This window comes from Salmo salar, chromosome ssa01 (assembly GCF_905237065.1).
Source record: "Salmo salar chromosome ssa01, Ssal_v3.1, whole genome shotgun sequence".
NCBI classification, from domain to species: Eukaryota; Metazoa; Chordata; class Actinopteri; order Salmoniformes; family Salmonidae; genus Salmo; species Salmo salar.
In genome coordinates, this window is record NC_059442.1 from 16,916,473 (window position 1) to 16,987,420 (window position 70,948).

At 44.7% G+C, this 70,948-nt stretch overlaps 4 protein-coding genes and 1 long non-coding RNA gene across 8 annotated transcripts in view; 3 read left to right on the plus strand and 2 right to left on the minus strand.

Moving 5' to 3' along the window:
* Window positions 1–2,997: 2,997 nt before the first annotated feature.
* Window positions 2,998–20,739, minus strand: LOC106568712 (ADP-dependent glucokinase). The gene is made up of 6 exons (XM_014139329.2): window positions 20,361–20,739; window positions 18,286–18,445; window positions 14,088–14,278; window positions 13,891–13,987; window positions 6,409–6,545; window positions 2,998–5,615 (listed from the first exon to the last, which is right to left on the minus strand). The coding sequence occupies exons 1-6, from the start codon at window positions 20,551–20,553 to the stop codon at window positions 4,909–4,911; spliced, it is 1,485 nt and encodes a 494-aa protein (XP_013994804.1). The 5' UTR covers window positions 20,554–20,739; the 3' UTR covers window positions 2,998–4,908.
* Window positions 20,740–28,742: 8,003 nt separating this feature from the next.
* LOC106568847 (uncharacterized) lies at window positions 28,743–29,304 on the plus strand. The gene is made up of 3 exons (XR_006769104.1): window positions 28,743–28,819; window positions 28,865–28,954; window positions 29,133–29,304. It is a non-coding gene; the product is annotated as an uncharacterized lncRNA (long non-coding RNA).
* A 1,331-nt stretch (window positions 29,305–30,635) lies between these two features.
* hnrnpua (heterogeneous nuclear ribonucleoprotein Ua) lies at window positions 30,636–44,135 on the minus strand. The gene is made up of 14 exons (XM_014139454.2): window positions 43,404–44,135; window positions 42,383–42,497; window positions 36,716–36,789; window positions 36,220–36,359; window positions 35,893–35,992; window positions 35,646–35,758; window positions 35,232–35,495; window positions 34,979–35,098; window positions 32,804–32,932; window positions 32,369–32,537; window positions 31,923–32,195; window positions 31,556–31,815; window positions 31,247–31,345; window positions 30,636–31,127 (listed from the first exon to the last, which is right to left on the minus strand). The coding sequence occupies exons 1-14, from the start codon at window positions 43,867–43,869 to the stop codon at window positions 31,077–31,079; spliced, it is 2,373 nt and encodes a 790-aa protein (XP_013994929.1). The 5' UTR covers window positions 43,870–44,135; the 3' UTR covers window positions 30,636–31,076.
* Window positions 44,136–44,568: 433 nt separating this feature from the next.
* On the plus strand, window positions 44,569–58,832 carry drc8 (dynein regulatory complex subunit 8). 3 transcript variants are annotated; one of them, XM_014139699.2, is made up of 8 exons: window positions 44,569–44,653; window positions 44,800–44,884; window positions 45,014–45,086; window positions 45,415–45,494; window positions 55,517–55,618; window positions 57,589–57,631; window positions 57,819–57,885; window positions 58,525–58,832. In XM_014139699.2, exons 1-8 carry the CDS (start codon window positions 44,629–44,631, stop codon window positions 58,641–58,643), a joined length of 594 nt encoding a protein of 197 aa, XP_013995174.1. In that variant the 5' UTR covers window positions 44,569–44,628; the 3' UTR covers window positions 58,644–58,832. The 3 variants fall into 3 exon arrangements, with proteins under 3 accessions (XP_013995174.1, XP_013995264.1, XP_013995353.1); XM_014139789.2 differs by lacking the exon at window positions 55,517–55,618; XM_014139878.2 differs by lacking the exons at window positions 55,517–55,618; window positions 57,589–57,631; window positions 57,819–57,885; window positions 58,525–58,832 and adding an exon at window positions 46,257–46,404.
* Window positions 58,833–61,756: 2,924 nt separating this feature from the next.
* The window catches only part of LOC106569018 (kinesin-like protein KIF26B), a 204,937-nt gene continuing 195,745 nt past the window's right edge, over window positions 61,757–70,948 (plus strand). For both annotated transcript variants that reach the window (XM_045714734.1, XM_045714735.1), the window contains exons 1-2: window positions 61,757–62,626; window positions 63,077–63,463. In XM_045714734.1, the coding sequence (XP_045570690.1) occupies window positions 62,567–62,626; window positions 63,077–63,463 (447 nt within the window). In that variant the 5' untranslated portion in view covers window positions 61,757–62,566. The remainder of the gene's footprint in view (window positions 62,627–63,076; window positions 63,464–70,948) is intronic.

Consider the following 70,948-nt stretch of genomic DNA (forward strand, 5'->3'; position numbering starts at 1 on the left):
CTCTCCAAGACTCACTTGTAGTATATACCAAGTAACCCTGCCCTCCTCTCCAAGACTCACTTGTAGTATATACCAAGTAACCCTGCCCTCCTCTCCAAGACTCACTTGTAGTATATTCCAGGTAATCCTACCCTCCTCTCCAAGACTCACCTGTAGTATATTCCAGGTAATCCTACCCCCCTCTCCAAGACTCACCTGTAGTATATACCAGGTAATCCTACCCCACCTCTCCAAGACTCACCTGTAGTATACACCAGGTAACCCTGCCCTCCTCTCCAAGACTCACCTGTAGTATACACCAGGTAACCCTGCCCTCCTCTCCAAGACTGTTTGCCAAGTGTGTACAATGCAGTCAACATTCATTCAAGCATCAAGTGGCTAATTTGACATCTAAGATTAGTAGCCACAACAATCAGACGTTGTAATAATTTTTGTAAACAATAGAATACCTAGAATAGATACTTTTCCTTTAATTCGCAAGAGACTTAATGTATACATTAACCTGTATATAGCCTGGTTATTGATATTTTGTTGTGTTACTTTTGATTTAATTTTTTACTTTAGTTTATTTAGTAAATATTTTCTTAACTCTTTCTTGAACTGCATTGTTGGTTAAGGGCTTGTAAGTAAGCATTTCACTTTAAGGCCTACACCTGTTGTATTCGGCGCATGTGACAAATACAATTTGATTTGATGTATCTCATAGGATCTGAGCGAGTGAAACAGCGCCCCTCTGTCTCTACGTGTAGGCCATCTATCTGGTGCTGTCTGGTCCAAACCAGTATGACATTGTTGCCGGCTGTAGCGTTGAAGGCAAGGGAAGCCAGCGAGCATCTGGCCTCCCTTGATTAAAAAAAAGTATAAAAAATGTGCCAATCATTGTTGAGCTAAACTAAGCAAGCTCAAATGTGAATGGTCCTGGCACACCCCAAAAAATTGTCAAGGGAAGCCAGCTTGGATTTGGCGTCGTTCCGATCAAATCCCATTGAGCGCATACATCATTGACAGAAAAACTTAAATTGTTGCATCTTGTTGTGTTGTTGTCCTCCGATGGCTAGCTAGCCAGCTAACTAAAATTGGCCCTTTCCTAAATGAACGATGGATGGAGATAGGGATCCATACTGGCCAATGATTATAACGGCGATTCTGATCCAACAATTAATTCATACATTGTTGTGCCCCTGGCTCGAGAGGATGGAAATTAGATGTAGGAGGCTAATGTTAACTAGCTAACATTGCCCATGATTGGAAGTTAGGCTAGCCAGCAATAATTTTAACCAGGTAGCCTAGGACAACAAATAATAAAAGTGTGTACTGTATGACAGAGTGATAGACTGTTTCATGAGTCAACATGTTTTTCTACTTGCGCGAACGCACACACACACACACATAAATCAGAAACATGGACACCCACATCATATTTAGCTGATGTTGATTGGACTAAATTGTTTTTGGTATATTTTAGTTGTTACTGTATTAGACTAAGCCGAGGTGATTTTGATGAGGATGAAATGTTGAAGTTGAAATGGTGCTGGAATAGTGGAGGAAGCTCCTGTTTTCTTTGTGACTTGCGGTAACTCTCTATGGTTCTAAATCAATAGTTGTTTAGTAGTCCGAAAATGTCGTAAACATTAACTTGCTTGACCATGCTGTAGGTCATGTAATTTTCTGTTGCTGTACATGCAATATGCTTTGTGGACTTCACTGGACAGAGGTTGCTATCCAAGTGGCACAGCAGTCTAAGGCACTGCATCTCAGTGCTAGAGGCATCACTACAGACCCTGGTTCGATCCCGGGCTGTATCACAACTGGCCGTGATCTGGAGTCCCATACGGCGGCGCACAATTGGCCCAGCGTCATCTAGGTTACGGGAGGGTTTGGCCGGGGGGGTAAGCCGCCATTGTAAAATAAGATTTTGTTCTGAACTAACTTGCCTACTTAAATAAAATAAAACAAATGTATAGTTGAATTCATTCTGTCGCTGTGTCTTCTTATTGTCCTGGCCTTTAGGCCTATATCTCACGGTCGCACGGCATGAGGGGAGGGGGAGTTATGCCAGTGATTGTACCACGCACCGCTACGGTTCTAAGCTGGATTTTCCAGCAGGGCTATCCAGCAAATTCACACAGCCATTGAATTGTTTATTTATCTAGGCAAGTCAGCTAAGAACAAATTCTTATTTACAATGACGGCCTACGCCGGCCAACCCATAACCCGGACGACACTGGGCCAATTGTGGGCCGCCCTATGGGAGAGGAGTGGATCAACAGCCTGATCAACTCTCTGTGAAGATGTGGCGGGCTGCATGAGGCAAATGGTGCTCACACCAGATACGGACTGGTTTTCTGATCCACACCCCTACCTTTTTTAGAAGGCGTCTGTGTCCAACAGATGCATATCTGTAATCCCAGTCATGTGAAATCCATAGATTAGGGCCTAATTCATTTATTTCAATTGACTGATTTCCTTATATGAACTGTAGCTCAGTGAAATCTTTGAAATTGTTGCAAGTTGCGTTTATATTTTTTGTTCAGTGTAACATTACATTTGAACAACAAAGCAGCTTTCGGTATGTTTTGTTATTTCAGTATAACAAAAAAGTTGTCTCTTTTACAATGGGGGTCAATTGAAAATATTTTATCCCCAATTTGCAGGTGCGGTCGAGGGGGATTCCTTATTATTACGTGAACATCGACTCGGGAGTATTTGTGTAACCATGTAAACAACTAAACATTTGAAAAGTAGTGACCTATGTTAATTTTGATTGACGGCAGCTTGAATAAATTCCCAACAATCGGAACAGCAGATGTCGCCAAATAGCATAAATTTCACAAATCTACAAAATCTCATTCAATAACGACTCAGTATCTTTGAACACACCAATGAAAAGGGTCTACCCTTTGAGTGTGTCCTCATTGTGGGTTTGACAGATTCAGACATGGCTTGGATGAGCTGAAAATAACTGTGTAAATAACAGACAGGATAGACACCACAAGATGGAATGTACGTTTCTTTATTTCGCCCAAGTCACTCAGAACAAACCAATTCACCTGGCCATGAGCCATCCTTCCTTCCATGTACTGCGATCCACCTGGAAGTCTCTATCCCAGAGCCTCCAGAAAGAAGGACCCAGATATTCCACACCTCCTTAACAGCACAGGTCAGATAATCCCTGAGACAACAATTACGTCAGCTGGCCAGAGCAACACACACATTCATTCACTGGAGCAAATATATTCTGCAAGCATGCACACTCATGCAAATACATACGCACACACAACATGGGTGTGTACAAGCAGTTGCAGAGAAGCAGGAACACATGCAGAGGGGTGGACTCAGCTTGGAGTGGCATGGTGTTCTGTCTGGAAATAAATGCATCCGCCTTAAGAGGACAGTGGAGAAACCCTGCCAAGCCTACAGGCTTCATGCTGCATCTCAGTAGTACACAGCAGCTTCCTTCCTCCCTTCCCTCTGCAACTCATCTGATTGGGGATAGGTGTAGTTCTTTCTGATCAGTGCCAATTAAATAAAGGAAACAAGGAGAGAAAGCCACTTTAGACTGGTAGGATGCACCCAGTCCCCCTTTAGAACAGGGCCTGTATTCATAAGGAGTTTCATAGTAGAAGTGCTGATCTAGGATCAGGTTAACCCCGGTCCATGTAAACTTAATCAATTGCCTATGAGCTAAAAGATAACTGATCCTAGATTATTACTCCTTCTCCAAGAATCTTTATGAATATGGGCCCAGGTAAAGAGATCATATGAGCTGTTCTGCAGAGAAAACATCTAAATGACACAAACTTGTTTGTCTGATATAGCATACTTAATTTGCAGATGCTTTTATCCAAAGCGCCTTGTATGTGGCCCATGCAAGAATCATTCAAACACACAACTTAAGAGCCTAATGTGTGTATGACTCAATGATATGATAGGATGCAGGCAGTATACGGAGAGTGAGGAGGTTATGAGAAGAATACACGCTCATGTCAGGGGTAAAAACAAGTCTCTCTTTCACATTACAGACATAACAGAGAAACACTCCCCTGTGGTTGTCATCAATCATTACATAGGATTCAGACTGAAGATGACAACATCACAGTGCATTATGTGTACAGGCGCTAGACACATGAGATAAGGCCCGTATGCCACCAGCTCTAAATTAGGTTAACATGAAAACAGTCATATCAAAGGAAAGCTTTCCCCTGAGAAAAAAACTATAGAATGTTTTGGCTGAAATGGTGAAACTGTTGGAATGTTTGTTTTGTGCGTGGATATCCTGGGACAGAATGGAATAGCTATGGACACCAGATATGTATATATGTAATGCTCTACAGGGAGTGAATATGTGACGTGTATGTGAACAGTGTCTGGACCTTAACACACCTGACAAACACACACGTCAAAGGAAAACACACACACATGGGGGGCACGTTCAGTATGACGCAACGTTTTGGATATTCAGATAGCATATTTCTATGTAGAACAAATATGCCTCTGACATGTAGAGTAAGGAATCACGTCAGCTCTATTCGTGGTATTTCTATCTGCAATATTTGGCTACGGAACGTGGCCCTGGTTGAGGAAATAGGTCCCATATGATATGAGTGAGATTATGAGATGAGCTCCACCTGATGGAATGAGAGAGTGTATGAGTGTGTGTGGATGTGTCAGGTCATACTGCTCAGAGAGAACAGGAGAAAGAGGAGCACAGGAGGAAAGGGGGGGAGAGTAGGCAGAGGACAGCCAAAAGCACAGAAGAGGAGTAGGCTCAGCCCTGCCAGACACACTGCACACAGCATTTGCATTGCACCGGCAACACAAACAACACACCTAAAACCAGAATGATAAAAGACTTCACATGTTAGGGGATCTCTTTGCTAGAGTTAGCCGTTGGTCGCTAAAGTCGGCTCAGATCTGCAGCACCAGTCCTGCGGCAGAGATGTTGTCCCCTCCCCCTGCAGTCTGGTAAACATCTGTGCACACTAGGTTGGGCGCCACACAGATCTCATAGTCATCCTCATCCCAGCAGCTGACAGGCCTGGTCTCCTCTAGAGGGATCCGCTGGCTGCCCTCCTGCCGGCTCACAGAGAATGACTCGTCCATGATGAGCCGCGCCTTGCTGGGGTCGATGTCCGGCGAGCCGCACACGTGGCGGTTGGCTGTAAGCGAGGCCTTGGCCACGGCCGACATGGTGTTCTTCCACTGGGAGCCACGCGTCACGATCATGGCCTGGAACGCCAACGTGTGCACGTGGAGCCTGGACAGCGGCCGGCCTTTAGCGCTAGCTGCATTAGCGTCCACGCCGCTATCCTCATTAGCATCGCGGTAGCGCTGGTTGACCAGGCGGTAGAGCTCCCTCATCTGGTCGAGGACGGTAGCAACGCGGGGGTTAGGGTCAGAGAGTACGGTGACGTTAGAGCCCCTCAGAAGGCTGAGCAGGTTGGGCAGCTCCTGCTCGTTCATCCCCAGGGAGTCGGCGTGGGGTAGGACCAGATGCAGCAGGTCCCCCATTAGACCCTCATCCACGAAGCTGGCCATCTCAAAATGGACGCCTGTCCGAGGGGAGGAGGAGGAGAGGAGATTGCCAAGCCGAGAGAGCAGGTTTTCCCTCTCACCTGAAGAGAGAGCGAAAGATAAATTATCAAAAGTAGTTAAACCAGTCTGACATCACAAAGCCGTGTTGACACAACATTGGATACACCCCAACACACAAACACTCCCGGTATGTGCTTTCCCACGCCGACTGGGGGCCAGTGGCCTGTGTGTGAGGCTACAGAGCTTTCCCACGCCGACTGGGGGCCAGTGGCCTGTGTGTGAGGCTACAGAGCTTTCCCACGCCGACTGGGGGCCAGTGGCCTGTGTGTGAGGCTACAGAGCTTTCCCACGCCGACTGGGGGCCAGTGGCCTGTGTGTGAGGCTACAGAGCTTTCCCACGCCGACTGGGGGCCAGTGGCCTGTGTGTGAGGCTACAGAGCTTTCCCACGCCGACTGGGGGCCAGTGGCCTGTGTGTGAGGCTACAGAGCTACTGTATAGAGGCAGGCATGTTAATCCCCCTTTAATACCAACAGTCTGCACATCACTGGAAAACAACCCTCCCCTCAATCGCCTGCTCTCCCCTCAATCTGCCTCACAGAAACACAAACCACTAAAATACCAACAGTCTGTTACTCAATGGGAACCAGCACTGCTCTGAAAATACCTCCGAGCCAGTATCCACAAAGCGTCTCAGAGTAGTGCTGATTCAGGATCAGGTCCCCGCCTGTCCATGTAATCTTATTCATTTTGATCTAAAAGATAAAGCTGATTCTAGAACAACACTCCTACTCAAAGGCTTGTGGATACGGGCCCAGGCCTCCCTATTGGAGACCGAGCTCAGTAGCGGACAAGGTGGTGAAGTATCCCCTCACCTTGTCGGAAGGGGAAGCTGTCCATCATTTGGAGCCCGCCCATCACCAGCAGGTCAGGATGGAAGTCCTGCAGCTTATCCTCAAAGTCCTCCAGTGACGCTAGGTATGGGTTATGGTCATCACTGTGGACTATGTACCTGGACACACACACACGGCAATGGTCATAATGGACTATATTACAGGTACTTCAGGCCTCGGATTTCCCGTCATCGACACCCTTGTGTGGCCATAATTCCCCCTAAAAAAAATATGCCTTGCGGCCAAAGTGGCCATTGTGCCCTTGGGCTGAATATAATAATGAATTCCCTTCTCCCGCCTTCCAATCGCTAAGTTTCGAAGCACCTCTCACTCACATGGCGCTCTCAGATATCTAAATTCTTATTAGCCAATGTCCGTCATGTGATCGGGTCCTTCTCACATGCATTGCATGTGAGACGGTAGGCTACAAAGCAGGCTACAAATGAAGACAGACACAGCAACGGCACGCTTCCTTCTTATCAAATTCCAAGGCGCATATTGTAGATGTCAGAAGAACTGTCCACATTTACTTTTCGTCAGCCAACATGATGTGTAACAAACAGCAAAAGTCTATGTCAATCTACTATCCCCCATAGTACAAAAGTTGACGTATTCTATTGGTCATCTTGTCGTTCTGTGCAATAAATAAATATTTAAAACATTTATTAAACCACTGTACATCAAAAAAAGCTAATGAGGCTGATGCAACAGATCAGAACATTTAGCTTAATGTTGATAAGCTATTTCTTCACATTATAAACGCAGCAATGCGACACGGCAGTAAGCACAAATGTTCAAAAACGCATTTAGCCGGAAAATACCATTCTCAAAAGTGTACTGCCAATGCAAGTGGTTTCATATGACAGATTAAAATTTCCTTCAGAAATGTAGAAAGAGGGAAGATCTAAAGATGCAACAACAAGCATGGGTTGTTAATATGACTAGGACTGTGTCTTTGGCTGCTGGACAATGAAAGAATGTTGAGAATGAGAGAACGAGTTTATAAAACAATCCCCTCGACAATCCTATGGTTGGAACAAGGTAAGACATGCCTCATAAAATGACAAAAAGCGTCCATGTTTTAAGTTTATGGTTCAATAGTTTCAAAATGTTGACTGCCTCCGCTCAGATTGCAAGGTGGGTGACATTGCAGTGCGTAACAGCCCTTTCTCTCCTATCAGAACGAACACTGCCTCAAGTATAGACAGAATCAAGCCTTTAGATACACTATACAGAGCCTTTGGCAAGTATTCAGAACCCTTCACTTTTTCCACATTTTGTTACGTTACAGCCTTATTCTAAAATGGATTAAATAAATACAAATCCTCACTAATCTACACACAATATCTCATAAATGACAAAGTGAAAACTGGTTTAGAAAAATAATACATCGTTTTTTTAATAAAAAAATGAAACAAATACCTTATTTACATAAGTATTCAGACCCTTTGCTATGATACTCGAAATTGGGCTCAGGTGCATCCTGTTCCCATTGGTCATCCTTAAGGTGTTCCTCTAACTTGATTAGAGTTCACCTGTGGTAAATTCAATTGATTGGACATGATTTAGAAAGGCACAAACCTGTCTATATAAAAGGTCCCACATTTGACAGTGCATGTCAAAGCAAAAACCAAGCCATGAGGTCAAAGGAATTGTCTGTAGAGCTCCAAGACAAGATTATGTCGAGGCACAGATCTGGGGAAGGGTACCAAAAAATGTCTGCATCATTGAAGGTCCCCAAGAACATAGTGGCCTCTATCAGTCTTAAATGGAAAAAGTTTGGAACCACCAAGACTCTTCCTAGAGCTGGCCACCTGGCCAAACTGAGCAATCAGGGGAGAAGGGCCTTGGTCAGGGAGGTGACCAAGAACCCGATGTTCACTCCGACAGAGCTCCGGAGTTCCTCTGTTTTGATGGGAGAACCTTCCAGATGGACAACCATCTCTGCAGAACTCCACCAAATCAGGCCTTTATGGTAGAGTGGCCAGACGGAAGCCACTCCTCAGTAAAAGGCACATGACAGCCCGCTTGGAGTTTGCCAAAAGGCACCGAAAGGACTCTTAGACCATGAGAAACAAGATTCTCTGGTTTGATGAAACCAAGATTGAACTCTCTCGTGCCAAGCGTCACGTCTGGAGGAAACCTGGCACCATCCCAACTGTGAAACATGGTGGTTGCAGCATCATGCTGTGGGGATGTTTTTCAGTGGCAGGGACTGGGAGACTAGTCAGGATTGAGGCAAAGATGACCGGAGCAAAGTAGAGAGATCCTTGATGAAAACTTGCTCCAGAGCGCTCAGGACCTCAGAATGGGGTTGAGGTTCACCTTCCAACAGAACAACAACCCTAAGCACAGGAGTGGCTTCAGGACAAGTCTCTGAATGTCCTTGAGTGGCCCAGCCAGAGCCCTGATCGAACATCTCTGGAGAGACCTGAAAATAGCTGTGCAGCGACGCTCCCCATCCAACCTGACAGAGCTGGAGGAGATCTGCAGAAAATAAATGGGAGGAACTCCCCAAATACAGGTGTGCCAAGCTTATAGTGTCATACCCAAGAAGACTAGGCTATAATCGCTGCCAAAGATCCTTCAACAAAGTACTAAGTAAAGGGTCTGAATACTTGATGAGGGAAAAAAAAACAATTTCATCCATTTTAGAATAAGACTAAAGTAAAACAAAAATGTGGAAAAAGTCAAGGGGTCTGAATACCTTTCGAATGCACTGTACATACAAAAGTATGTGGATACCCCTTGAAATGAGTGGATTCGGCTATTCCAGCCACACCTACTACTGAGAGGTGTAAAAAAAATACTAACTCCATAGTCAAACATTGGCAGTAGAATAGCCTTACTGAAGAGCTCAGTGACTTTCAACGTGGCACAGTCATAGGATGCCACCTTTCCAAGAAGTCAGTTCGTCACATTTCTGCCATGCTAGAGCTGCTCCGGTCAACTGTAAGTGTGTTATTGTGAAGTGGAAACGTCTAAGAGCAACAACAGATCAGCCGCGAAGTGGTAGGCCTCACAAGCTCACAGAATGGGACCGCAGAGTGCTGAAGCACGTAAAAATCGTCTGTCCTCGGGTTGCAACACTCACTACCGAGTTCCAAACTGCCCCTGGAAGCAACTTCAGCACAAGGACTGTTCTGTCAGGAGCTTCATGAAATGGGTTTCCATGGCCGAGCAGCCGCACACAAGCCTAAGATCACCATGCGCAATGACAAGTGTTGGCTGGAGTGGTGTAAAGCTCGCCACCACTGGACTTTAGAGCAGTGGAAGCGCGTTCTCTGGAGTGATGAATCACGCTTCACCATCTGGCAGTCCGACGGACTAATCTGGGTTTGGCGGATGCCAGGAGAACACTACCTGCCCCAATGCATAGTGCCAACTGTAAAGTTTGGTGGAGGAGGAATAATGGTCTGGGGCTGTTTTTCATGGTTCGGGCTAGGCCCCTTAGTTCCAGTGAAGGGAAATCTTAACGCATACAATGACATTCTAGACGATTATGTGCTTCCAACTCTGTGGCAACAGTTTGGGGAAGGCACTTGCCTGTTTCAGCATGACAATGCCCCCGTGCACAAAGTGAGGTCCATACAGAAATGGTTTGTCGAGAACGGTGTGGAAGAACTTGACTGGCTTGCACAGAGCCCTGACCTCAACCCAATCGAACACCTTTGGGATTAATTGGAACGCCGACTGCAAGCCAGGCCTAATCACCCAACAGTGCCTGACTTCACTAATGCTCGAGGCTGAATGGAGGCAAGTGCCTACAGCAATGTTCCATCATCCTAGAAGAGTGGAGGTTTTTATTGCAGCAAAGGGGGAGGACGAACTCCATATTAATGCCCATGATTTCAGCATGAGATGTGCGACGAGCAGGTGTCACATACATTTGGTCATGTAGTGTACTAATAATGATCCTAAATTATATTTGTCAACATGACTGTCGTTTAGCCTATTCAAATTCGGCTACATTTTTAGGCGCCTCATGTCGGCATCGGTCTGAACATGACAGGCTGTAGCCAATACGCATAGGCTATCAACAAACACTTCAACCTGTGGGCGAGTAGTATCGCGATACCACGGGGAACAAAATTAAACATCCTGTTCACCGCGTCTCCCAAACGCTTGTTCTTGTTTTCTAAACATTCTCCAAAAACCTGTCATTGAAATTCACACTTCTACTCAATACAACACATTGAATTCAACTTCACACTGTTCAGTAGAATTCTGCATAGAATGGCTGATTTGCTCATATTTGCAAAGGCCTACCTGCAATTTGGCTGGAGGAAAATACATCAGTGGAGGCTGCTGAAGGAAGGACGGCTCATAGTAATAGCTGGAACAAGGAACAACGCGAATGGAACGGCATCAAACACATAGAAACCGTGCGTTTGATACCATTCCACTGATTCTGCAACAGCTATTACCACGAGCCCGTCCTCCCCTCCTGTGACATACATGCATGATGATCTGCATATCATTGTCAGTAAGGAGAAAACACTGCATGATGATCTGCATATCATTGTCAGTAAGGAGAAAACACTGCATGATGATCTGCATATCATTGTCAGTAAGGAGAAAACACTGCATGATGATCTGCATATCATTGTCAGTAAGTAGAAAACACTGCATGATGATCTGCATATCATTGTCAGTAAGTAGAAAACACTGCATGATGATCTGCATATCATTGTCAGTAAGTAGAAAACACTGCATGATGATCTGCATATCATTGTCAGTAAGTAGAAAACACTGCATGATGATCTGCATATCATTGTCAGTAAGTAGAAAACACTGCATGATGATCTGCATATCATTGTCAGTAAGGAGAAAACACTGCATGATGATCTGCATATCATTGTCAGTAAGTAGAAAACACTGCATGATGATCTGCATATCATTGTCAGTAAGTAGAAAACACTGCATGATGATCTGCATATCATTGTCAGTAAGTAGAAAACACTGCATGATGATCTGCATATCATTGTCAGTAAGTAGAAAACACTGCATGATGATCTGCATATCATTGTCGGTAAGGAGAAAACACTGCATGATGATCTGCATATCATTGTCAGTAAGGAGAAAACACTGCATGATGATCTGCATATCATTGTCAGTAAGTAGAAAACACTGCATGATGATCTGCATATCATTGTCAGTAAGGAGAAAACACTGCATGATGATCTGCATATCATTGTCAGTAAGTAGAAAACACTGCATGATGATCTGCATATCATTGTCAGTAAGTAGAAAACACTGCATGATGATCTGCATATCATTGTCAGTAAGGAGAAAACACTGCATGATGATCTGCATATCATTGTCAGTAAGGAGAAAACACTGCATGATGATCTGCATATCATTGTCAGTAAGTAGAAAACACTGCATGATGATCTGCATATCATTGTCAGTAAGTAGAAAACACTGCATGATGATCTGCATATCATTGTCAGTAAGGAGAAAACACTGCATGATGATCTGCATATCATTGTCAGTAAGTAGAAAACACTGCATGATGATCTGCATATCATTGTCAGTAAGTAGAAAACACTGCATGATGATCTGCATATCATTGTCAGTAAGTAGAAAACACTGCATGATGATCTGCATATCATTGTCAGTAAGTAGAAAACACTGCATGATGATCTGCATATCATTGTCAGTAAGTAGAAAACACTGCATGATGATCTGCATATCATTGTCAGTAAGGAGAAAACACTGCATGATGATCTGCATATCATTGTCAGTAAGTAGAAAACACTGCATGATGATCTGCATATCATTGTCAGTAAGGAGAAAACACTGCATGATGATCTGCATATCATTGTCAGTAAGTAGAAAACACTGCATGATGATCTGCATATCATTGTCAGTAAGTAGAAAACACTGCATGATGATCTGCATATCATTGTCAGTAAGGAGAAAACACTGCATGATGATCTGCATATCATTGTCAGTAAGGAGAAAACACTGCATGATGATCTGCATATCATTGTCAGTAAGTAGAAAACACTGCATGATGATCTGCATATCATTGTCAGTAAGTAGAAAACACTGCATGATGATCTGCATATCATTGTCAGTAAGGAGAAAACACTGCATGATGATCTGCATATCATTGTCAGTAAGGAGAAAACACTGCATGATGATCTGCATATCATTGTCAGTAAGTAGAAAACACTGCATGATGATCTGCATATCATTGTCAGTAAGGAGAAAACACTGCATGATGATCTGCATATCATTGTCAGTAAGTAGAAAACACTGCATGATGATCTGCATATCATTGTCAGTAAGTAGAAAACACTGCATGATGATCTGCATATCATTGTCAGTAAGGAGAAAACACTGCATGAAACCTTCTTTACTCTTCAGTTAACACAGACACCCACTGTCTCCCTCACTCTCATAAAAACACACCAATCTCTCTCTCCCACAAAGACAAACACACACACTGCTCCCTACTTTTAAAATGTTGGGCACCAAACAGAATTGAAGGAGCAGCAGAAAGAAATTGATTTTTGATATAGTTTAGATTTACATTATGCCTATATGAATCCTACCTTTTGAAGCACATCTTATGAGTAGCAGACCCTTTTCCTTTCTTCCTGTATAAATCAAATGTGCCTAAAACTACTGTCAAGTTACCAGGTTGTTAGCTAACTAGGTATCATGACTGAACAATGTTGTTTGTTATCAACCAATAATTAGCGACCCAGGATGAGTTTTAAACAGCCTGCGACATGGTTTGTGAAATTATATAAAATGCGTGCGAATCCTGATATAATGAAAAAAACATCCCCTCCGTTAATATGAGTCATTCTTTTAACCGTTTAGGCAAGAGACAAGTCATTTTCTTTGCTGTAAAGCATGCCTTTCCCTCTCTGACACTCAGAGGCTGCATGACAGTGAACTTGTAGTCTACTCAGACTGGTCTGTGCTCTCAGTTATAACAGGCCATGAAATGATACAATGTATCAACATTGCTCTCTGCTCCAATTTAACAAAATGTACAAATCTAACAACAGAAGACTCATCAGGGTCTCGGTCTGCATCCCCGCTCGCCATCATGGGTAAGTTATAGATTTTTTAAACTGACTGAGGAATAGACATGCATGAAGAGCAGACAGAGAGAGAAGCAGGTGAGTGAGGGCTGGTTGGGGATGCTGAGAGAAGCAGGTTTTTTAGTGCAGTAATTTTGCAGTGTAACAGCAGTTACAGTGCAGTATAACTGCAGTTGAACTGCATTACAGTACAGTTATTCTGCAATTACTATGTCCAAAATACCAGTCAACTGTAGTTACTGCGCTTTCAAAACTGCAATCTTTTTTTGTATGTATTCTAAAATGTTGGTATCATGACGTTTTGGTACCGCGATATTACAGTGGTACCAGTATAAGATGCATCACTAGTAGGTCCACACATAAATACGCACACACACACACCTGTTGGGCAGACACACACCTGTTGGCCCTGCGGGCGGTGTACTGGCCCCAGGTGGCTCCAGATGGGTACTCCAGGATCAGATGGATATCAGGCTCGTCCACCACATTACCTGCAACTGGACAAACAGAGAGAGGGGTGAGAGGTGGGGGATGGAATCAAGGAGGGACATGTTAGGTATGTAACTGTGATGACTGTGTGTGTACACACACACACACCTGTGATATGCTGGGACAGTACATCAGCGAAGTCAGGGCTAAAGCTCCCCCCTAGCAACACGTCGCAGCCCTCGGCTGCCATTCGACCAGCCATCACTGGGGCGTTGCCACCTATGGACCAGCGGTTGCCGGGCAACTCACGAGATGTCTCGACCAGCTGACTGAACAGGGTGTTGTTCATCACAAACCGCCTGAGAGGAGAAGAGGTGGGGGAGGGAGGTACCAGAAAAAGGGAAGGTTAGAAGGTAGAAACATCACTGCTTAAAAAGCATTACAAAACCATACCCAGAAACTTTCTAGAAGTGTGTGTGTTTGTGCGTGTGTGATGCATACTTGGCCTCAATGTAATCAGATTAACCTACAGGATGAGTCACAGCATCAGGTAGATTAGAGTTTGATTACGGTTATTAGAGCCCAGGCAGCACCTGTGTGTTGCATGAAACTGTGCCTTTCTCTTCTCTACATATTAGTATCAACCATGGTTGGGGTCATTTGAGTTGAAGTCACCCAATTCAGGAAAAGATTTGAAATGAAATTTAAAAAACGTTTTAAATAGCTTCTCATTTTCAGTTTATTGAGAATTGTTTAGTTTTTTTAATGATTGAATTGGATTTCAGTTTACTTCCTGAAATTGACTGACTAATTCAAAGTGACCCCCAACCCTGGTATCATCAAGCCACAGTGCATCAGTATACACATACAGACAGCTCCATGGTGAGAAAGGAACTCAGACTGTTTTCATTACAACTTAGTTCCACACACTGAGCACATAGCTACGCTACACTGCAACACAACTGAAAAGGGAGCTAGCATTGAGAGAAAACCAGAGCCATGTTTGGCAGCTAGCTACTTGTTGGGCCAATCCACAGTTGGAACAATAAAACTGGACACCCTGCCTCTGTTTTGGTAAAAATCTGAGGGATGGAGCTGGAGAAAGGTAGGTATAACCACTCATATTCTTAGACTGATCTACGGATGCAAGGACTGACCATCCATGATATCAAAATTATTGTTTTAACCATATTTTGAGGCTAAACAGTGTTGGTTTACATTTACAATGTTTACAAACACTGAAGTAAAACGGGATTATATTTTGGTTTCTGATGAGGTGTGACCGTTGAACCTAGCTCTGTCAAATTGGTTGTTGGCCAATGCTTGACAGCCATTTTCAAGCCTTGGCATACATTTTCAAGTAGATTTAAGTCAAAACTGTAACTCGGCCATATAGGAACATTCACCGTATTCTTGGTAAGTAACTCCAGTGTAAATTTGGCTTTTAGGTTATTGTCCTGCTGAAAGGTGAATTCATCTCCCAGTGTCTGGTGGAAAACAGACTGAACCAGGTTTTCCTCTAGGATCTTGCCTGTGCTTAGCTGCATTCTGTTGATTTTTTATCTTGAAAAGCTCCCCAGTCCTTAATGATTACCAGCATACCCATAACATGATGCAGCCACCACTATGGTTATAAATATGGAGAGGGGTACTCAGTAATGTGTTGTATTGGATTTACCCCCAAACACTTGTATTCATGACCAAAAAATGTATTGCGTTGCCACATTTTTTTCACTATTCATTTAGTGCCTTGTTGCAAACAGGATGCATGTTTCTCTATCCTGTACAGGCTTCCTTCTTTTCACTGTCAATTAGGTTAGTATTGTGGAGTAACTACACTGAACAACAAAAAACATGTAAAGTGTTGGTCCCATGTTTCATGAGCTGAAATAAAAGATCCCAGAAATGTTTCATATGCATAAATAGCATATTTCTCTCAAATTGTGTGTACAAATGTGCTTACATCCCGGTTAGTGAGCATTTCTTCTTTGCCAAGATAATCCATCCACCTGACAGATGTGGCATATCAAGAAGCTGATTAAACAGCATGATCATTACACAGGTGCACCTTGTGCTAAGGACAATAAAAGGCCACTCTAAAATGTGCAATTGTCACAACACAATGCCTCAAGTTGAGGGAGCATGCAATTGGCATGCTGGCTGCAGGAATATCCACCAAAGCTGTTGCCAGGGAATTTAATGTTAAGTTCTCTTCCATAAGCCACCTCCATGTCATTTTAGAGAATTTGGCAGTACGTGTAACCACGCCAGCCCAGGGCCTCAACATCACGGTTCTTCACCTGCGGGAACGTCTGAGACTAGCCACACGGACAGCTGATGAAACTGCGGGTTTGCACAATGGCCACTGGCTCACCTTCAATGGCCACTGGTACGCTGGAGAAATATGCTTTTCACGGATGAATCCCGGTTTCAACTATACCGGGCAGATGGCAGACAGCGTGTAAGCCGTTGTGTGTGCGAGCGGTTTGCTGATGGGGCTCTGTTCACAACGTTGACATGGTGGTGGTGGTATGCGCACGCATAAGCTACAGACAACCAACACAATTGCATTTTATTGATAGAATTTTGAATGCACAGAGATACCGTGATGAGATCCTGAGAGCCCATTGTCGTGCCATTCATCCGCCGCCATCACCTTCTGTTTCAGCATGGTAATGCACGACCCCATGTCACAAAGGCCTGTACACAATTCCTGGAAGCTGAAAATGTCCCAGTTCTTCCATAGCCTGCATACTCAGACATGTCACCCATTGAGCATGTTTGGGATGCTCTGGATCAACAGCGTGTTCCAGTTCCCTCCAATATCCAGCAACTTCACACAGCCATTGAAGAGGAGTGGGACAACATTCCACAGGCCACAATAAACAGCCTGATCACCTCTATGCAAAGGAGATGTGTTGTGCTACATGAGGCAAATGGTGGTCACACAAGATACTGACAGGTTTTCTGATCCACACCCCTATTTTATTTTTTTAAAGGTATCTTTGACCAACAGATGCATATCTGTATGTCCAGTCATGTGAAATCCATAGATTAGAACCTAATGAATGTATTTCAATTGACTGATTTCCTTTTATGAACTGTAACTCAGTGAAACCTTTGAAATTGTGGCATTTATATTTTTTAAACTGCTCATTGTTGTTAAACCTTAAACCATCCTCAGTTTTCTCCTATCACAGCCATTAAACTCTGTAACTGTTTTAAAGTCACCATTGGCCTCATGGTGAAATCCCTGAGTGGTTTCCTTCCTCTCCGGCTAGTGAGTTAGGAAGAACGCCTGTATCTTTCTAATGACTGTCTGTAATGATAAACCATCTAAAGTGTAATTAATAACTTCACCATGCTCAAATGGATACTCAATGTCTTCTTTTTTTATTTTTACCCAATAAGAATTTGTTCTGAACTGACTTGCCTAGTTAAATAAAGGTAAAATAAAATAAAAATAGGTGCCCTGGGCGGCAGGGTAGCCTAGTGGTTAGAGTGTTGGACTAGTAACCGAAAGGTTGCAAGTTTGAATCCCCAAACCGACAAGGTCAAAATCTGTCGTTCTGCCCCTGCACTGTTCCTAGGCCGTCATTGAAAATAATAATTTGTTCTTAACTGACTTGCCTAGTTAAATAAAGGTACAAATAAAATACAAATAGGTGCCCTTCTTTGCGAGGCATTGGAAAACCTCCCTGGTCTTTGTGGTTGAATCTGTTTGAAATTCACTGCTCAACTGAGGGACCTTACAGATAATTGTATGTGTGGGGCAGAGATGAGGTAGTCATTAAAAAATCATGTTAAACACTATTATTGCACACGGAGTGAGTCCATGCAACTTATTAAGCACATATTACTGCTGAATGTATTTAGGCCTGCCATAAAGAGGTTGAATACTCAGACTCAAGACATTTCAGCGTTTCACTTTTAATTCATTTGTAAAAATGTCTAAGTACATCACTCCACTTTGACATTATGGGGTATTGTGTGTAGGTCAGTGACACACTATCTAAATGTATAACTTTCTGAAGGCACTGTATATATCATTAATGTAGCAACTGCAGACTGCCCCTTTAAATAGAAATGGATGATAACTGGAGTTCAAGCCAAAGATTGTTGATATGAGAACGTGTGAGAGGAACGGAGTTAGACTAATAATTATGATTAATGCCTTAGTCTACAAGGTGTGGTAGCATATCAGGCCCTTGACTCTGAGTGTGTACCCTGCTAACACCATGTTGCTCCTCAACTAGAAATATCTCCCCTGGTCTCTTAGTTTCACACACGCGCGTGTTCCTAAGCGCCGTTGCCTTCTAACATGGTCCTTCAGTTATTTAACACCACACAGTGCTTGGCGACTCACTCTGCAGCGGCTCCCGGGACAAAGAAGTAAGCGAAGCTCTGTGCCAGCTGATCAGCGTTCTCTATGTAGTCATGATGGAGAGGCTGGTCTGTAGGTGGCAGGCCGATCTTATTCAGCAACCTCACCCCGTCCACGAGGATGTCTACACAACCCCCTAAACCTGGAGGGAGAGAAGCTAACAGTATTTAATACTGTAGACAATCACAACACAACCCCCAAACCTGGAGGGAGAGAAGCTAACAGAGAAGCTAACAGTATTTAACACTGTAGACAATCACAACCCCAGAGAGAGGAAGGAGACAGTATTTGGGAGGCAACATAATTCGTTGCCCCCTGCACAACAGTCCCCAATCCCTGCAGTAAGCTCACTATGTCAGCACCCCCCCCCACAGATATTGAATTATACAGTTGTGCAACAGCATTATATTCAAGGTTCAGAGAAATGGGGATGTGCAATACTGAGTATATGAGGTTATGTCTGGCCTATGCCATGATGTCTCCCATTCCTGTTGGGCTGTATCACCGCCTAGTACGGCAACTGCACCGTCCACAACAGCAGGGTTCTCCAGAGGGTAGTGAGGTCTGCCCAACGCATCACCGGGGTCAAACTACCTGCCCTCCAGGACACCTACTGCACCCGATGTCACAGGAAGGACAAAAAGATCATCAAGGGCATCAAACACCCGAGCCACGGCCTGTTCACCCCGCTATCATCCAGAAGGCGAGGTCAGTACAGGTGCATCAAAGCTGGGACCGAGACACTGAAAAACAGCGTCTATCTCAAAGGCTATCAGACTGTTAAATAGCCATCACTAGCCGGCCTCCACCCAGTCCCTGAACTTAGTCACTGTCACTAGCCGGCTACCACCCTGTTACTCAACTCTGCACCTTAAAGGCTGCTGCCCTATGTACATAGACATGGAACACTGATCACTTTAATAATGCATACATACTATTGTAGTAATTTCATATGTATAATAATGTATTCCTGTCAATGCCATCATATTTAACTATTGCAGTACATATAATACTCTATCCTACGTATTATGAAGATATACTACATATTCAATCCACATACTGTCCATAAATCCCATCACACACACAAACATTTATACTCCGGATTCCAACATTGCGCATCCTAATATTTCTATATTTCTTAATTCCATTATTTTACTTTTAGATGTGTGCATTGTTGTGATATAGATATTACTGCACTGCTGGAGCTAGGAACACAAGCACTTTGCTACACCTGCAATAACATCTGTTAAATATGTGTTTACGACCCATAAAATGTGATCTTGTCTCTAATCTCTACGTTACTCCTTGGACCCAGGGGCACATACCAGACTCTTGTCCAGATCTCCACAACCTTTAATCCGTCTGGCCATGTGTCTGCAGAGATAGCTGGGTGGGTCAGTATGTTGGTAGATACTGGGACAAGTCAACAGTGGCTTTAGGGGCCAGAATGCAGAAAAACTGGTAACACTCGTGACAGTTACAAAGCTGGATGCCTTTAGTAGTCTCCAAATACCTCAGGGTTCTCTCGTTTGTGTAAAGGAGTTTTTATACCTAAATGCTGAGAACACATGCTTGTTGCCCCAGAGTCCACAAAGAGGGTCTATACAGATAGCTGTTCATCACTGGTTAATGGAAAACTAGTTAGGCCTAAACCAACAACACCTAACTACATTTCCCCAATACATATACTGTACAGTACCTGATTGGCAACAAAGTGTGTAACAAAGAACAGTAAGAAACAAATGGGTCTGACTGACAATGTCAACGACAACAAAACATTCCAGCTAGGCTACTTCCCTAATTATTATGGCATTTGGCTCACTAGCTAGCTAAAGCTACATAAAACCACAATATTTGAAAATGGTTTCATAAAAAGCTGGTGGTGCTTGCTTTACCAGATAGTTTTCATACCAATCCAGAACCCCATCCAAAATGCACCACCTCTCCTGCGCATCAAAGCAAGGTTACCTAAACCAGAGATAATACTAATATATGTGGCTAAATTGAGCTAGCTAACTGATGTTAGGCTTAGCTAGCTGGTTATACAGGATGCTCACCTATCGCCACCCTGGGTCTGGCGTTGTTAATCCCCACTTTGCTTTCAGCCCGCAGCAGGGAGGACAGCACCGTGTCCAGCCGGTCATCCAGCCTTGACTCCCCGGGAGGTCGTAACCAGTACGCCAGCAGAACCATCGCAAGAGACGCTGCCGTCCCATACTTCATGAACGAAAACCCGCTTCCTCGCTCCATGGCCAGCAGTGGCTGCGGACTCGCCAGAACTCCTACAGCAGCAAGGACGAGAACAGCGCTAACTTGGCTTGCAAACAAACTGGATTTAAAAGACAAGTAGCCACGGGATGGCAGATGAGTTGGTGGTTTCAAGCGTGTATGCAGCTGGGTCAACAGTAGCTGTGGAGGGGGAGTGACAACAATGCGGAAGTAGCTAGCTCGGGGAGGGCACATATTCTTCCGTCGTCACTAGTTACCACAGCCCTAAACCACGCCTCTTTCTACAATTTCCCTTCTTATTAACATGTGATTTTAAACCTAACACTGACCTTTCATCACACTGCTAAATTTATGCCTAACCCTAACCTTACATTAAGACCAAAAATCACATTTTTGTTTTCATGAATTTCTATTATATAGCTATTTGTGGCTGTGTGGTAACTAGTGGAAACCAGATTCTTCGGCTTGCAGTTTGAGCTAGTCTCTACAGTGGGATACTTTTGAGCAAGTTTGACAGTATTTCCAGGGATGGGAATAAATTACAATGACAAAATACAACTGCAAAATATCCTAAAAACCAATGTATGAAAATAAAATATAAGATACTTTTGCAAATGTAAAAATAAATATTTTGTCATACCCGTGGTAGACGCTATGTTATAAACTAGGTGGTTCGATGGGTCGTGCGTAAGAACAGCCCTTGGCCGTAGTATATTGGCCAAATACCACACTCCCTCGTGCCTTACTCCTTAATTATAAACTGGGTGGTTCGAGCCCTGAATGCTGATTGGCTGACAGCCGGGCATATGAGACCGTATACCACGGGCATGTGACAAAACATGTATTTTTACTGCTCTAATTACATTGGTAACCAGTTTATAATAGTATTAAGGCACCCTGGAGGGTTTGTGGTATGTGGCCAATAAACCACGGCTAAGGGCTATATTTATTTTTATTTTATTTCACCTTTATTTAACCAGGTAAGCTAGTTGAGAACAAGTTCTCATTTACGACTGCGACCTGGCCAAGATAAAGCAAAGCAGTGTGACACAACAACAACAACACAGAGTTACACATAGAATAAACAAGCGTACAGTCAATAACACAATAGGGGAAAAAAGTCTATATACAGTGTGTGCTAATGGCGTGAGGAGGTAAGGCAATAAATAGGCCATAGTAGCGAGGTAATTACAATTTAGCAGATTAACACTGGAGTGATAAATAGCAGATGATGATGTGCAAGTAGAAATACTGGTGTGCAAAAGAGCAGAAAAGTAAATAAAAACAATATGGGGATGAGGTAGGTAGATTGGGTGGGCTATTTACAGATGGGCTATGTACAGCTGCAGCAATCGGTTAGCTGCTCAGATAGCTGATGTTTAAAGTTAGTGAGGGAAATATGTCTCCAGCTTCAGCGATTTTTGCAATTCGTTCCAGTCATTGGCAGCAGAGAACTGGAAGAAAAGGCAGCCAAAGGAGGTGTTGACTTTGGGGATGACCAGTGAGATATACTTGCTGGAGCGCGTACTACGGGTGGGTGTTGTTATCGTGACCAGTGAGCTGAGATAAGGCGGAGCTTTACCTAGCATAGACTTATAGATGACCTGGAGCCAGTGGGTCTGGCGACGAATATGTAGCGAGGGCCAGCCGACTAGAGCATACAGGCCGCAGTGGTGGGTGGTATAAGGGGCTTTGGTGACAAAACGGATGGCACTGTGATAGACTGCATCCAGTTTGCTGAGTAGAGTATTGGAAACTATTTTTAAAATTACATCGCCGAAGTCGAGGATCGGTAGGATAGTCAGTTTTACGGGGGGTATGTTTGGCGGCGTGAGTGAAGAATGCTTTGTTGTGAAATAGGAAGCCGATTCTAGATTTAATTTTGGATTGGAGATGTTTAATATGAGTCTGAAAGGAGAGATTACAGTCTAGCCAGACACCTAGGCATTTGTAGTTGTCCACATATTCTAAGTCAGAACCGTCCAGAGTAGTGATGCTAGTCGGGCGGGCGGGTGCGGGCAGCAAACGGTTGAAAAACATGCGTTTGGTCTAGAGGTCGACCGATTAATCGGAATGGCCGATTAATTTGGGCCGATTTCAAGTTTTCATAACAATCGGTAATCGGTATTTTTTTTTATTATTTATATATATATATATATATATATATATATATATATATATATATTTTTTTTTTTACACCTTTATTTACCTAGGCAAGTCAGATTAAGAACACATTCTTATTTTCAATGACGGCCTAGGAACGGGGGTTAAGTGCCTTGTTCAGGGGGGATTCGTTTTTGCAACCTTCCGGTTACTAGTCCAACACTCTAACCACCTGCCTTACATTGCACTCCACGAGGAGCCTGCATGGCAGGCTGACTACCTGTTACACGAGGGCAGCAAGAAGCCAAGGTAAGTTGCTAGCTAGCATTAAACTTATCTTTTAAAAAACTATCAATCTTAACATAATCACTAGTTAACTACACATGGTTGATGATATTACTAGTTTATCTAACATGTCCTGCATTGCATATAATCGATGCGGTGCCTGTTAATTTCTCATCGAATCACAGCCTACTTCGACAAACGGGTGATGATTTAACAAGCGCATTTGCGAAAAAAGCACTGTAGTTGCACCAATGTACCTAACCATAAACATCAATGCCTTTCTTTAAAATCAATACACAAGTATATATTTTTAAACCTGCATATTTAGTTAATATTGCCTGCTAACATGAATTTGTGGCACTTCTCTTGCGTTCCGTGCAAGCAGTCAGGGTATATACAGCAGTTTGTGCCGCCTGGCTCATTGCGAACTGTGTGAAATCCATTTATTCCTAACAAAGGCCGTAATTAATTTGCCAGAATTGTACATAATTATGACATAACATTGAAGGTTGTACAATGTATCAGGAATATTTAGACTTAGGGATGCCACCCATTAGTTAAAATACGGAACGGTTCCGTATTTCACTGAAATAATAAACGTTTTGTTTTCGAAATGATAGTTTCCAGATTCTACCATATTATTGACCAAAGGCTCGTATTTCTGTGTGTTATGTTATAATTAAGTCTATGATTTGATATTGGATAGAGCAGTCTGACTGAGCGATGGAAGGCAGTAGCAGGCTCGTAAGCATTCATTCAAACAGCACCTTCGTGCGTTTTGCCAGCAGCTCTTCGCAATTCTTCAAGCATTGCGTTGTTTATGACTTCAAGCCTATCAACCCCCGAGATTAGGCTGGTGTAACCCATGTGAAATGGCTAGCTAGTTAGCGGGTGCGCGCTAATAGCGTTTCAAACGTCACTCGCTCTGAGACTTGGGAGTGGTTGTTCCCCTTGCTCTACATGGGTAACGCTGCTTCGAGGGTGGCTGTTGTCGATGTGTTCCTGGTTCGAGCCCAGGTTGGAGCGAGGAGAGGGACGGAAGCTATACTGTTACACTGGCAATACTAAAGTGCCTATAAGAACATCCAATAGTCAAAGGTATATGAAATACAAATCGTATAGAGAGAAATAGTCCTATAATTCCTATAATAACTACAACCTAAAACTTCTTACTTGGGAATATTGAAGACTCATGTTAAAAGGAACCACCAGCTTACATAAGTTCTCATGTTCTGAGCAAGGAACTTAAACGTTAGCTTTTTTACATGGCACATATTGCACTTTTACTTTCTTCTCCAACACTTTGTTTTTGTATTATTTAAACCAAATTGAACATGTTTCAATATTTATTTGAGGCTAAATTGATAGTATTTATGTATTATATTAAGTTAAAATTAGTGTTCATTCAGTATTGTTGTAATTGTCATTATTACAAATAAATACAATTTTAAAAAACGGCCGATTAATCGGCAGAGGCTTTTTCGGCCCCCCAATAATCGGTATCGGCGTTGAAAAATCATAATCGGCCGACCTCTAGTTTGGTCAATCAGCATTCAGCCAATCAGCATTCAGGGCTCGAACCCCCAGTTTATAATTGTATTTATCTACATTAGTTGAATGCTCTGTCACTCTGGATAACAGCGTCTGCTAAATTACCAAAATGTTAATGTATATGTCAAAATTAACAACTGCAAAGCACACTGGGAATTGTCATTGGCCTTATTTTGGGGCGGAGCTCATTAGAGTAATACTCAGCATGCTTTGCAATTGTTCATTTTTACATATACATTTAGTTAATTTAGCAGACGCTCTTATTACATCATAGTGCTATCAGATTTTTGATACCAATGTAGGGTGAAAGAGGGCCACAAAATTGTGAACCACTATAAAGAAATAGTATAGAAAAGTATTTTATAGTTTGACAATACAAATTACAGCTTCTGTACTTCAGCCCAGTGTAATACGACACACAAAATACTCAGAAGTAATTAAAATATGTATTTCAAATACAAATAACAGAAATACTACCCATCTCTGAGTATTTGTAGTAGATTTTCAGCTACAAATTAAGCTAATAGCTAATTTTGGATTATATTTTTTTAAATTCTGAAAACAATGTTGGATCCATTGGTTGAATCAGTCGTACCTGAGGTCAGGTAAGTGCGCACAACATTGTATCGCCCTCTTGCGGTGACTCTACTAGACATAGTGTTCTACTCCAATGGTTCGCAAACTTTTTCGCTTACTGTACCACCAACTGAATTTGGCTCTGCCCGGAGTGCCCTCTCATGCGTGAAGTACCCCCTCATGCGTATTTTGACAGTAAGCCTATGGCCTCATGAGTCCTCTCAAGTACCCACCGTTGATAGGCCAAGTACCCCTGGTTGGGAACCTGTGGTGGAACACACATACACACGTTTTGAACCGTTTTATTCATACCTTTCAAAAGGGCATCGCTATCACTTTCCCTTCACAAAATGTGAGAAAAGGAATAAAGTAAGTAAAGTAAGTATTTGGTCAGCTTTTTTCCATCTTATTTTAATATTTTTGTCCTCATAACAAAATACAAAACATAGCAAGGAATAAAAAAGAAACAAACAAAAAACAGGTTGTAGTCTATGTTAAACAAAATGTTAAACATTGTCTCAGACAGTACAAGTCAGACCAAATACTTGAAATGTCTCCATCCACTAGCACTTAGACAAGCAAGCCTCACTCCAGTCACCTGCTGTTTTACAGAACATGCCGTCCTTAATCATTCTAATTGTATTCCTTTTATGTGCCAGACATATTCCTTAAACAAAGTCTACCTAGAACAACAATTTGACATGGGCAATAAAATTGTTTGTTGAAAAAAAAAAACATTTTACAACATAAAAGGGACATGTTGCCCTTGCATTAGACTTGATTGTGAAGGTGACCACAGTCCATTCTGTTGTCCATCTCATTTTAAAACGCACATTAAAGACATGACTCATAAATAAAATGTACCGGTACCTTCTACTCTAATATCATTCAAGGGGAACAAAATAGTGCCTTATGATTCCATGGAAGCAGAAATAGAAGATATTTACATGACAGTCAAGCTAGGTTGGGCTGGCCTGGTTCCATGGTCCTCTGCTCTCTATTACGCCACACTAACACAACATAGTTATGTCAGACCAGGGGGTGTATTCAGAAGTTGGAAACAGAAAACGGAAAACATTTACCCCGAACGGAAAACGTTTTGCAACGGAAACTGTAGTTTCTATTGGACAAATTCCGGTAAGTCCCTCACCATTTCGTTCTGTTTGCTTCTGTTTGGTTCCTAGCGAATACACCCCAGGTTCATAATACTACAGTACCCTAAGAAAGTATTCACAGGCCTACACACAATACCCCAAAATGTCAAAGTGGAATTGTGTTTTTCAAAATGTTTACAAATGACTTAAAAATGTAAAGTTGAAATGTCTTGAGTCAATAAGTATTCAATCCCTTGGTTATAGCAAGCCTAAGTAAGTTCAGGAGTACAAATTTGCTTAACAAGTCACTCTGGACTCACTCTGTGTGCAATAACAGTGTTTAACATAATTTTTTAATGACTACCTCATCTCTGTACACCACACATGCAATTATCTGTCCCTCAGTCGAGCAGTGAATTTCAAACCCAGATTCAACCACAAAGACCAGGGAGGTTTTCCAATGCTTCGCAAAGAAGGGCACCTATTGGTAGAAGGGTAAAAAAGAAAAAAAGCAGACATTGAATATCCCTTTGAGCATGGTGAAGTTATTAATTACACTTTAGATGGTTTATCATTACACCCAGTCATTAGAAAGATACAGGCGTTCTTCCTAACTCACTAGCCGGAGAGAAAGGTAACCGGTCAGGGATTTCACCATGAGGCCAATGGTGACTTTAAAACAGTTACAGAGTTTAATGGCTGTGATAGGAGAAAACTGAGGATGGATCAACAACATTGTGGTTACTCCACAATACTAACCTAAATGACAGCGTGAAAAGAAGGAAGCCTGTACAGATTTTTTTTTTTAAATGCATCCTGTTTGCAACAAAGCACTAAAGTAATACTGCAAAAAATGTGGCAAAGCAATTCACTTTATTTGTCCTGAATAAAAAGTATTATGTTTGTCCTGAATACAAAGTGTTTACCACTCTTCATATTTTCAAGCATAGTGGTGGCTGCATCATGTTACAGGTATGCTTGTAATCATTAAGGACTGACGAGTCTTTCAGGGTAAAAAAATAAACAGAATGGAGCTAAGCACAGGCAAAGAGGAAAACCTGCTTCAGTCTGCTTTCCACCAGACACTGGAAGATGAATTCACCTTTCAGCAGTACAATAACCTAAAATTCAAGGCCAAATCAACACTGAAGTTGCTTACCAAGAAGACAGTGAATGTTCCTGAGTGGCCAAGTTACAGTTTTGACTTAAATTGACTTGAAAATATATGGCCAGACCTGAAAATGGTTGTTTAGCAATGATCAACAACCAATTTGACAGCGCTTGAAGAATTTTGAAAAGAATAATGGGCAAATGGGGCTCCCAACTGGCGCTCCCAACTGGCGCAGCGGTCTAAGGCACTGCATCTCAGTGCTAGAGGCGTCACTACAGACCCTGGTTTGATTCCAGGCTGTATCACAACCGGCCGCGATTGGGAGGCTCATAGGGCGGCGCACAATTGGCCCAGTGTCGTCCGAGTTTGGCCGGGGGGATAAGCCGTCATTGTAAATAAGATTTTCTTCTTAACTGACTTGCCTAGTTAAATAAAGTTTACATAAAATAAATAAATAAAAATGTTGCTCAACCAAGTGTGGAAAGCCGTTAGAGACTTACCTAGAAAGACTCACAGCTGTAATTACTGCCAAAGGTTCTACAAAGTATTGACTCAGGGGTGTGAATACTTATCTAAATGCGATTTTTCTGTATTTAATTTTCAATAAATTTGCAAACATTTCTAAAAACATGGTTTTCACTTTGTCATTATGGGGTATTGTGTGTAGATGGGTGAGCTTCAAAAATGTATTTAATCCATTTTGAATTCAGGCGGTAACACAACAAAATGTGGAATAAGTCCAGGGGTAACAATTTCTTCTGAAGGCACCTTCAATAATGAGCCTTTGTCAGTCAGTTTATACAGCTTATACACAGAGTAAAAAGATGAGAGTTGACAATAATAACTCTTTCAACACACCAACCCACTCTAGGCTATGTACCACACGACTGCTGAAACAGTAGACAGTATTAACATTTACTTCAGCCTGATTTAAATGCTTCTCTGAGAAGTCAGGGTTATTCCACTGTGTTGGTCCCAAAATACATTTAGGCCTAATCTACAGTTCAATTCAATAAATACAACAGAAACAACAGTTGTATACCATTGTGGTTCTCTCCAATATGCAATTAGTAGACAAACAGTAAACACACACACAACATACACAGGGTGCTCCCCTATTGAAACATTTCACTCTTGGATTTACATGATCAATCTGGTCCTTAGCAGCGTTGTCTGAATGAGCCCAGCTTAAATATTCCAGTGGAACTCACAAAAAGCACTGATTCAAGACAATTTGATTTCCAAATGTCAATGAAAAGTACGCACCTTGACAGTTGAAAAAATAAAACCAACAAAAATGACCCCCATCCACAAAAAAAGGACTACCTTTTATAACAGTTCTACAATCAAATTAATTGCAAAAGTATTTACAATAAACAACTAAAGGCCTTAAATCGTTACTTAAATTACATTACTATGGAATCTTAAGCACTTTAAAGCATCATACTGTAGGATAAAAGCATGTCTATTTGTTGGACTGTGTCACTGTCAATATGGGGCCTTCTAGGCCTTACCAAAGGGATTTGAGCCTTTAGCGCCAACTTCCTAGTTCTATTGCTAACAGAAGGTTATCAGTGGTGGTGAGAACTCCTAGTTCTACTGCTAACAGAAGGTTATCAGTGGTGGTGAGAACTCCTAGTTCTACTGCTAACAGTAGGTTATCAGAGGTGGTGAGAACTCATAGTTCTTCTGCTAACAGTAGGTTATCAGAGGTGGTGAGGAACTTTGCTATATTATAATTAATACTGCTAACAGTAGGTTATCAGAGGTGGTGAGAGAACTCCTAGTTCTTCTGCTAACAGTAGGTTATCAGAGGTGGTAAGTAGAATATTTTCTAAGAGAGTGGTGAGGAGAACTCCTAGTTCTACTGCTAACAGTAGGTTATCAGAGGTGGTGAGGAGAACTCCTAGTTCTACTGCTAACAGTAGGTTATCAGAGGTGGTGAGGAGAACTCCTAGTTCTACTGCTAACAGTAGGTTATCAGAGGTGGTGAGGAGAACTCCTAGTTCTTCTGCTAACAGTAGGTTATCAGTGGTGTTGAAAACAGGGTCATGTTCAGGAGGATGCAATATACTGAACGTTGCAGATAGAACTCATGAATGGAGCGGACATTATTCCTTACACTAAGTGTCTGAAAGGTAGGTTTGTTCTACACAGTAATGTTTTTACATTGCTGTGTAGTATCTTTAAGTGCTTTAAGCTGGGTTCACTCAGACAAACCTGCTAAGGACCAGGTTGATCATGTAAGTCCAAGAGTGAAATGTTTAATGTTGGCACTTAAAACCCATTTTTCAAATAATTGTTTATTGGAGAGAACACATTGATGTAAAACTGTGGTTTTTGTTGTACTTCTTGAATGGAACTGTGGCCCCTCATGCTGAGTTCAGCTTTTTTGTGACCCCCACCCCCATCGGCTATAAAAAAAATGACTGCGTAGAACAAACCTGCCTCTCCGACACGTAGTGTAAGGAATCATGTCAGCTCTATTCAGGACAGTTCTATCCCAGAGTGATCCTAATTTCGTGCCATTCTACACATTTAGCCATGGGGTGTAGAGAACATTTTGCAATTTTATAACTGATTTCATGCCAATCTATTCATTTTGCCATGGGGCGGAGAGGAAAATTAGCTGTTTTTAATATGATATCTGAGTGAGACTGACTAACAAAATCCATGGGGGCCCTCCGGGAGGTAATTCAACCATGATTACTACAAGTTTAGATAGCTGGCCGCTAGACTCATTTTCCAATCTAAAACATTTTAGCTGACATGGGCTAATTGAGTGACTATCAGTGACTGACATTACAAACAATAAACTGCTGATCAACAACCAAATTTTGAAATTGGTCCGAGGGCCTTCAGTTGCCCATCCCTGATCTGAATGTTAGATAACGTTGTGCTCTACTGAACGCGCCCTAGGCGTCATGGAATGGCCCATCTGCTACGCAGTACTGAGTATGTGACCACTCAAGATAGATAAACGAGTGCCTTACTGAAGGACGGCCTTGGATGTATGAGCCACTGATGCAGGATATAGCAAGACATTTTAACAAGACAGCTACTCTGAGACAGTGCTTCTCATATCAAAGGCTTTTCTAACACCTTTGACATTGAAAAATATGGATTCGCATACCAAGTAAGATGCACCATCCAGAGCAATTCCTGTGTTTATGTGGGCTGTCTGTTAGTTAAATGACACTTATTTATTTTATATATATCTTTTAAGCATATCATTTTTTATTACAGCTTAAACTTCACCTTACTTACTAGAAACAAACGTATTTGCAGCAGGACTAGAATTACGACACCTCACAAATGCCATGTGTCTAAAGTGAGTGCTAGCTAGCCTCTCCTGATTCTTAAACACATAAAACAACATAATATAAAGCAAAACATCGGAAAGAAATATTTATCATCATCATCATGATCGTTGTATTAAAAAGTACATCTTTACAGATAAAAACACAGAACCCTGAAAAGTTTTTTAAGAGACATCACATGCTGGATGAAAGCCAAGGTTTCTGAAGGCGAACGCTTGAGAGCTCCGGCTCTGAAACGTAAAAGCAATACAAATATACAAAATCAAAACGCAGAAAGTAAAGGAGCCCAGAAAGCGTTTGTCGTCTTTGTCTCAGAACCGGCAGTCGATGTCAGCAGTGGAATGCTCTTTCTTCCTAAAACGAAGGAAGAGGAGAGGAAAAGGAGGATGGGGAGAAGGTAAAATGGAGCGTAACGGGAGTTGACGCATATGCGCCAGGGTGGACGGGGTTTGTAGTGAGGGGGTGTGTCTGTGTGCTGTCAGTCAGTCTCTCTACCGCACATGCTCAGTAGTATCCTGGGTGGTACTGTTGGCTCCATGGCTTCTGGTTCCAGAACTAAAGATGAAAGACAGAAGTTAAAGGTAAGAGTTTTGAACCATTCCATTGGTCCTAAGGTGCAAACATTTCCCAGCCTCTGCTGCGCTACGTCCAGCTACATCAGGAGCAGTACATACCCCCTGCTGCCAGCTCTGGTTGAAGGCCTGGGCCTTGTTCATGCCAAAGTTGCTGTTCTTGTTGAAGCTGCGATTGTTGCCTCCTCTGCCTCTGAACTTCTGCGGAAAACACAACAGCCATCAGACACCTGGGACTGCCAGCTGACCTCCAGTACAATTGGTGGGTTATACAAATGTACTGTATGTTGTTGTTATATTCAGAAAACTATATAGAAATGAAATAATCCAACAATCCACTCTAGCTGATAGAGTCAGACTCGTTGTAGTCCCAGTCAAGGACACTATCAAGTATAGTAACTAGTGACCCACCTGTGTGAAGTTGCCCCTGTTGTCCCCACGTCCTCTTCCACCTCCACCTCCTCCGCGGGTCATGCTGCCTCGGTGCATATTGCCACCCCTATTACCCCCCATGTTGCCCCTTCCAGGACCCCCCCTGGGTCCACCCCCCCTGCTGGGCATGCCCCCACTCCCCCTGTTGAAGTTGCCCCGGTTGGAGAAGCCCCCTCGGAAGGCCGGAGGAGGGAGGAAACCTCTGGGGGGACGACTGAATCCACCACGAGGTCCTGGGCCTGGGCAGAGACAAACACACAGATCAATATATATTGTACATACCAAGTACACAAACATACACCTCAAGTATTATAGTTAGTTACAGAGTCAAATACACACGGCTCACCTCCCCTGAAGTTGCCTCTGATCTGGAAGCCTCCTCTGCCCCCCCTCTGCCCCTGACCTCCTCCCCACTGCCCCTGCCCTCTGCCCCCACGGCCGCGGTGGCTGCCCCCTCTCTTGGGCGGCGTGCCCCCCTGGTTGGCCTTCTTCTCTGGGGGCAGGGCAGAGCGACTCTCCTCCTTGTACAAGTCCAGCAGCTTGGAGGCCTCGTCCTTCTGCAGCTCCACGAAGCTCACCTCACTGAAGCAATCCCCTGGCTCCGGCAGGGTGTAGATACCTACAGGAGGACGGGAGGGAAACAGCCAGATATATCAACCCCTAACAAATCAGTCAGTCAGCCCGGATAGAAGCGTCTGCCAAAGGACTCAAATGTAATGTAAGCTCTCATGTGTTATTGATACAGGTAACAGGTGTTATGGCTGTCAGGTATTCTAGGTTGTTGTAGCTCACCTTTCATCTTGAGTACAGCGTGCTCGGGGACGTCTTTACCGTCCGTCTCGGCTTTCTTCTGTGTCCTCTGCTTGTAGTTGTCATCAGTAGGACACACCACCACGGCCTTCCTCTGGAATCCTGCAAACAGACACATCTTCCTCCTCTGGGCTGGGGCCGACACATTGGTCTGGCAGAGAGAGAGAGAGAGAGAGAGAGAGAGAGAGAGAAGAGAGAGAAGAGAGACAGGTACCAGGGTTGAAGTCATATCCAACCATACACCTACTGAAATCATTCCATTCTCACACTGCCATACAACAAAGTAGTATTTGTTTCTCATGATGATGCTGGCTTAATCAAATGTTGTTTGTTCACAAGGCATCTAAATATTCAAAAAGAACGACAATTGAACAAATACACAAAAACAAAAGCTTCAATGTGGGTAACCATGGTTACCTGGTCAAGGATGTAGTTGCGTTTTTTGCGTGCAGCGATCTCAATGAATTTTCCCAGGAAAAGAGGTGCACGCTGGGAGATGGCGGTGAGTTTGGTGACATCCTTCATTTGGCGTTTCAGACTGGCGATCTGGCAAAGGAAAATAAAGAATTTTGAGGTATGGAATCATCTGACTTTGGGGTGAGCTGTCCCTTCAACCTGAACTGACCCTTTAAGGTGAGCTGTCCCTTCAACCTGAACTGACCCTTTAAGGTGAGCTGTCCCTTCAACCTGAACTGACCCTTTAAGGTGAGCTGTCCCTTCAACCTGAACTGACCCTTTAAGGTGAGCTGTCCCTTCAACCTGAACTGACCCTTTAAGGTGAGCTGTCCCTTCAAGCTGAACTGACCCTTTAAGGTGAACTGTCCCTTCAACGCTGAACTGACCCTTTAAGGTGAGCTGTCCCTTCAACCTGAACTGACCCTTTAAGGTGAGCTGTCCCTTCAAGAGCTGAACTGACCCTTTAAGGTGAGCTGTCCCTTCAACCTGAACTGACCCTTTAAGGTGAGCTGTCCCTTCAACCTGAACTGACCCTTTAAGGTGAGCTGTCCCTTCAACCTGAACTGACCCTTTAAGGTGAGCTGTCCCTTCAACCTGAACTGACCCTTTAAGGTGAGCTGTCCCTTCAACCTGAACTGTCCCTTCAACCTGAACTGACCCTTTAAGGTGAGCTGTCCCTTCAACCTGAACTGACCCTTTAAGGTGAGCTGTCCCTTCAACCTGAACTGACCCTTTAAGGTGAGCTGTCCCTTCAAGAGCTGAACTGACCCTTTAAGGTGAGCTGTCCCTTCAACCTGAACTGACCCTTTAAGGTGAGCTGTCCCTTCAACCTGAACTGACCCTTTAAGGTGAGCTGTCCCTTCAAGAGCTGAACTGACCCTTTAAGGTGAGCTGTCCCTTCAACCTGAACTGACCCTTTAAGGTGAGCTGTCCCTTCAACCTGAACTGACCCTTTAAGGTGAGCTGTCCCTTCAACCTGAACTGACCCTTTAAGGTGAGCTGTCCCTTCAACCTGAACTGACCCTTTAAGGTGAGGTATCTCTTTAAGGTGAAATGTCCTGTCCCATTCAGCTGAACTGTGGAATTGTAGAACTGTCCTGTCCCTTTAAACTGTACTGCTAAACTGTAGAACTGTCCTGTCCCTTTAAGCTGAACTGCTGAATTGTAGAACTGTCTTGTCTCTTTCAGCTGAACTGCTGGATTGTAGAACTGTCCTGTTCCTTTAAACTGTACTGCTGAACTGTAGAACTGTCCTGTCCCTTTAAGCTGAACTGCTGAATTGGAGAACTGTCCTGTCCCTTTCAGCTGAACTGCTGGATTGTAGAATTGTCCTGTCCCTTTAAACTGAACTGCTGAACTGTAGAATTTTCCTGTCCCTTTAAGCTGAAGTGCTGAACTGTCCTGTTCCTTTAAGCTGAACCGTAGAACTGTCCTGTCCCTTTAAGCTGAACCGCTGAACTGTCCTGTCCCTTTAAGCTGAACTGCTGAACTGTCCTGTCCCTTTAAGCTGAACTGCCCTGTCCCTTTAAGCTGAACTGCTGAACGGTCCTGTCCCTTTAAGCTGAACTGCTGAACTGTCCTGTCCCTTTAAGCTGAACTGTCCTGTCCCTTTAAGCTGAACTGCTGAACTGCTCTGTCCCTTTAAGCTGAACTGCCCTGTCCCTTTAAGCTGAACTGCTGAACTGTCCTGTCCCTTTAAGCTGAACTGCTGAACTGTCCTGTCCCTTTAAGCTGAACCGCTGAACTGTCCTGTCCCTTTAAGCTGAACTGTCCTGTCCCTTTAAGCTGAACTGCTGAACTGTCCTGTCCCTTTAAGCTGAACTGCTGAACTGTCCTGTCCCTTTAAGCTGAACTGCTGAACTGTCCTGTCCCTTTAAGCTGAACTGCTGAACTGTCCTGTCCCTTTAAGCTGAACTGCTGAACTGTCCTGTCCCTTTAAGCTGAACTGTAGAACTGTCCTGTCCCTTTAAGCTGAACTGTAGAACTGTCCTGTCCCTTTAAGCTGAACTGTAGAACTGTCCTGTCCCTTTAAGCTGAACTGTAGAACTGTCCTGTCCCTTTAAGCTGAACTGTAGAACTGTCCTGTCCCTTTAAGCTGAACTGCAGAACTGTCCTGTCCCTTTTAGCATCACTCACCATCATCTTCTCCAGGATGGTGTTGGTTCCCAGGATGTTGTATTTCCCAGGGTGCTCCTGAGTGTGCTTGGTTACCCACGTCGTCTTCCCAGCGCCAGGCAGGCCTACCATCACGATCACCTGGGAGAGTAAGATACATTTTGATCATGGCTACAAAGTCATGTGTTGTCAAATGTGGGATACAGAGTTGGAAATGGAAATTATGAAAATACCACATGGACATTCAATAACATGAAAACCAGCACGCACTCACCTCACAGTCATCCTTAGTGTCAGGCCCCTTGGGGCCTCGGACCCTCTTGCCCACAGGGACCTGCTGTAGGAAGCTGTAGCCGGCCGGTGGGACAAACAGTGGCGCCTCCCTCTGGCCGAAGTTGAACTCCACAGCACAGTTGTGACAGAGGACGTGAGGGAGGAGGGGCCGTCCGTCCAGAGATGCCTTGTCCACCTTGAAGGCCACGCCAAGGTCCTGACCGTTCTTACTGAACGACAGCTCCACCTCCGAGCCTTCAAAGTTCTGCAGGAGAGAGGACGAACATCAACATCAGTGGAAAAAGCAGCAGCAGTTTAATCTGTTAGCTGATGTTTATTTTTTAACTGGCTAAAGTGTCTATTTAGCTCTTTGAGCGAAATGTGACAAACAAAAGGGATCATTAAAATATCTTACAATTAGGCACCCGACGACATCGTTTTCATCGAAGCACTCTCCGAAGTCTTCTGTGACACAGTTGGTGGTTTTCTTCCCTTTGGCAGAGAAGGCATACGAGTGTTCCTCTTCTCCTGAGGACGTCAAAGCAGACAGACACACAGTCAGACAAGGAGTTACCATACAACAGCACAACACACCTGGGGTTATCCTTAGCATATATCAGGAGTCCACTGAATTATATTGGTTGGTCTAATGGTTCACTCACCCAGTAACAGTGTTCCATTGGCTAGTGACCAGCCCACCAGAACCTCGTGGATGTCCATGCCTTTACTGGAGATATGTTTCACTGGGATCTTCTCAATGATCTGGGGAGAACACACCGAGGGTGAGGTGTGTGTGTGTGTGTGTGTGTGTGTGTGTTTTGTCATGACCATCATCATCATCATCAGTAGTTTTAGGCTGAGTATCCGTAAAGCACTTTGTGACAACTGCTGATGTAAAAAGGTATTTATAAAATAAACTTGATCGATTGATTGACCACGTGTGTGTGTGTGTTGTTGATGATGATGATGATGATGATATCTCTCCTCACCTTCATCTCAAAGCAGGCCTTGCCCTGAGCTACTCCGTAGGAAGCCCTGCCTCCAGCCCACAGGTAGGCAAAGCTCTCCATGGTGAGGGATGACGCGCTATAACGGTCCCGGGACACCTTGAAGTGCAGGTCACTGTTATCTATGGTCACACACACACACACACACACACACTTGTGAACTTCACAGTTCAACTAAAAGATGTGCACTGCTGCAGGTGTTATTCAATAATTGTACAAATTCTACCCACAGCTATCCAGTCACATGTGGTCAGGTCTGTGTGTGTGTACTCACAGGTGGTCAGGTGTGTAGTCACATGTGGTCAGGTCTGTGTGTGTGTACTCACAGGTGGTCAGGTGTGTGTACTCACATGTAGACAGGTGTGTGTGTACGTACTCACATGTGGACAGGTGTGTACTCACATGTGGACAGGTGTGTACTCACATGTGGACAGGTGTATACTCACATGTGGACAGGTCTGTGTGTGTGTGTACTCACAGGTGTCCAGGCAGACAGTGCTGTCGTCAAACTCCTCGTCCTCTTCCTCCAGGGGGGGCTGGGGGGACTTGGCCCTGGAAGAGAGAAGATGAAGGGGTGAAGGGTCAGCCCGGGGAGGACACTGGAGGGACATGTCTCTCACTCAAGTGGGAAAACTTAGGCAGGAAATGCCAACAACGAACAGTGAGCCATCTTACTCATGTATAAAAAAAACAGATAATGAAAGAAAAGCATTGCAAGTTTGAATTTTGTAAAATTAGCGTGGGAGAGGTGACTAAAAACATGATTGTTATCGATCAATAATGACAAACCTCTTGGTATTGACAACTTGGATGGAAAGCTACTGAGGATGGTAGTTGACTCTATAGCCACTCCTATCTGTCATATCTTTAATCTGAGCCTAGAGGAAAGTCTTTGTCCTCAGGCCTGGATGGAAGCCAAAGTCATTCCACTACCCAAGAGTGGTAAAGCGGCCTTTACTGGTTCTAACAGCAGACCTATCAGCTTAATGCCAGCTCTTAGCAAATTGTTGGAAAGAATTGTGTTTGAACAAATACAATGCCATTTCACTGTAAACAAATTAACAACAGACTTTCAGCATATTTATAGAGAAGGGCACTCAACATGTACTGCACTGGCACAAATGACTGATGATTGGTTGAAAGAAATTGATAAGAAGATTGTGGGAGCTGTACTGTACTTTCAGTGCAGCCTTTGATATTATTGTTGTTGAGAAAACATGTGTTATGGCTTTCCAACCTCCACCATATCGTGGATTCAGAGCTATCCATCTAATAGCGTATTCCTAATGGAAGCTTCTCTAATGTCAAACATGTAAAGTGTGGTGTACCACAGGGCAGCTCTCTAGGCCCTTTACTCTTTTCTATTTTTTACAAATGACCTGCCACTGGCATTAAACAAAGCATGTGTGTCCATGTGCTGATGATTCAACCATATATGCATCAGCAATCCCAGCTAATGATTCAACCATATATGCATGAGCAACCACAGCTAATGAGGTCACTGAAACCCTTAACAAAGAGTGGCAGTCTGTTTGGGAATGGGTGGCCAGTAATACACTGGTCCTGAACATCTCTAAAATTAAGAGCATTGCATTTGGTACAAATCATTCCCTAAGGTCTAGACGTCAGCTGAATCTGGTAATGAATGGTATGGCTGTTGAACAAGTTGAGGAGACTAAATTACTTGGTGTTACCTTAGATTGTAAACAGTCATTCTCAAAACATATAGATTCAATGGTTGTAAAGATGGGGAGCGTGCTGTCCGTAATAAAGAGATGATCTGCTTTTTTGACACCACACTCGACAAAGCACGTCCTGCAGGCTCTAGTTTTATCTTATCATGATTATCAAATCAAATATTATTAGTCTCATGTGTAACGTCTGCTTCCAACTCACACCCTCAAACACCTAAATCCCCTGAACGCAGCTCACTCTCCAGATTCCAATCACCTGAATTCTAATCACCTGTTCACACACACGTATGTCATTATCACACACTATTTACTTCAGTTCTTTGCACCCCATCACCGTGAGGTATTGTTTGTTTTGTGACATATGGCTTTCGGAGCTCTGTTTTCCCCATGATTTACTCCTCCCGAATATGAAAGTTTTTGCCTGCCTCACTAACGACGCCTTTTGTCTATTCCCTTCCTGTACTTCAGCCTATCGGATTTCCTGTTATCTACCTATTGCCTGATCTCCCGGACTACCATACTAGCCTTTTCCCTGCCTGTACTGTTGCCCTTTTGGACCCCTGTGTATGACCTTCTGCCTGCCCCTGGACCCAGCTACCTGCCTCCTCCTCTGGTCCTTTGCATCAAACACCTGCTGCGCCCTGCGCTTGAAACCAGCTCTCTGTCTCCCCTCGTGTTCATTACAACATGCGCCGAATACAACAGGTGTGGACCTTACAGTGAAATGCTTACTTATGAGCCCCTAACCAACAATGCATTTAAAAAAAATACAGATAAGAATAAGAAATAAAAGTAACATTAAAGAGCAGCAGTAAAATAACAATAGTGAGACTATATACAGGGGGGGTACCAGTACAGAGTCAATGTGCGGGGGCACCAGTTAGTTGAGGTATTATGTACATGTAGGTAGAGTTATTAAAGTGACTATGCATAGATGACAACAACAGAGAATAGCAAAAGGGGGGGGGTGCAAATAGTTTGGGTAGCCATTTGATTAGGTGTTCAGGAGTCTTATGGCTTGGGGGTAAAAGCTGTTTTGAAGCCTCTTGGACCTAGACTTAGCGCTCCGGTACCGCTTGCCGTGCGGTAGCAGAGAGAACAGTCTATGACTAGGGTAGCTGGAGTCTTTGACAATTTTTAGGGCCTTCCTCTGACACCGCCTGGTATAGAGGTCCTGGATGGCAGGAAGCTTGACTCCAGTGATGTACTGGGCCGTTCACACTACCCTCTGTAGTGCCTTGCTGTTAGAGGCCGAGCAGTTGCCATACCAGGCAGTGATACAACCAGTCAGGATGCTCTCATTGGTACAGCTGTAGAACCTTTTGAGGATCTCAGGACCCATGCCAGATCTTTTCAGTCTCCTGAGGGGGTATAGGTTTTGTCGTGCCCTCTTCACAACTATCTTGGTGTGCTTGGACCATGTTAGTTTGTTGGTGATCTCAACCTGCTCCACTGCAGCCCCGTGAATGGGGGCGTACTCGGTCCTCTTTTTCCTGTAGTCCACAATCATCTCCTTTGTTTTGATCACGTTGAGGGAGAGGTTGTTGTCCTGGCACCACACGGCCAGGTGAGGCCATGCCTCGTCGTTGATTAGGCCTACCACTGTTGTGTCATCGGCAAACTTAATGATGGAGTTGGAGTCGTGCCTGGCCATGCAGGCATGAGTGAACAGGGAGTACAGGAGGGGACTGAGCACGCACCCCACGTGAGGGGCCCCTGTGTTGTGGATCAGCGTGGCGGATGTGTTGTTACCTACCCTTACCACCTGGGGGCGACACGTCATGAAGTCCAGGATCCAGTTGCAGAGGGAGGTGTTTAGTCCCAGGGTCCTTAGCTTATTGATGAGCTTTGAGGGCAATATGGTGTTGAACGCTGAGCTGTAGTCAATGAATAGCATTCTCACATAGGTGTTCCTTTTGTCCAGGTGGGAAAGGGCAGTGTGGAGTGCAATAGAGATTGCATCATCAGGGAGAGGTTGAAAATGTCAGTGAAGACACTTGCCAGTTGGTCAGCACATGCTCGCAGTACACGTCCTGGTAATCCGTCTGGCCCTGCGGCCTTGTGAATGTTGACCTGTTTAAAGGTCTTACTCACATTGGCTGCGGAGAGTGTGATCACACAGTCTTCCAGAACAGCTGGTGCTCTCATGCATGTTTCAGTGTTATTTGCCTTAAAGCGAGCATAGAAGTAGTTTAGCTCGCCTGGTAGGCTCGTGTCACTGGGCAGCTCTCGGCTGTGCTTCCCTTTGTAGTCTGTAATGGTTTGCAAGCCCTGCCACATCCGACAAGCGTCAGTGCCGGTGTAGTATGATTCGATCTTAGTCCTGTATTGATGCTTTTCCTGTTTGATGGTTCGTCTGAGGGCGGGATTTCTTATAAGCTTCCGGGTTAAAGTCCCGCTCCTTGAAAGCGTCAGCTCTAGCTTTTAGCTCAGTGCGGATGTTGCCTGTAATCCATGGCTTCTAGTTGGGGTATGTACGTACAGTCACTGTGGGGACGATGTCATCGATACACTTATTGATGAAGCCAATGACTGATGTGGTGTACTCCTCAATGCCATCGGAGGAATCCCGGAACATATTCCAGTCTGTGCTAGCAAAACAGTCCTGTAGCTTAGCATCTGTTTCATCTGACCACTTTTTTATTGATCTAGTCACTGGTGCTTCCTGCTTTAATTTTTGCTTGTAAGCAGGAATCAGGAGGATAGAATTATGGTCAGATTTTCCAAATGGAGGGTAAGGGAGAGCTTTGTATGGGTCTCTGTGTGTGGAGTAAAGGTGGTCCAGAGTTTTTCTCCCGCTATGGTTAAACATTTAACATGCTGATAGAAATGAGGTAAAACAAATTTAAGTTTCCCTGCATTAAAATCCCCGGCTACTAGGAGCACCGCCTCTGGGTGAGCGTTTTCTTGTTTGCTTATGGCAGAATACAGCTCATTCAATGCGGTCTTAGTCCAGCCTCTGACTGTGGTGGTATGTAAACAGCTACGATTATTGTCCAGTCATATGGTCAAGTGCTGCAAAGAAGACCTAGTTAAGCTGCAGCTGGCCCAGAAAGAACGACACGTCTTGCTCTTCATTGTAATCAGATGGCTAATATTAATACTATGTATGCCAGTCTCTCTTGGTTAAGAGTTGAGGAAAGACTGACTGCGTCACTTCTTGTTTTTATAAGAAACGTGTTGGATATTCCAAATTGTCTTTTGTCTGTAATGTCTTTTTTGTTATTTGTTGGACCCCAGTAAGACTATCTGTCGCCATTGGTGTCGGCGAATGGGGATCCTAATAAATCAAACCACTCTCAGAATTTAAAACAAAACCTATCATTGTATGGGTTTCAATTAACTACTTTGGTGCATGAAGGTGTAAATGTTGCTATCGGGGCCTTTCAGTCTCAACTAGAGAATAATCTCGAGGAAAGACTGCACTAGCCTACATTTTGACCAGTTCTGGCAGGATTTATCAACAATTGAGTTAAAGTTGTAACATTCTTCAGTCTGAAACTGCAGGGTGTGATAAAACAAATTAGTCGGGAACATCACCTAAAGTTCACCAATGTCAATGTATCATTGGATATGCATTTCCTCTCTTGGGAGGCTATATAAGTGATAGAACGTTGTTGGAAGATCATACCTCATCACAAGAACAACAGAACGTACACACAATTCCTATACTTTAGATGAGGATGCCCACACTAGAAAACTGTCAAGTTATTTAGCTCTGTTTGTCATTTGGAGAGCTGTGTGACAGAGTTATTTTTCAAAAATCCTGAATCATATAGGTTTAAAATTAAGTTCTAAAAACAATGACATCAGATTTGTTGAGCTACAGAATAGCTGTATATCTGCTAACCAGTGAAGCCGTTTATAACACATGTATCAAAGACAATGGCCTGTAAGGAGAGAATTTAATCAATATTAGAGGCCAATAATCAAATCACTCTCACTCACACTTATTGCATTCTACCATTGGGAAAAAATAAAGCATATAAAAGTTGCCCAAGTTTAACACAACTGGACCGACAGAGAGACAGAACCCTCCCCCCCACCTTCTTTGTCCCACCGTGCCTCTCTACTGTCCCACAGCGTGTGGGTGAGGCACCCTCCCAGCGGCATCCAGACCGTCCCCTTCAATATAGCATCCCCACAGACCACCCCATAACCATTCCTATCACTAACTAGCTATAGCACCAACCACCATTATCTACACTACAGTTGGGCTTTGCATGCATATTGTCAACCCTGTATTCAGTAATAACAGGTTCTAGTAAGGTAATACCCATGTAGAGGTAAATGGGAAAAAATATGTTTCTTAGCAGCAGGGGTAGCATTAAGGACTGTGTTGGCTGTTAATGTCAACACAGCAGTTCGATAAGGCAGAGAGCTGGCAGTTGTGCAGGCCAGGGTGACTCGGAGCTAACCGAGGGTTAACCCAGCTACTGCACCATCCTTACCGGCTGTACTTGCTTTCTTCAATAAACTCAAAGTAGCCCCTTCCATGTTCCTCCCGGCGTCTCTTAACACCCTTCTTATTCTTCTGCTCAGCGCTCGTGTCTTTGTCCGCATCCCCTTTGGAAATAAAACAATAACAAAGCAGGTATTGAGGTGCGTCCCGCCCCCCAAGTGTAGGACCCAGATGTTACATGTTGGTCCACACAGTTCAGCTAGGTGGCTAGGTAGGTGTTTTGATTTGTCAGGTATCTACATGAGTTGCAATGTATGGACTACAAAGGTAAGGGTAGATCTGAAAATAATTACAAATATGGTGATCTGGTCCATGAATAACAAGGAACCATCAAGAGCAATAACAATACCCCCTTTAATACCAGTTAGTACCCCCCCTCCAATATCAATGGATATTGATGTGTGTGAAGCACCACACATTTTCAGTTTCTACAGCCATGGCAGCCTTGACCAAATATTAACTTAGTACCTTGTTGATAAAATGTTAAAAATAAAAAAAATAAAAAAATAAAGCTAGATACGACTGACAGCTAGCTAGATAACTTGTCTTCCACATTTCCTAAAACCAACGTTATTAAACTAGGCTATGCGCATAGACGTATTTATACCTATGGAAAAACAAACCGTCTCACGGAAAAGATAGTCAGCCTGCCGCGTTCTCTCTCGCCAGTAGGAGCCACTGTTTGCACTTTAGCAGCTAATGGTAGCTAGCTAGCCAACGACAATCTGCACACCGGCAAGAGCATCTTTGTCTGCCGCTTGAAGAAATGCAAACCCGGAACACAAAACCATTGCGTAAAAACATACACCTGTCAATTGCAGCCGTACAAAAGCTTATTGTCTACAATTAGCTAGCTACATGAATCCTCGCAGAAGTTCCGACCTAACTGGCAAGCTTAGCAGGCTAACCAGTTGACCTATCTTTGATTCTGAACTGTCATGCAAGACGTGAACTCTAGCCGCTGCTGCAACCATGGCAGCAGGGTCGATTAGCTGGCTTGCATCGCTTACCCTCTCGAGGGAGAGTCCCTAGTGCAGCATCATCATCATCGAATTTATCCATCTCCTCATCATCATCATCCTCCTCTTCTTTCAGTAGAGCATCTTCATCCTCGTCCGATTTATCCATATCTACTCCCGCATCCTCCTCTTCCCCCATATCATCGTCGATATTGGCGCATTCTTTCTCTGCTTTCCCTTCGCACTTATCTTCATCCTCTACTCCGTCCGCCTCCATCCTCTCCTCAACCAGGTCTTCAGCCAAGTCCTCCTCGCCCATGTCATTCAGGCCGACAGCCCCTTCGCCTTGGCCGCCGTTCTCCCCGGTCTCTGCTCCTCCGGCTAGAGCCTCTTCATTCAGCGCGGCCTGCAGCCGGTCCATAAGATCCGCCTTCAGCCCCTTGTCCGACAGCTGCCTCTTCTTCAACTCGTCCTTCAACTCGTTTACCTTTAATTTCTTCACGTTGATAGAGCTCATTGTGCTATTAAATTATTAAATAAATATCGATACAATTCGATAAAAATCCCTATTGTCGACTGTGTTTTTGAAATTCGAAACACGAAGATAAAAGCCCAGTGTACAGATGGCCGACTTGGTGATAGCAGTCGCCTATAATTTCCACTGCGCCAAGCCCGCACCCTTTCTAAGCACGTCCCACTACTGACATCTGTGCTGCTGCTGAGAGCTTGCCAAGGGCAGTAATATAGCCCTACCGTAATGACACGAATAAAGCAGTCAGCTTTTATCCTTTAGTCTCCTACCACATAACAGCCGTGCATCCATACAATGGCTTTTATATCTCGCTGTGGCCTAATGTCTACCGTCATTATTGACAATATGAAGCGAAGATTTTTCACAATTCGTTACGCATCGAAAAAGTCTGGCTTTGGACCGTGCAATAGAAATATACACTTCTTTTATAAATGAGACATTAGAACACAAACTGACATTCACTACCAGTGTGGTCAGAACCTTATCTCTGGCCATTTATATCTCGAACTGCTAAAATCAACTAGGGCCACATTCAGTTGCCAAACTTTGTCGAAGGTTGCAGATAGAAATGCATTGAATAGAGCCAACAGATTGCTTGGTCTACATGTCGGAGAGGCATGGCGAGTTCTATTTTACAAGTTTCTACTTGAACTTTCCAAAACATTGAATCCTGCGCTAGTTTAGAGTGGTCCTGCCAATCAAAAACTATATATGGTCTCCTAGCAACAACAGTAAATAAAGAAAATGTCTGAAGACAAGGAAAGCGCAGGTATGAAATGGGCTTCAAAATCTATTTAAATCGTTGTTTTATCGCTTTAACTTGTAGATACAGGTAATTTGAGATACATTTGAAAGGTAGCACTAGTTTCAGCTAACGACGGGCTTTTGATTTGTCTGTTGTATTTGCTGTTGTAGAGGCCATAGTATCGGAGGTCCACAAGAAGATCCGCGCTGCTTTTGATGTGTTTGACCACGAGTTAAACAAGACAGTGGATGTCAGGTGAGCAGAATGATATAGTCAGGCCCACTTAGACAGGCTTACAACAGACATGATACTAAATAGGCTTACCACAATGATTTAGGTTTATACTGTGTTGTATTATATGGTGGTGCTGTGCTTCTGTCGAAGGGAGATCGGCACTATCATCCGCTCCCTAGGCTGCTTCCCTAACGAAGGGGAGCTACATGACGTCATAGCAGAGGTAAGGGCATCCTTTTGATCAAATACATAATAACAGTATACAGTATGTCATTTAGCAGACACTTTTATCCAAAGCGGCTTACAGTCAACCGTGCATATGTACATGAACATAGAGAGGACAACAATGGGACATATTTAACTAACCAGGTATGGCTGGTTTTACTCTGTTTTCTTGAAGAACAAATGCAAAGGTAGAAGGGTGTTAGAAGCCAGGGGACAATCACGTAATGTAGAAGTAAAAAAAGGACCAACACTCACATACTGTAAATTCCCCACAAATGTTGCTACAATTTCAGACCATAATATTTGTGAACAAACTGTTCCCCTAGATTGAGGAGGAGGAGCCAACGGGATACATCCGCTTTGAGAAGTTCCTCCCCACCATGACCAAGGTTCTAATGGAGCGCAAGTAAGAACATTGGAAAGAGGCATTCACAGTGTGAGATGGGGCTGTATCAGACAATGTAAGAACACAGGAGAGAGAGCAGGAGAGGTAGAGAGACATACAATCAGTTGAAACACATTGATCTCAGACAGAGAGACAAATTGGAGGATTTGACTGTACTTGACTTGTCTGGCTGTCTGTGTAGTTTCTAGGAATTCCTAGAACTGGTGCAGTAGGTTTTTCTGGAAACACTTGCCCTGCCTCTGTTCTTACAGGTAGCAACACTTACCTTAGATCAGTGTCTACACTAAGAAAAAATGGTTCCAAAAGGGTCCTTTGCTGTCCCCATAGGAGAACCCTTTTTGGGTTCCAGGTAGAACCATTTTGGGTTCCAGGTAGAACCCTTTTGGGTTCTATGTGGAACTCTCAGTGGAAAGGATTCTATATGGAATCTGATCGTTGTCTACATGGAACCAAAAATAGTTCTTTAAAGGGTTCACCTGTGGGGGCAGCTGAAGAACCATTTTAGGTTCTAGATAGCACCTATTTTTTAAGAGTTGTGGTAAATCGTGGGGTGTTGGGTTGAGCATGCAGAGAAAACACGACTTTACTAGGCAACAAAATAAACATATCAAAATAACTTAAGTTTGGCTCGGTCCTTCTTCTCAGATTCGGTTCCGTGCCTCTCTCTCTGTCTCCCTCGCGGTGTGCCACGGTGCTCCCTTTATGTGGCCTGCACGGCTGGTTGGCACTCTCCCCTAATTACCTCTACTTTGGGACCATCAGCGTCGGGGTGCCCAGCCCGTGTACTCCCAGCAGAGGGAGCCAATGTCACGGAACGTACCTCCCCTCTATCACCAACCCCCGGGGTAGACTTCCGGAATACCGCACACCCCCCTCCCCCCTTAGCCCTGACTGAGAGGGAGGCGTGCTCAGGGCTAAGTTTGCATTCCTCCTGGAGAGCATTGCCGTGCTGTGCCCCTGACCTGTGCATGATAGAGAAAGAGAAACGCTGTAATGACAGATACCAGAAGGTGACGCGATCATTCGTGTCCTTACCGCTTACCATCCACACATTGGGGGCATGGTCAGTGATCAGGGTGAACTTTCTCCCGAGGAGGTAATACTTGAAGGTGTCCAGCGCCCACTTCACAGCGAGGCACGCCTTCTCGACAATCGAGTACTTCTCCCTCGGGCAGAGCTTCCTGCTGATATACATGATAGGGTGCTCCTCACCTTCCTGCTCTAAGGACAAGACGCGTCTGTCTGGACCAGGAGGTCTGTTGAGAAGTCCGGGGTGACGAGTACCGGGTGCGAATATACCGTGTCCTTCAGGGCCTGGAACGCCGCCTCTGTGTCTTCCGTCCATCGCACCGTCTGGGGTAGGTGTGCCTTCATTATGTCTGAGGGGAAAAGCTATTGCGGCAAAGTTAGGCACAAATCGACTGTAGTAGCCTGCTAACCCCAAGAACGACTTCACCTGCCTCTTGGTTCAGGGGACCGGCCATTCCCTAATGGCGTTGATTTTTTGTTATTATTTTTTGTTATTATGCCCGATTCGATAGCCCAGGTACTCCACCTCGGCGTAGCCCAGTTTGCACTTTTGGGGGTTCGAGGTCAGCCCCGGATCCCTTAGTGCATCCACCACCGCCTGTAACCTACAGAGATGGGACTCCCAACTGTCACTGTGCACGATTATATCATCTAAATAAGCAGCAGCGTACTCAACAGTGCAAGACGGGTCCATGAGTCACTGAAAGGTCGCTGGGGCCCCGTGGAGCCTGAAAGGAAGAACCTGGTAGTGGTATACCCCCCGGGGTGGAGAAGGCCTTCCAGTACCCCTTCGTCAGGTCCAGTGTGCTGACGTATCTTGCCTTCCCCAAGTGGTCAATCAGTTCATCCACCCGGGGAATGGGGTAGGCGTCTAATTTACTGACCTCGTTCAGGCCCCGGGAGTCATTGCAGAAGCGGACGGTTCCGTCTGGTTTTGGTACCAGCACTATAGGGCTAGACCACTCACTGTGGGACTCCTCCGGTACCCCCATCTCTAGCATTGTCATCACTTCCCACTGGACCGCCGCCCTCCGGGATTCTGGTATCCAGTATGGCTGTTTACGGACTTTTTCTCCCGGACGTGTGTGGATATGATGTTCCACGAGATCCGTGCGGCCCGGCACCTCGGAGAACGCGGCCGTATTCCACTGGACCAACTCTCGGAGCGCTTGCACAGCGCCTCTCGTTCATGCCACTTCTTCATTAGGTTCACATGGTAAAGCTGAAGGGGTTTTCTCCACCCTGGTTGGCGGGCCTTATAATTCTCCTACCCGCTCCACGATGTTGTAGGGCCCATGCGAAGTACCCATGAATTTGCTCTCCATTGTGGGGATCAGTACCAAGACCTTCTCACCCGGATGGAACTCTCGTGGTTGGGCCCCCTGGTTGTATACGCGCTCCTCGGCGCGTTGCGCCTGGGCCATGTGCTCCCTCACCACTGGCCAAATCACCGTCATCCTCTCCCTTATCTCCTACACGTTTTCCACCACACTGAGAAGGGGGGTCGGTTGCTCCTCCAAGACCTCCTTGGCTAGGTCCAGCAGTCCGCGGGGCCGACGGCCATACAAGAGCTCAAAGGGGGAGAACCCAGTGGACGTTTGGGGTACCTCGCGCACCGAGAACATCAGGTGGGGCAGCAGCTGGTCCCAGTTCCTCCCGTCTCTCTCGATGACCTTCTTCAGCATCTGCTTCCTGCGGAATACCCACCGGAAGAATAACTGAAGAGCTACTTTTGTCTCCCCATTGTGCTTTACTACCTGATACAATAAATTATGCTTGATGTCGAAGTGGGGGTAGCACCACTCAGTTACCTCGGGTAATAGCATGCCATCCACCGCAATCACCTGGCCCCTCGCGTTCTGGAGGTTGAGGTCTTCTAACTGGGCTGTCCCAAACTGGCCCGTGATGATTCCCGTGTCGGTCGATCCGTCGAGTGCCTCCACCTCCATAAAGTGTAGCCTGAGGTTCCTCCTCAGACGATGGCTCGCTTCCCGGTGTGGGGTCATCTCCCTCCTCCTGGTCCGACTCGGGTCCAGTGGACACCTCTCGCGGCGGGGAGTGGGTTGCGCAGGTGACCATCCTTTTTCTTCTCCTTCCTACCTCGCGCACGCCTCCCCAGGCCCCTCCTCCACAGTGACTGTCTACCGAGAATGGGCACGGGCAGGTTAGGAACAGCCCCCACGCGCATCTGGCGCTCCCACCTTGGGGTGGTTAGCCGCACCGGCACTGTTGGGTACCTTTTTGTCATCTCCTCGCCCCCGGTTCGTCTTTCCCCTCTCGTGTGAGCCACTGTGGTTGGGCCAGGGTCACCATGCTGCCGAAGTCCAGCAGAGCGCTGGTGTCGACGCCATCGTATCATACTGGAACCATCGGTGGGGCCGTCTTGGTGTGCGCCCAACAGGAGGTGACATAACTCGCCATCCGGGTTACCCCGGAGCTGGGGGATGCGGAGAGCATTGACTCCTCCCGGCCGGGGAAGGCCATGCAACGTCTCCGGGCTTGCCGCACTCATAGCAGCGCCTCTGATCTAGGTCCAGCAGCGGATGTCGTCGTCGGTTCGGGTCGCCCTCCCGCTTCACAGCCTTGGCTGGTTCCGTCCGGGTCCCCTTCAGCCCCTCGCCTCTCTCTGTGTTTTTCTTCCCCCTCCCTGCGTCCACTCTCTCCGCCCGGGCCCCTTTCAGCAGGTCCTGGGTGTTCTGGTGGGTTTCCACCACAGTCAGCAATTCCTCCAGGCTCTGGGGGTTCATCGCCTTCCTAGGGGAGGGCCTGAAGGTACTGATCTAGGACGACCTTATCGATTGTCGGGAGGGACGGTACGTTGGTCAGTAGCCAGCCCTTGGTCTGGCATACCAGGTCGCTCATCTGAGCGCGGGGGAGAAGGTGGAGGCCAAAGGCCCAGTCATGGACCAATTGTGCACGGCGTGCGAGGCTTAATAATGGCTCAGAATCTCACGTTTGAGTCCCTCATAATTTGCTGCCTGGTCGGCGTTCAAGTCGAAGTAGGCCTTCTGGGCCTTCCCGGAGAGATAGGGTGCCAAAAGGCTGGCCCACTTGGGCTTGGGCAACCCTTCCCTCTGCGCCGTCCTCTCGAAGATGCACAAATACGTCTCCACGTCATCGTCCTCCATTAACTTGACCAGGAACTGATTTGGACCAGACTCCTGAGCCATCCCACCCTTCAACTAGGCTATCTCCGCTATCAGTCTGTTTTGTTGGCACTGCTCCTCCAGCGCTTGCTTCTGGAGAGCCTGTTGCTTCTGTTGGCTGAGTATAAACTGAGCCACCAGTTCCTCCATGGCAATCTCCAGACGCTCGACCCCACGGCACCCAAAGCTACTGAGGTGCCCGTATTCTCCACCATATGTGGTAAACCGTGGGGTGTTGGGTTGAGCGTGCAGAGATTATCACAGAGACAGGGAGGTTCTAGTCAGAAAACACGACTTTACTAGGCAACAAAATAAACATAACAAAATAACCTAGGTTTGTCCCTTCTCAAATTTGGCTCCTCTCTCTCTGTCTCCCTCGCGGTGTGCCACGGTGTTCCCTTTATGTGGTCTGCACGGCTGGTTGGCATTCAAATTTCAAATCAAAATCAAATGTATTTTTATATAGCCCTTCGTACATCAGCTGATATTCTCAAAGTGCTGTACAGAAACCCAGCCTAAAACCCCAAACAGCAAGCAAAGCATGTGAAAGAAGCACGGTGGCTAGGAAAAACTCCCTAGGAAAAACTCCCTAGAAAGGCCAAAAACCTAGGAAGAAACCTAGAGAGGAACCAGGCTATGAGGGGTGGCCAGTCTTCTTCTGGCTGTGCTGGGTGGATATTATAACAGAACATAGTCAAGATGTTAAAATGTTAAAATGTTCATAAATGACCAGCATGGTCAAATAATAATAATCATAGTAGTTGTCGAGGGTGCAACAAGCACGTCCGGTGAACAGGTCAGGGTTCCATAGCCGCAGGCAGAACAGTTGAAACTGGAGCAGCAGCACGGCCAGGTGGACTGGGGACAGCAAGGAGTCATCATACCAGGTAGTCCTGAGGCATGGTCCTAGGGCTCAGGTCCTCCGAGAGAAAGACAGAAAGAGAGAAAGAGAGAATTAGAGAGAGCATATTTAAATACACACAGGACACCGGATAAGACAAGAGAAATACTCCAGATGTAACAGACTGACCCTAGCCCCCGACACATAAACTACTGCAGCATAAATACTGGAGGCTGAGACAGGAGGGATCAGAAGACACTGTGGCCCCATCCGATGATACCCCGGACAGGGCCAAACACGCAGGATATAACCCCACCCACTTTGCCAAAGCACAGCCCCCACACCACTAGAGGGATGTCTCCAACCACCAACTTACCGTCCTAAGACAAGGCCGAGTATAGCCCACAACGATCTCCGCCATGGCACAACCCAAGGGGGGCGCCAACCCAGACAGGAAGACCACGTCAGTGACTCAACCCACTCAAGTGACGCACCCCTCCCATGGACGGCATGGAAGAACACCAGTAGGCCAGTGACTCAGCCCCTGTAAAAGGGTTAGAGGCAGAGAATCCCAGTGGAAAGAGGGGAACCGGCAAGGCAGAGACAGCAAGGGCGGTTCGTTGCTCCAGCCTTTCCGTTCACCTTCACACTCCTGGGCCAGACTATACTTAATCATAGGACCTACTGAAGAGATAAGTCTTCAGTAAAGACTTAAAGGTTGAGACTGAGTCTGCGTCTCTCACATTGGTAGGCAGACCATTCCATAAAAATGGAGCTCTGTAGGAGAAAGCCCTACCTCCAGCCGTTTGCTTAGAAATTGTAGGGACAATTAGGAGGCCTGCGTCTTGTGACCGTAGCGTACGTGTAGGTATGTAGGGCAGGACCAAATCGGAAAGATAAGTAGGAGCAAGCCCATGTAATGCTTTGTAGGTTAGCAGTAAAACCTTGAAATCAGCCCTTGCCTTAACAGGAAGCCAGTGTAGGGAGGCTAGCACTGGAGTAATATGATCACATTTTTTGGTTCTAGTCAGGATTCTAGCAGCCGTATTTAGCACTAACTGAAGTTTATTTAGTGCTTTATCCGGGTAGCCGGAAAGTAGAGAATTGCAGTAGTCCAGCCTAGAAGTAACAAAAGCATGGATTAATTTTTCTGCGTCATTTTTGGACAGAAAATTTCTGATTTTTGCAATGTTACGTAGATGGAAAAAAGCTGTCCTTGAAACAGTCTTGATATGTTCTTCAAAAGAGAGATCAGGGTCCAGAGTAACGCCGAGGTCCTTCACAGTTTTATTTGAGACGACTGTACAACCATCCAGATTAATTGTCAGATTCAACAGAAGATCTCTTTGTTTCTTGGGACCTAGAACAAGCATCTCTGTTTTGTCCGAGTTTAAAAGTAGAAAGTTTGCAGCCATCCACTTCTTTATGTCTGAAACACAGGCTTCTAGCGAGGGCAATTTTGGGGCTTCACCATGTTTCATTGAAATGTACAGCTGTGTGTCGTCCGCATAGCAGTGAAATTTAACATTATGTTTTCGAATGACATCCCCAAGAGGTAAAATATATAGTGAAAACAATAGTCGTCCTAAAACGGAACCTTGAGGAACACCGAAATTTACAATTGATTTGTCAGAAGACAAACCATTCACAGAGACAAACTGATATCTTTCCGACAGATAAGATCTAAACCAGGCCAGAACTTGTCCATGTAGACCAATTTGGGTTTCCAATCTCTCCAAAAGAATGTGGTGATCGATGGTATCAAAAGCGGCACTAAGATCTAGGAGCACGAGGACAGATGCAGAGCCTCGGTCTGACGTCATTAAAAGGTCATTTACCACCTTCACAAGTGCAGTCTCAGTGCTATGATGGGGTCTAAAACCAGACTGAAGCGTTTCGTATACATTGTTTGTCTTCAGGAAGGCAGTGAGTTGCTGTGCAACAGCTTTTTCTAAAAATTTTGAGAGGAATGGAAGATTCGATATAGGCCGATAGTTTTTTATAATTTCTGGATCAAGATTCGGCTTTTTCAAGAGAGGCTTTATTACTGCCACTTTTAGTGAGCTTGGTACACATCCGGTGGATAGAGAGCCGTTTATTATGTTCAACATAGGAGGGCCAAGCACAGGAAGCAGCTCTTTCAGTAGTTTAGTTGGAATAGGGTCCAGTATGCAGCTTGAGGGTTTGGAGGCCATGATTATTTTCATCATTGCGTCAAGAGATATAGTACTAAAACACTTTAGTATCTCCCTTGATCCTAGGTCCTGGCAGAGTTGTGTAGACTCAGGACAATGGAGCTTTGGAGGAATACCCAGATTTAAAGAGGAGTCTGTAATTTGCTTTCTAATGATCATGATCTTTTCCTCAAAGAAGTTCATACATTTATTACTGCTGAAGTGAAAGCCATCCTCCATTTGCGAAGGCTGCTTTTTAGTTAGCTTTGCGACAGTATCAAAAAGAAATTTCGGATTGTTCTTATTTTCCTCAATTAAGTTGGAAAAATAGGATGATCGAGCAGCAGTAAGGGCTCTTCGATACTGCACGGTACTGTCCTTCCAAGCTAGTCGGAAGACCTCCAGTTTGGTGCGGCGCCATTTCCGTTCCAATTTTCTGGAAGCTTGCTTCAGAGCTCGTGTATTTTCTGTATACCAGGGAGCTAGTTTCTTATGACAGATGTTTTTAGTTTTTAGGGGTGCAACTGCATCTAGGGTATTGCGCAAGGTTAAATTGAGTTCCTCGGTTAGGTGGTTAACTGATTTTTGTCCTCTGACGTCCTTGGGTAGGCAGAGGCAGTCTGGAATGGCATCAAGGAATCTTTGGGTTGTCTGAGAATTTATAGCACGACTTTTAATGCTCCTTGGTTGGGGTCTGAGCAGATTATTTGTTGCAATTGCAAACATAATAAAATGGTGGTCCGATAGTCCAGGATTATGAGGAAAAACATTTAGATCCACAACATTTATTCCATGGGACAAAACTAGGTCCAGAGTATGACTGTGGCAGTGAGTAGGTCCAGAGACATGTTGGACAAAACCCACTGAGTCGATGATGGCTCCGAAAGCCTTTTGGAGTGGGTCTGTGGACTTTTCCATGTGAATGTTAAAGTCACCAAAAATTAGAATATTATCTGCTATGACTACAAGATCCGATAAGAATTCAGGGAACTCAGTGAGGAACACTGCATATGGCCCAGGAGGCCTGTAAACAGTAGCTATAAAAAGTGAGTGAGTAGGCTGCATAGATTTCATGACTAGAAGCTCAAAAGACGAAAACGTCATTGTTTTTTTTTCTAAATTGAAATTTGCTATCGTAAATGTTAGCAACACCTCCGCCTTTGCCGGATGCACGGGGGGTATGGTCACTAGTGTAACCAGGGGGTGAGGCCTCATTTAACACAGTAAATTCATCAGGCTTAAGCCATGTTTCAGTCAGGCCAATCACATCAAGATTATTATCAGTGATTAGTTCATTGACTATAACTGCCTTGGAAGTGAGGGATCTAACATTAAGTAACCCAATTTTGAGATGTGAGGTATCACAATCTCTTTCAATAATGGCAGGAATGGAGGAGGTCTTTATACTAGTGAGATTGCTAAAGCGAACACCGCCATTTTTAATTTTGCCCAACCTAGATCGAGGCACAGACACGGTCTCAATGGGGAAAGCTGAGCTGACTACGCTGACTGTGCTAGTGGCAGACTCCACTAAGCTGGCAGGCTGGCTAACAGCCTGCTGCCTGGCCTGCACCCTATTTCATTGTGGAGCTAGAGGAGTTAGAGCCCTGTCTATGTTCGTAGATAAGATGAGAGCACCCCTCCAGCTAAGATGGAGTCCGTCACTCCTCAACAGGCCAGGCTTGGTCCTGTTTGTGGGTGAGTCCCAGAAAGAGGGCCAATTATCTACAAATTCTATCTTTTGGGAGGGGCAGAAAACAGTTTTCAACCAGCGATTGAGTTGTGAGACTCTGCTGTAGAGTTCATCACTCCCCCTAACTGGGAGGGGGCCAGAGACAATTAATCGATGCCGACACATCTTTCTAGCTGATTTACACGCTGAAGCTATGTTGCGCTTGGTGACCTCTGACTGTTTCATCCTAACATCGTTGGTGCCGACATGGATAACAATATCTCTATACTCTCTACACTCGCCAGTTTTAGCTTTAGCCAGCACCGTCTTTAGATTAGCCTTAACGTCGGTAGCCCTGCCCCCTGGTAAACAGTGTATGATCGCTGGATGATTAGTTTTAAGTCTAATACTGCGGGTAATGGAGTCGCCAATGACTAGGGTTTTCAATTTGTCAGAGCTAATGGTGGGAGCCGTCGGCGTCTCAGACCCCACAACGGGAGGAGTAGAGACCAGAGAAGTCTCGGCCTCCGACTCCGACTCGCTTAATGGGGAGAACCGGTTGAAAGTTTCTGTCGGCTGAATAAGCGACACCGGTTGAGCATTCCTACAGCGTTTCCCTCCAGAAGCCATGAGAAAGATGTCCGGCTGCGGGGACCGTGCGAGGGGGTTTATACTAACGTTACTATCTGTACTTACTGGTGGCACAGACGCTGTTTCATCCTTTCCTACACTGAAATTACCCTTGCCTAACGATCGCGTCTGAAGCTGGGCTTGCAGCACAGCTATCCTTGCCGTAAGGCGATCGTTCTCCTGTATATTATAGGTACAACGACTGCAATTAGAAGGCATCATGTTAATGTTACTTAGCTTCGGCTGTTTGAAGTCCTGACGAACCATGTCCAGATAAAACCTCCGGGGTGAAAAAGTTGAATGAAAAAAGTTGAGTGAGGGAAAAAGTAAAAATATACGGTAATGAAAAAGTAAAAAACCGTCAGGTAGCAAAGTAAGATCGGCAACAAAACGCACAGCAGCGTAAACAAGTCTGCAAGTTCTCCCCTAATTGCATTCTGCATTCTGCATTCCTAATTGCATTCTACATTCTGCTAATTGCATTCTGCATTCTGCATTCTCCCCTAATTATCTCTACTTGGGACCATCAGCGTCGGGGTGCCCAGCCCGTGTACTCCCAGCACAGGGAGCCCCTCCCCTCTATCACCTCTATCACCAACCCACAGGGTAGACCTCCCGGGATACCACAGAGTGTAGGGGGCAACTAAATCCTACTCCAAATACAGACAGAGTACAGTCATGGCCAAAAGTTTTGAGAATGACACAAATATTAATTTCCACAAAGTTTGCTGCTTCAGTGTCTTTAGATATTTTTGTCAGATGTTACTATGGAATACTGAAGTATAATTACAAGTATTTCATAAGTGTCAAAGGCTTTTATTGACAATTACATGAAGTTGATGCAACGAGTCAATATTTGCAGTGTTGACCCTTCTTTTTCAAGACCTCTGCAATCTGCCCTGGCATGCTGTCAATTAACTTCTGGGCCACATCCTGACTGATGACAGCCCATTATTGCATAATCAATGCTTGGAGTTTGTCAGAATTTGTGGGTTTTTGTTTGTCCACCCGCCTCTTGAGGATTGACCACAAGTTCTCAATGGGATTAAGGTCTGGGGAGTTTCCTGGCCATGGACCCAAAATATCAATGTTTTGTTCCCCGAGCCACTTAGTTATCACTTTTGCCTTATGGCAAGATGCTTCATCATGCTGGAAAAGGCATTGTTCGTCACCAAACTGTTCCTGGATGGTTGGGAGAAGTTGCTCTCGGAGGATGTGTTGGTACCATTCTTTATTCATGGCTGTGTTCTTAGGCAAAATTGTGAGTGAGCCCACTTTCTTGGCTGAGAAGCAACCCATACATGAATGGTCTCAGGATGCTTTACTGTTGGCATGACACAGGACTGATGGTAGCGCTCACCTTGTCTTCTCCGGACAAGCTTTTTTCCGGATGCCCCAAACAATCAGAACGGGGATTCATTAGAGAAAATGACTTTACCAAAGTCCTCAGCAGTCCAATCCCTGTACCTTTTGCAGAATATCAGTCTGTCCCTGATGTTTTTCCTGGAGAGAAGTGGCTTTTTTGCTGCCCTTCTTGACACCAGGCCATCCTCCAAAAGACTTCGCCTCACTGTGCGTGCAGATGCACTCACACCTGTCTGCTGCCATTCCTGAGCAAGCTCTGTACTGGTGGTGCCCCGATCCCGCAGCTGAATAAACTTTAGGAGACGGTCCTGGTGCTTGCTGGACTTTGTTGGGCGCCCTGAAGCCTTCTTCACAACAATTGAACCGCTTTCCTTGAAGTTCTTGATGATCCGATAAATGGTTGATTTAGGTGCAATCTTACTGGCTTGTGAAGCCCTTTTTTTGCAAAGCAATGATGACGGCACGTGTTTCCTTGCAGTTAACCATGGTTGGCTGAGGAAGAACAATGATTCCAAGCACCACCCTCCTTTTGAAGCTTCCAGTCTGTTATTCGAACTCAATCAGCATGACAGAGTGATCTCCAGCCTTGTCCTCGTCAACACTCACACCTGTGTTAACGAGAGAATCACTGACATGATGTCAGCTGGTCCTTTTGTGGCAGGGCTGTAATTCAGTGGAAATGTTTTTTGGGGATTCAGTTCATTTGCATGGCAAAGAGGGACTTTGCAATTAATTGCAATTCATCTGATCACTCTTCATAACATTCTGGAGTATATGCAAATTGCCATCATACAAACGGAGGCTGCAGACTTTGTGAAAATGTATATTTGTGTCATTCTCAAAACTTTTGGCCACGACTGTAGGTGTGTCCAGAAGGAAGATTATTAGCTACCTCTTATAGCTAATATAAGAGGTAGTCGTAGCTCCCTGATAAAACATGCATAATGATCCTAACCTGTTCCTGCCTGGTCTCAGTTGTAGATAAAAACTCTGTTGGCAGCACCTTATACAAACATACTATGATTGATATAGTTGACTTACTTGCAGTGATGTTCTGTATGAGATTGTATGTTTGTGTGTTAAAGGTGTGTGTGTTCTGTAACTTCTTATCTGTGTGTGTGTGTGTGTGTGTGTGTGTGTGTGTGTGTGTGTGTGTGTGTGTGTGTGTGTGTGTGTGTGTGTGTGTGTGTGTGTGTGTGTGTGTGTGTGTGTGTGTGTGTGTGTGTGTACTCTGCAGGTTCCGGCCCATCCCAGAAGACCTGCTGCTCCAGGCATTTGAGGTAATGGACTGTATAGGTTCTGTATGTAGAGTGTGTAGGTTATCTTGGATTAATTCCCTCTATTGCAGACTGTATAGATTATCTTGGATTAATTCCCTCTATTGCAGACTGTATAGGATCATACCTTGGGTTCCCTTATGATCTTTATATTTGCTAAGAGGGAAAAACATCTAAAATATCTTTGCAGGTTCTAGATAAGCAGAAAAAGGGACATTTGGAACTGGAGGAGCTCACAAAGTATATGACACAGGAAGGTAAGGTGAAAGCAACATAGAGGTCCTTACATAAAACCACAGAATCATTGGCCTGAAGTCACAAATATATCACATCTTGTCACTGTTTATTAACATTTATGTGGGCATTGTGTAAGGCAAGATGATATTACGCCCTCTAGTGGTCCAAGGTTTAGACAGACACTGACAGATAACAATCCACTCTACAAGCGTTATATGATTATATATCTCCCAGAACAACAGTACAGTCTCTGGTTGACTTTAGTGTTTATTCTTACCAGTTTCCAGTGTGTTGGTTCCCTTGGACCAAGCATATGTACTTATGACTTATTAGTATGTAATAGATGCTCAGCTGGAGTGACATGTAGCATATAATGGGTCCTCAGAATCAACCTTGAGAAACCCTGCTAGGGGGTGGCAGTAGCCTCAAGGTTATAAAGGCAGGCTGGCAACTGCCATCAATACCTCAGGAGCCACCTACTGTCGTTGTGCCCTTGAGCAAGGCACACCCTAAACGTCTCCAGGGGTGCTCCTCTGTGTGTGTGTGTGTGTGTGTGTGTCTGTGTGTGGAGTGTTTGGTGCTGTGTTAGCAAATGTTTTGGCTGTCTCTGTATAATGGCTCGATAAAGATCTATTGTGGGTATGTGTCCCTCTCTGCAGGAGAGCCCTTCACCCAGGAAGAGATGGAGGAGATGTTGTCAGCTGCAATGGACCCTGACAAGAACCTCATCTTCTACAAAGACTTTGTTAGCATGATGACCTTGGATGACCCCAGATAGACTCTGTCACACACACACGCACGCACGTACACACCAACACTCACAAACACATACACATTCCTGCTGGGAGTAATGACAAATGTAACCGTTGTCTTGCGTAATTGTTATATTGTTATAGTCTAATACAGAATATAATGTGGTATTGTAAATGTTTGAAGTGTCATAAACATTTTTGGGCTTATCGCCAAATATTGTACATCTCCCTCTGTTGTGCTAGAGGCCTGGCCAACTCCAGTCCTCGGGGGCCTGGCTGGTGTCACACTTTTGCCCAAGCCCCAGCTAACATACCTGACTCCAATAATCGACTCATCATGATCTTCAGATAAAAATGCAATTATTTTAAATCAGGTGTGTTTGCTAGGGATGGGGGAAAAGTGTGACACCAATCAGGCCCCGAAGACTGGAATTGCCCAGGCCTGCAACTAGACCATGCATGGGTTTATTGCCAAATATTCTCCCTCTGTTGTGCTAGGCCATGCAGTGAAACCAGATGGCGCTGTGTATCCACAAACAACATGCAACACCAGGCTGTAGAAATCACCGCAGCAATATGCTTTCATTCACAATACCACCACCACCACCTTATGTGCATAATCCTCGGAATGCGAAGCACAGATTAATTGAATGAGGATATTCATGAATAGGACTATAAACTGGAGCTTTTGTTATTTTTGTTATTGTTAAATTCAATTGTTGTGTTCTGCGTAAAACCTCTCCAAGGAGTTATTCAATAGCTTATTGCATAGACAAACCTTGTTTCTGTGGTGGTGGTGATGATGATGATGACGATGATGATCCAATTTTATTTGTCACACTCGCCGAATACAACAGGTGTCGAGTTAACCGTGAAATGCTTACTTACTTAAGAGCCCTTTCCCAACAATGCCGAGCTAAAAAGTACGAAAAGATGAGCAAAAGAATATAGATGTATACAGTACCAGTCAAAAGTTTGGACACACCTACTCATTCAAGGGTTTTTCTTTATTTTTACTATTTGGCACAGCGGTCTAAGGCACTGCATCTCAGTGTTAGAGGCATCACTACAGACACCCTGGTTCGAATTCAGGCTGTATCACAACCGGCCGTGATTGGGAGTCCCATAGGGCGGTGCACAATTGGCACAGCGCCGTCCGGGTTTGGCCGGTGTAGGCCATCATTGTAAATAAGAATTTGTTATTAACTGACTTGCCTAGTTAAATAAAGGTTAAATAATTGTTGTTGTTTTTTAACTATGAAATAACACATATGGAATCATGTAGTAACCAAAAAACTGTTTAACTAATGAAAATATATTTTCTATTTTAGATTCTTCAAAGTAGCCACCTTTGCCTTGATGACAGCTTGGCACACTCTTGGCATTCTCTCAACCAGCTTCACCTAGAATGCTTTTCCAACAGTCATGAAGGATTCCCACATATGCTGAGCACTTGTTGGCTGCTTTTCCTTCACTCTGCGGTCCATCTCATCCCAAATCATCTCAATTGGGTTGAGGTCAGGTGATTGTGGAGGCCAAGTCATCTGATACAGCACTCCATCATCCGTTCCATCATCCGTTCACATACTCTTTGTCTCACAAAGACACGATGGTTGGAACCAAAAATCTCAAATTTGAACTGATCAGACCAAAGGACAGATATCCACGGGTCTAATGTCCATTGCTCGTGTTTTTTGGCCCAAGCAAGTCTCTTCTTCTTATTGGTGTCCTTTAGTAGTGGTTTCTTTGCAGCAATTCAACCATGATGACCTGATTCACGCAGTCTCCTCTGAACAGTGGATGTTGAGATGTGTCTGTTACTTGAACTCTGTGAAGCATTTATTTGGGCTGCAATTTCTGAGGCTGGTAACTCTAATGAACTTATCCTCTGCAGCAGAGGTAACTCTGGGTCTTCCTTTACTGCGGCGGTCCTCATGAGAGACAGTTTCATCATAGCGCTTGATGGTTTTCGAGACTGCACTTTTTCCGTATTGAACAGTCTATTACTTGGGTGACTGGAGTCTTTGACCATTTTTAGGGCCTTCTTCTGACACCGCCTGGTATATAGGTCCTGGATGTCAGGAAGCTTGGCCCCAGTGATGTACTGGGCAGTACGCACTACCCCTGGTATCCGCCTTGCGGTCGGATACCAAGCAGTTGCCATACCAAGCGGTGATGCAGCCAGTGAAGATGCTCTCAATGGTGCAGCTGTATAACTTTTTGAGGATCTGAGTGCCCATGCCAAATCTTTTCAGCCTCCTGAGGGGGTAAGAGGTGTTGTTGTGCCCTTATCACGACTGTGTTGGTGTGTTTGGACCATGACAGGTCCTTTGTGATATGGACACTGAGGAACTTGAAGCTCTTGACCCGCTCCACTACAGCCACATCGATGTGAATGGGGGTGTGCTCGGCCCTCCGTTTCCTGCATGCTGGTGCATGCATGGTTCAGTGTTACTTGCCTTGAAGCGAGCATAGAAGGTATTTAGCTCATCTGGTAGGCTTGCGTCACTGGACAGTTCGCAGGTGGGTTTCCCTTTGTAATCTGGGATGGTTTGCTAGCCCTGCCCCCTCCAATGAGCGTCAGAGCCAGTGTAGTACGATTCAATCTTGGTCCTGTATTGCCACATTGCCTGTTTGATGGTTCGTCTGAGGGCGTAGCAGGATCTCTTATAAGCGTACGGATTAGTGTCCCACTTCTTGAAAACGGCTGCTCTAGCCTTTCGCTCACTGCAGATGTTGCCTATGGCTTCTGGTTGGGATATGTACGTACGGTCACTGTGGGGAAGACGTCGTCGATGCACTTATTAATGACACCGGTAATCGATGCGGTAAATTCCACAATGCCATAGGATGAAACCTGGGAACATATTCCAGTCTGTGCTAGTGAAACAGTCCTGTAGCTTAGCATCCGCTTCATCGGACCACTTCCGTATTGAGCACGTGACTGGTACTTCTTGTTTGAGTTTTTGCTTGTAAACAGGAATTAGGAGGATAGAGTTATGGTCAGATTTTTTTCAAGTGGGGGGTGAGGGAGAGCTTTTTATGTGTCTCTGTGTGTGGAGTAAAGGTGATATACCGTTTTTTCTCCTATAGTTGCACAGGTGACATGCTGGTAGAAATTAGGTTAAACGGATGATGATGAGTATTTATGAATTATGTTACTGATTAGGCCTAAACCTTTTTGATCCAACTGAACATACTGTAGTCTACCACCTCTGCTCCAGATACTTTTAATGCAATCTTGCAACCATAACCATCGTCAGCTGTAGGCCTACTACATCCCTCTCTAGTCAGCATTTACTCCCTCCAAAAGTTAACAGGACAAATGAGCTGCCACATGTCAGTCAACAAAGTATTGATTCACTATTGGTCCGCCAGCGAGGAAAGGGCAGAGAGGACCCTCCCTCAGCCAGATGTGCGCGAGCATCTATCTCCAGTCGGCACCTCTGGCTTCAGATGAGCACTGAGCCTCCTGCAGGCACACGGACAGCCAGAGGAATACCAGAGCTGTGCCTCTGCCCCGGACTCTACAGCGCTGCAGACGCGCGTCCCCACTGTCTACGCTGAGCCTGTGCAGCAGCGGCTGCATTCACTCTGCTACCGCCCTGCTTGTTGTATTTCGCCGCTCCCAGAAGAGAAACCCGTCTATACCCCACTCATACAGGCGGACCTGTTCACATTTTCACTGTGGATTTTAAGTCGTTACAGGAGACCGTGGATTGGAACTAATTATTGCGCGTATTGGATACATTTGAGCGGAATTACTGTTAGGTTATTGTTTTTCATGGTTGGAGACAGTATGCTATATTGATATCCAATCTGCGTGATATTAGTTCATCATTGAGAAGCACGCGGAGGGGCGTGGAATTCATTGACATCGATTTGGTGTCCTTGTGTGTAAAACAACCGAGATATTTTCTCCCCACTCCTCCCTTCCCTCACCTTCAGCATGACTTCTCTCTCTGGGACCAAAGAGAGGTCTGTGACCAGCAGGAGCAGAAAATACGGGGTTAGTAGCCTAGTCTATTTTTCTACTTTATGTGGATTGGATGATTATATCAGTAACACTAGCAACAACAGTGAAAAGTATAGCAGAGCTCTCATTTATTCCATCAGAGCAGTAAGGGTATGCCATAATGTTTGCTACAGGTTTGAATGCCGTTGGCAATTAATTAGGCTACTGCGGCGAAGCGGGTAGGCTAGCTAGGGAACGCAACAGTAAACAGATAGATAGATCATACTCACCTTTAGTTTTTGTAGGCTAATGCTTTTAGACATTTTTGTTCAAACTGTTTCTTTTCTACGTGGGTTTTTGCATCTCTGCCATTTTAGCCAATAAAGTCTTATACCATGGACCCAGTTGTGCTTCTAGTGAGTTATTGTTTGTCTCCTCAATTTCAATCAAATCAAATCAAATTTTACCTTAAAGGTAGGATTGTCTTTATGGTGCTCCCCACAGATTACCGACACCTCTCCGACAAAATCAGCCTCCTTCTCCCCGGAGACATGGTACAGAAAGGCCTACGAGGAGTCCCGGACCGGCAGCAGACCCGCTCCAGAGGGAGTCGGCTCCATGCCTAGCTCCACAGGCACCCCCTCCCCAGGATCTGGCACCTCTTCCCCGGGCTCTTTCTCTGGTTCCCCCGGGACCATATCCCCAGGGATCGGGACCTGTTCTCCCGGGTCTCTGGGTGGATCGCCAGGTTTTGGTACAGGTTCTGGCAGCGGGAGTTCCCCTGGTTCTGAGAGAGAGAGGGGGATATGGTGTGAGAACTGCAACGCCCGGCTGACAGAGCTGAAGAGGCAGGCGCTGAAGCTGCTGATTCCCGGCCCCTACTCCAGCAAGGTAAGCCGAGTTAGATGCACTGCTGCCCGGCTATAGCAGCCTCTGAATCTGGCGACAGGGGACCCATAGGCAAAGACCATAAGACATCACTATGGTGGTGTAAGACAGGGTTTCCAAGACTTGGGCCGAGCCCCACAGGGCCGAGCCCCACGGGGCCGAGTTTGGGAAACCTGGTGTACTATTATTTTCTGTGTCCATGTGAAGGAGGCATGAAATGAGAAGTGAGTTGGATAATGGTATAGTCCTAGATCTGACTGTAGGCATACTTTTCTGTTTGATCGAGGCTGTGTTGTGCCTGGGCTGAAGAGCCAGTGAGGCTGCCCACGGGAAAAGCTCAGCTCAGAGGCAAACAGCCCTGTCCCTGTTGCTCGTTCAGTAGCTGGCATTATGCAAAAAAAAACAGATTATGATGATGTACATACAATTCGATCAGCTTTTTCTAAAGTTTAAATCCATCAGTACCATTTGCTTCATTACACATCGTTTTGGATAGGGATTAATAAAGGCCTAGTCGATTATTGCCATTATAGTTTTTTTTCCGTTTCCATTGATGGGTTATTTTCTGTTGATAGAACCCTTTGGCGACCCATTTTTTTCTTCTGAATCCAGATAAATGAACGCCAGGGCTTTTAATGTACAGTATGAGGTGCATACATCTTTTTACTGTGCAGGGGTGTGTGTATGTGTGTGTGTGTGCGCTTAAAGAAGGTTCTCTCGCTGTAAAGGGCAATGGGCCTTTACGCTTGATTGTGATTTTCTTTTTTTTCTTTTGTTTTTGTTGTTGAGCATATTGGGGATTTCAGGCGGCCTTGCCAAGTTCTGTGCGTTGCCAAGAGTCTAGGCCCTAAAGAGTGATGAATGCAGCCCCTTGGGGAGGGAGTTATTGGGTAACAAATAACAGCATTCTGCCCGGCACAGCACACATACTGTAAACCCAGAGTGAACAGAGGATATGCGTCATGAGCCTGACTGCTGTGAAAAGCCCGCAGGGGGAGGGGAAGTAGTGGTGGGATGATCCCAATTAAAACCGATAAAAATGAGGTTCAACTCCCATGGTGCGTAATTGTCCCATTCATAAATGGGTCTATTCTAAGTGGATGCAGAGCACTCATAAACTCAACTTTTCTCTGGACCATCTTCCCATTCCAGCCTATCCTAACCTTCATGGTCTGAACATAAAAGTTGTAATGTTTTTACCCTGATATTTGAGAACGAGCATGGTTGTTGAATTATTATTTTATTTAACTAGGCAAGTCAGTTAAGAACAAATTCTTATTTTACATTGATGGCCTACCAGGGAACAGTGGGTTAACTGCCTTGTTCAGGGGCAGAACCACAGATGTTTACCTTGTCAGCTCGGGAATTTGATCCAGCCAACTTTCGGTTACTGCCCAACGCTCTAATCACTAGGTTACCTGCCGCCTCATAGTCTGCCATTCCAGGCTGGTTGTATCTACAGTTATCTCTACCTGTCTGATGGCAAGAGATCCAGGCTGGTTGTATCTACAGTTATCTCTACCTGTCTGATGGCAAGAGATCCAGGCTGGTTGTATCTACAGTTATCTCTACCTGTCTGATGGCCAGAGATCCAGGCTGGTTGTATCTACAGTTATCTCTACCTGTCTGATGGCCAGAGATCCAGGCTGGTTGTATCTACAGTTATCTCTACCTGTCTGATGGCCAGAGATCCAGGCTGGTTGTATCTACAGTTATCTCTACCTGTCTGATGGCAAGAGATCCAGGCTGGTTGTATCTACAGTTATCTCTACCTGTCTGATGGCAATCGAGGAGGTCACTCTGAGAGGTGCTTGTTTACCGTAGTCACTGCGGTCAGTGCACAGGTGATGAGTTAGTGGTAGGCCAATAGAGCAGTCCCCAGCGTGGACACAAGTGGTGCTGTGTAGCACCGGACAGCTGGAGCCTATGGAGATCAGGAGCTCACCGATCAGGACAGACAACCAAGGGTTAACACATTTCTATTACAATCATAGTGGAACTGGGAGAAACCATCATGTTTGGGAGAATTTCCCCACCTATACAAAACCCCCTATCCAACATCTGAATCTGGACTAGGACAGAGTTATTTACTAGAAATGGTATAGGATGTTGGTATGATCCCCTGGAAGCGGCATGGTATTAGAGGGTGGGAGAATATCAGTGTTTAGTCCTGTGTGCGTGTTTGTGTATGGGTTCAGATAAAGTTGACCTCTTTCTCAGCCTCCATTACTTAGTGGTAATTGGCAAGCGTGTCAGTATATAGTATTGTAGTAGATTATAGGGTGAACGTTTGGCACTCTGCCAGTGAATTACATTTAGCAGGTAAAGGCTTTCACATAGAATGAGAATAGAACTGACATTACAAACTTTCCCATTCAGAGCAATGTTGGAGGGCAGCCAGGAAGTAGGGGTGCTGCAGCACCCCCTGAAAAATCTGAATAAAAAAATGATTAAAATATTATTTTTTACTTTTTTTTATCATCAATATGACTGCTCTTCCAATGATAATTATCAACCGTTTTAAATGGCCCACCCGATATGCAAAGCCACGTGATGTAGTTTGGGGTGGGGGTGCTGCCAGCCTGGCTCTGGCTCTGCAGATGGATCTATTGGTCCGCTAACACAGGACTATTAAAGGCACTGGGCAGTCATATTGATGATTTGTGTAAAGGGAAGTTGGTAGACTTTATTTGCTTGTTGAGCTCTCTGGCTCGGAAACGTTCTGTTCTTATCAGGAACAAGATGCATAACTAGAATGGTTTGATGTGATTCATTATCATCATTGGGACAAAGTGTACTGTTATTATTGATTGGGCCTTGCGATAGACTAGCATCCTGTCCAGGGGGTGTACTTGTACATACATCTGCCTCACGCAACAGAAACAGAAGATAGGCTGCTGCCCTATGAACTGTTATAGCTCAGACAAGGCTATTAGGGATGGGGAGAGAGAGAGGTTGACCTGAGGGTTGTTGCTTGGGCAAATCTGTGTTGTTCTGACAAGAACAGGGCTGGTAGATGCTAAGTCTCTCGGAGAGGACAGGGACATGGGTTCAGTCCCAAATTGCACCCTATTCCCTATATAGTGCACTACTTTTCAACAGAGCCCTATGGAACCGATCAAAAGTAGTGCACTATAAAGGGAAAAGGGTACCATTTGGGATGCAGGCATGATACGTCCATCACCTCTGTAATCTTCTGCTTCCTGTTCCCTCCTCTGACAGAACCAGCAGACATTAGTGTTCTTATGCTAATCATGACCTTCACGGGGCCACTGTGGGGAGACCTGGTTCTCAGTCTCTGCTGTTGGCTTCCAGGAAGCGTGCTGAGCGTACAAACACAAACCCACAGGGGGGGCACAGAAATGACACCGCACAGTTGAAGAGTGCAGCAGCGGGGTCGATGTTAGAAAATGTCACTTGCCGAAATCTGTCACTGCCGTGTGTGTTTGCAAGGCTCTGGGTTGGAGGGCGATGGATGGAGAGAAAAGGAAGCAAAGAAAAAGGAAAGAAAGGGATTAAGTGTAGCCTAATTGCATGACTACAGGTACAGCAGAGCAGAGAGGGGTCTCCATTTCTGAAGGATTTCATGGATTGATGGTAGAAGCTTTTTCCTCCCCCATTCTCCCCTTCCATTCATAATGGAGGGATCTGAACTCATAGAGTGTGTCTTTTCCTTTCTTTTTGAAGTGGATGTGTTAGTTCCCTGTGCTGTGCTTCAGGTTTCAGACGTTTTGTTAGCTTACACCTTTTATGACCGACCAGCCAGCTGCAGGAGAGAGGAGGAGGAGGAGGAGGAGGAGGAGGAGGAGGAGGCGGCGGCGGCGGAGGGAGGACGGCTATCAAAGAAAAACAGGGATAGAGATTGCATGGGAGGAAGGAGAGAAATGTAAGACTAGAAGGTGGTAAGAAGGGAAGGAATGGACCGTAGAGGTTATGTCAGTTAGGAAGACAGGAGGGAAGGAGGGGGGATGGAGGGAGACAATAAGGGAGGAGAGGGGTCAGGGAATTGAAGTAGATGTCAGTGACACTGCATGGGAGGATTTTTATAGACACACTTGTAGCTGGAGGCTCAGAGAAAAATCTGGTAACACAGTTGAAGTTATTTAAGACCTAGTTCCTGTGTGTGCGCGTGTAACCCTCAACCACCCACGGCCAAATTGTAACTGGTGAGCGGTCTGTTCTTGGTTAGTCAGGTTCAGCTCAATAAAGTGGGTCAGAGAGTGTGGGGGTGTGTGTGCGCATGTGTGAGTATGAGCCGTAAGGGAAATGTACAAGTAGGTGTGTTCCTGGCTCAGATCCCAGTTTAGGGAGGTTTTACTTCTGTTACTGACTCCCGTGCAACACAGTGCCACTACCTGACCAGCCAGGTTGGTCAAGATTGACTGGGAAATTCCATGTCTGTCCAGGTAAGCGGCCACTAGGGGCAGCGGTGAGCGCTATTACCAACAAGTAGGCTTGTGTTTTGCTAGGGCGTTGGGGATGACGGATGGGCGTAAGCCACAAGCTCTGGCTCCGAGGGTTGCGTGTTCAATCCTAGTTCTAGGCACTCGTTATATATTTTTTAACCCTATCACAAACCTAACCATTAACTAAACCATTTGGAATTAATGCCTAAACTTAAAGGAACATTCCACAGCTTGTCTCCACGACTCCACAGCAAGTTGTTAGTGGCCCTAGTTATCCAAATTGTCCGTAAGTGTTTAAGAAAAATTGAACGAGTAAGCTATAAAATAGCCTTTTATCAAACCAGGAAGGAATTTGTAAGAATTATGAGATTACAGCAGCTTCCATGATGCTTTGCGTCTGGAAGGCAAGTATGGGAAGGAGCGTCTAAGCTAGATGGGTGCTAGCTCTGAACCACCAGGCGAAACTCGAAAATCAATCTAGTACCGATACACAACGGCAATGTACACAACAGCACTATATTAAATAATGCCATTATAACAACATTAGCTAGCAGGGGCAAAACACTTCCTCTGTCTGTTGTCATCTGTCTGCTTGGACCCGCTGGTTTATTCTGTCTTCTCCAGCCTTCTATGCCCAGCCATTACTGTCTGGGCAGTTTCCACATAGTCAATAGTCACGAAAGCCTCCCCCAGCTTTGTTGCTGCTAGTGTTTGTTTGTTTACTCATGGATTTTTATCAATATAAGGGACTACTTTCACTTGGGATGGGCTACTGAATATTACATTGCCAACTGGTTTGTGCCCTCAAAATTCTGTCCTCATACACCAAAATATTTGCGAAAGGACGCCGTCCACAACTATGAGTCAGTCTACTAGCTGGGACTATGGAGCTGTACACTAGAGGATAAGGGGGAGGCGCACCAGGGCTGTGCTTTAGGAGACTGGGCCTCCGTGCTTCGCTTCCTGGCTTGTTCCTCTCCAACATGCGTTCACTCACCCAAAAAATGGACAAACTAATCAATCAGCCTATACTCTGCTACGCTTTATGTTTACTGTTCCGATATTGTATTCTCCCACTCGGCAAAAACTGGTTGAATCGACGTTGTTTTCCACATTTCAACCAAAAAACATTGAATCAACGTGGAAAACTGATTGGATTTGCAAAAAGTCATCAACGTAAGGGCAATTCGTATTGTTTTTACCCAACTTTTAACCTAAATCCAATTGCATGGTGAATTTATTTTTTATTTCACATTGAATTTACGTTAATTGACAACTCAACCAAATGTAAATCAAAACTAAATGTTGAACTGACGTCTGTGCTCAGTGGGATGTGCCTTGTCTATTCCGGGTATGTGTAAATGTACTTGGTGAATAAAGGTGATTCTGATCATTCAACAATCCTTGATGAAGTTGTAATCATCCAACTCTGCAGGGGGGGGTCATCGCTTGCAGCAGCCATTCTGCACACTATAGGTTCTCTGACAGTAATAAATAGAGAAGCTCTCTGACTGACACAGAACTACATGCTCATGGCTGTTTAATTAGCAACACACTCTTTTTCAAATTCCCCACATTCGGGGGTGGGACAAGTGGAGATCAACCTCACTCCTCCCTGAAGCCTGTTGTCGTTTTCAAAAAACACGTGATTAGCCCCAAATAAGTCGCTGAGGGTAAAATCTGGTCCTATGTGTTCTGGACAACAATGTTTAGGAACCAAATGTCCGGAACGTTCCTTTAACTGTGGAGTTGTTTTTGTTTAAACCTATCCACCTTAACTCCTAAACGTAACCTTCGAAATCTGACATTTATGGACAGAAGTTGGATTCTGCAGTGAGACTGTGAGAGCTTGTAATTTTTCAAAAAATTTCCTCTTGGATCACTGAGATTTTTTATTTCATAGTTATTATGTTTTTTGATCAGGTATGATGGATTTTACCCCAATTTCCACCAAATGTTCATTACCGCAACAGTCCAAAAAAAGCCATAAACAAATCAATTTGTAATACTTTTTAACATTTCTGCCCTAATGAAAAGGGCTGTGTTAAACATAACACTGAAAAAATAATATATTTAAAATTAAATTATAGAATGTAATATTCTTCCCATTTTTCGCTTTTTAGCTGTTTCTGCAATGAGAAGGCCAAGAGGGGTAAAGGGGGTGTTTTCAGAATAAGAACCTCATTCTGAAGGTTATAAGCAAAAACATTCACTTAATTTGTACTAACACTCCTCTTGATGATGGGTGAATACAACTTCATAACAACAATGATTGAGTGTTACGGTAATGAGACAGATGTCCACAGACACTGTGTTTGTACGTAATACATATTATAGTTTAATGTAAACTTAAACTAGTATACATCTTTTATGATTTATGGACAAACTACTGCAGCAACATATTTGTATTTTATTAAATGACCCGAGAATTTAAATCGGATGCATTTCGGTAATGAGAATTTGGGGTGAAAATGAACAAAATTCAAGCTAAAATGTATTTAAAATAAGACACTTTGCAAAAACTAGAAATCTTAGTCCTCAGAATGATACTGTAGTTGATTTTTGCTGATGCATCATGGTTTTGCAACTCAAATTGCTAAAACTTCATCCAACATACAGCATCGCTCTCATAACCGTGTCGCCTTCCGTTGCAGCGACATATGACATGTGAGATGCATACATATCTCAGTCAGCGTTAATGTGCTCTTCACGCCTGTGTGTGTGTGTGTGTGTGTGTGTGTGTGTGTGTGTGTGTTGTCAGGGTTAATGTCCTATTCATGACTCTCAGGTGGGAAAGGCATTACCATATAAAGCGGTCCCTTCGTCAATACAGTGAGAAGGGATGGATGAAAAAGTCAGAGAGAGGAATGGAGGGATGCTGAATCGAAGAGCTTCTCATACAGGCTTCTCAAAGGCTCTTTCTGTCTCTCCTTTCTCCTCTTTCACTATCACTTGCTCAACCCTCTGAGTCATTACATGTTAAATTCACCTTTGACAGCGACTATTGCTGTAAGTCTCTAAGAGTTTTGCACACCTAGATTGTACAATATTTGCACATTATTCTTTAAAAAATTCTTCAAGC

Bases quoted from the DNA above. Each gene is read 5' to 3' on its own strand.
- LOC106568712 (XM_014139329.2), bottom strand. From the start codon at position 20,553: ATGGAGCGAGGAAGCGGGTTTTCGTTCATGAAGTATGGGACGGCAGCG. The intron at 14,279-18,285 runs GTGAGTCGCCAA...TTCTCCTCTCAG, and splicing joins GTCCCGGGAGCCGCTGCAGA to GCGGTTTGTGATGAACAACA. The intron at 5,616-6,408 runs GTGAGGGGATAC...CTCTCTCTTCAG, and splicing joins CAGCTTCCCCTTCCGACAAG to GTGAGAGGGAAAACCTGCTC.
- hnrnpua (XM_014139454.2), bottom strand. From the start codon at position 43,869: ATGAGCTCTATCAACGTGAAGAAATTAAAGGTAAACGAGTTGAAGGAC. The intron at 32,933-34,978 runs GTGAGTGATGCT...TTCCTTTGCCAG, and splicing joins CCATCCTGGAGAAGATGATG to ATCGCCAGTCTGAAACGCCA. The intron at 32,538-32,803 runs GTAACCATGGTT...TCTCTCTGCCAG, and splicing joins GCAACTACATCCTTGACCAG to ACCAATGTGTCGGCCCCAGC.
- drc8 (XM_014139699.2), top strand. From the start codon at position 44,629: ATGTCTGAAGACAAGGAAAGCGCAG. The intron at 45,495-55,516 runs GTAAGAACATTG...TGGGACCATCAG, and splicing joins AAGGTTCTAATGGAGCGCAA to CGTCGGGGTGCCCAGCCCGT. The intron at 57,632-57,818 runs GTAATGGACTGT...ATATCTTTGCAG, and splicing joins TGCTGCTCCAGGCATTTGAG to GTTCTAGATAAGCAGAAAAA.